Here is a 72,089-nt window from a genome sequence, read left to right on the forward strand (position 1 = left end):
AGACAACTTTTATGATACTGACAATGAAAGTATCTATGGTTCCGTTTTCAATGTTTCAATTTGCCACGGTTTCCTAACAAGTTTTTTTGCCAATTTACTTAGAATAGTCATTTGAATTATAATATTCAGCGTGATGAAATAAAAACACACACAGTTGACTTTTAAGATTATTTTAAGGAAGACTCGGTGTCAAGTTCTACCCGCATACTTAATCTATTTTAAGTGTGCCAGATAATTATGAAAAAATCGCTGTTAGCTTTTCAACGAAAACTCTTGACAATGCATCGCACAATTTATGTGGTATTTGCGTTTGTTTTTTTCTATACTTATCAGGACCTGACTTTAATGAAATTGACCCGCGTCATTGGAAATGGGTCTTATGTCTTATACAACCAGGGTAGCTCCAAAATAGCCTGCGCATCTACGCAATCTGTGCAGAAGCTACCCTGTCCCCATCTGAGACCAAAACACCTTTTGTGTGACTTTATAGCGGAAAGTGAAGCTCCTGACCAGACAGTGCCAATGCGCAGGCTGATGTGGAGCTTCGCTGGTCGCATATGGCAAAATACCCATTTTCGCATGACGCGGCTCATATTAGAGGAACACCTTTATGCGAGCTGAAGTGTATACACTGCGGATTTATGGAGTCAAGCATTTAGCATGAACAGATTCAGATTTGTTAATCCGAGGTTACATTAATTCCCAGTGAAGTATGAAACCAATATGTCAATATTGTTTTGGCACATAGACGGATCAGTCAATAGTGCGCTCAATTAGTGTACATAAGTTTTCTTACATATAAAAACAAATGTAAACAATACCGATGTAGTACAATAGGTAATAGATCGTGTTTCGATGCGCAAATATCAACTGAACGGCTTGTGCAAACTCTCTGTAATTTTCTCATGATGCCAGTTCTATTCCCATCGATCGTCATTAATGGTTCACACACGTTCAGAGCGCAAGTGCAAATGAAGTATCTAACAATTTCTATATCTGTGCACAGCATTGCTGAAGTGCTACTTTCACGCGAGTGAAATGGTTTCATGTATAACATTTTAAAGAAGCAAACATCAGATTCAGTTTAATGTACTATGATCAAACGTTGACAGAAGTCTATATATATTGCGTCGCCTGAGGGTTTTTATTGCCGCACTACACTTCATATTTATATATAGTATAGTACCCTCTCTGCATCCGAAACGTGTCATAGCGTGCTTTTTCGCATCTCAATATCAATATAAGTTCGTAATGCTGAATATAAGGAAATTCTTAAGAAGAAAAAAAACACGTACTTTGTTTGGGACGTACAAGGAATATAGATGGATGTCCAGGAAGAATCTTCATTTAAAATGAGCTGCGCTATATTAAAACGGTTTTAATGCTGGTAATTTGGAACGACACTTTATGCATATGCATGAAGCCCCGTGTTCCCGTATTTATGTACTTTTTAGAACATTATAGTACTGTATATAACTGTGTATTTGCCTGGTGAGCTGCTGTAAAGAAACAAACGTCTGTGTGTTAAAAAGTATGAGTATTTACAGGTAACGTAATTAATCTAAGTTTACGAACACTAAATTTTCGGACTCCCCCGTCTTTCGCCAAAATTATGTTTTCTTGGCTATAAATTTTCGGACGTACAGAATTTTGTCCATAATAAATGACTTTCGGAAAATTCTATTTTTCCATAAGTCTGCTCTGTTGCATTTATCTATGACACTTTGATCATGCGCTTTTGCAACCGGAATAAGGAAATGATTCCTCGCACACGAATTCCTTAATGCAGTGGACCATTACATTTTTATGTGGAAAATATCTATGTATACTGGTAAAAGACAATAAGTTTTTTTATACTATACGGTGTAGTATTTTACAAGCACGTGACGTTATTAGTTGCAACAATTGATGCTATGCACATTGCATACCCGCATCCGATCGCCATTGCAATATTTTAGTGTGTCTATAAATTCCCATAAATCTGTAGTTTTTGTCTCTAAATTTTCGGACACCCGCATTTTTTAAAATTCTAAATTTACGGACTTGAAAAATAATAAGTGTCAGAAAACGTAGAGTAAATACGGTAATATTCCTTTTGTATGATAGCAAGCAATGATTATCCCTTTGGAACTGCAGAATTATTGGATACTACTAAAAGACACGTTGTGGAGACGTTGACACGTGACAGACTTGGTGTAGGCCTCCACTGTCAGAGAGCCATGCAAATATTTGCATTTTGAAAACAAATAAAAGAACTGGTGTAGTCATTATTTTGACTATTTCATTCAATGCCCTCGCCCAATATTAACTACACAAACAATATAAAGTGCAATTATTAATTGCCTGTTCAGCAAACAGTAAATAACATAATGATCGTGATTCAGTAATCTATAGCCTTTCCCGTAGGTATTGTGTGAATCAAATGACTAAGCAGTACTGTGTCCGTATTTAATAGCTTAAGGGTCAATAAAAACACATTACAATACTATAAAAATTGATCGGCATTGTCTTGAACAGAACCACAAATACAATCTCCTTTGTTGTTCTTTTATGTAATACCGTGCTTGGATGCGATCAACACACAGAATCACGTCTATCAATGCCAATCAATACAGCATGCAAATGTTTTATTCCTGTATGCAGCGCCATGATCTAACAAGGTGTTTTTTCACTATTTATTTATTTGTGTTTTCTATAAATCAAATCAAAGCTGCTAGGACACATTATGTGAGACAAATAAGTTTTTTTTTCAATCTCAAGAATATATTAGTTATCAAATGCCGTCAAAAAAGCGAAACAACAACGCGGAATAGTATTGTAATAATACAATTAATGTCTGCTTAAACGGCTTTTGGGAAAGCCCTTTTTAAAGATAGAATTGGAATTTCAGTATTTTATTGGATAATTGTCATATTAACTTTTTTTAAATTAAGGGTTTGATCGATTTTTCTCAAAGCAAAGAAAAATATCGGGCAAATATTATTTGAATACCTTAGAAAAATATGGGCTCCTTCAGATATTAAAGCTGGGTTATCGGTTTTAGGGACGGATGCACTTACCATGCTTCATTAGTTTTCATTTTCGGACCTTTTTTTTTAATTTCGAACATATCTTTTAAAACAATGGGACCTCAGAATTGACATGTATTGGCTTCATTATGTCCACGTGGCAATTTCACAACAACGTCAAGGGAAGAGCAGTACATAGACGCATTGCGTGTCAATTATGCTTTTGAAATGAACACAAAATGCGCTGGCATTTTCCACTGCGAAGTGTGCAATTTCATGTGTTAGCAATGTTATTTCAGGTAAGTGTATTTATGTAAATACTATTTTTTGTGGATTTGAATTAACTCTAGTCACTTTCGTAGTTTTTCCTTATCTTCGACGAAGCAGCTCTATCAAACTGCCCTGTTTCCATTTGATAAAGTATCATCCATCAGACTAAATTATTGCAAACTATTAATAATCATTAATCAACATTTACAACCGTTTTCGACAATCTTTATTTAAGAAATTTTCCCACATATCAGCTATATGGTTTACAATGCCGTTAATTATACAATAGAAGTACTGGAACATTCTGCAGATATGGGATGAAAAGTTGAACACAATCAAATGATACACTGGGCGTTCATGTCATCATCTAAAAAGAAATACTGTCAAATAGAGTTGTGGGTAGGTGACGATTAGGGCTTCAAAATTAGTTTATTTTGTGAACAAAGGCGTAATTGATAAATTAATGGACTTCAAAAGACGGAGCGCAAAGTGACAATTTAGCACCAGATAATATCTCATTTGCATACAACAAGCGTCTTGAAGAAAGCGCGTGCTGAGAGGGTAAAGGGAAAATAACAGGTTACGCTTGATTTATGTCACGGTGTAATTTGTTCACAGAAAGGATGGCAATTTAGCTTACAAGATAATCCATGGGTTTCATTTACTGAAAACAGGGGTTTTGTGTTGTGTGTTCATGAGACCCCTTTTTTAGGGTAACTTACTAAGAGGTGTCTTGCAGACATGGGATTGCATTTGGGTTCAGACCAACTCTTAATTGATGTGCAGACCTAATACTTTTTGAGCGAACGATTTAGTTTGCTTCATTCTACCATGTTCATTAAAATATTATGCTTGCGAAAACGTTTAAAACATTCAATTCTATCCGCTAAATTAACTTTAAATTTTAACAAAAGTTAAATGTCATGCCATAAACATATTAAGGTGGGAACGCTTAACAAACGTTAGAAGACATACTGACGCTCTTTTCGCAATGTTAGTGGAAGGAAAGGCCTTTTCATGTTGACCTTATTTAAAATAAACTTAATTTGGTTTAATGTTAAAAATATAGTAGTGTGGTATGCTCACGTTCTTGTTGTGATATATAAATGTTTAGCTCTCGGTTTGCATAAAACTGTGTTACTTTTAAATATCATTAGTAATCTCATTCTCTGTCATTTTATCAATAAACTGACAGAAAATGAACATTATACTATCAAAGTAGAAGAATAGTGATGACATTGGCGTCATCCGAGCGCACCGTCTTGGGGCAGCTCTTGGCCTGATCCATTTAACAAATATACCGAAAATATTGTCATTGGATTGATATATAATTGAAAAGAGGGTATATGCATGCTTTGTATACATAAGTATATATTGGGTGAACTATCGTTAATGGGCCTCTTGAACGTTAAGCAACGTAGCCATAGTTGTGTATGTAAACACATTCTGTATAACTAAGCTCCTTGAGTTGCATGGTATGGCGTCTTTAACTCACGAAAAAACGTTGATAATCATTGCAAACAATTATATCATATCTTACAATGTTAGGAGTACGGGGTCCGAATCTACGCGCGTACCATATGTCTTTAAATTCCTGTAACGCTCAAAATCAACGAAAATTTCGTTAAGTATTTCGTAAAATAAAGTTAACACCTTAACAATTAGTGTTCCTTATAGCAATAGCCAAAATGTCAACGCTAGATGTGGTATGATTACATAGATTTTTGTAGATACAAAATGCTCGTTTTTATTTATTTGTGACCACAATTAATTCCCGCGAATATATCTGTTCATACGACACCATTTTAGTGTTCATGTGTCGTATGAATAGATATGCAAAACACTAATAAAAACGAGCATTTGTATCTACAAACATCTATTTTACCAGACCACATCTGACGTTGAAATTTCGGCAATTTCCATACGGAACACTGATTTTTTATTGGTTAAGTTTATTTTACGAACAATTGTACGAAATTTTCGTTGATTTTGAATAGTAATGTTACTTTAAGTCCATAAGGTGGCTCATTTATATCTGTCTGTGTCTCGAGCAGGCACAACATATGAAAATGTTCCTCCTTTAACTCGGGTATTGATTATTACTTCTAAATTAAGTATAATTATGTCTGATGGTTTTAGATGAAGACTTCTGAAATTATTACAGACATTGTCTGCCTATGCTGGTGGAAAAACAATATTGTTTTAAAATTCACAAACACTATGTCAGATATTGTCCCAAAAGCACGCTCCTCTAAAAGAACGAACCATAGTCTGCAGACCAACAGTTCCGTGGTACTCTTGCTATCTGAAGCAGTTGGAAATGTACCGGCGATCAATAGAGAACATATATTTGCAAAACAAATCTGACTTAACAAAAAAAGTCTGTAAGTCTGTACGAAACATTTATATTGCTGAAGTCTCAAGGGAGAAGAATGGTTATTACCAGGATAGAATAGGTGATGCAGCTGGAAACATTAAGAAGTAGTATGCGGTAACATCTGATTTACTAGGAAGGTCAAAGTCAATCCACTCCCGTGTCACATTAGTGCAGTCTCGCTTGCAAATGATTTCTTGCGTTACTTTGCAGACAAGATAATTAAGTTAAGGGATGATCTGGATGCAATATCTACTGACCCATCATCTGCCAATCTATCTATAGGTACTTTCCAGGATTCTGGTATGAACATGTTTACTGAATTCAAGCCTCTTTCAAAAAATGATATTGCGAAACTGGTTTATTCATCAAAACCTACAACATGTGCATTGGATGTCTTTCCAACAACTATCGTCTTGTGTCAAATCTATCATTTCTCTCAAAAATTCTTGAGAAGGCTGCAATACATCAGATAAACAACAACATTGAGTCAAATAACCTCCTGCCAACATATCAAAGTGCCTATCGAAAACATCATGGAGTAGAGACAGTCATGGTAAAAATGTACGATGACCTTTCGGAAACCATAAACAAAAACCTAAAAAACATTGTAATAATGATAGAACTAAGTGCTGCGTTTGACACTATTGATATTCCTATTCTTATTCAAATTCTCCAACATGAGTTTGGAATCCAAAGTACCCCATTGAAATGGGTTGAGTCATACCTGACTAACAGAACAATGAAAGTTTTGATTAAACAATCTTCATCTGACACTGAGCCTTTGGGTTTCGGCGTCCCCCAAGGCTCCTGTGCTGGACCAGTGATCTTCACTCTGTATATATCGGCCCTCAACAAGGTGGTTCAGAAGTATCCAGTTGATCTGTATGGTTATGCAGACGACCACAAGATTGCCTTCAAGATTCAGGCAAGAAATCATGAAAATGAAGCATACGTTCTACAACAACTTGATAAGTGTCTCAATGATATTATAAACTGGATGACAACTTTCAAGCTGTAAATGAACCAATCAAAAACAGAAATCATTTTATACGGAACAAGGCAACAATTATCTAAAATGTCCATATCAAGTGTGAGTGTTGGAGGGTGCATGGTTGAGTTAGTAGACCGTGTGAGAGATCTTGGTGTTACAATGACCAACACTCTTAACCTTGACCTTCACATCACGAAGAAGTATCAAATTGCCCAAATGCAATTGCGTAATTTAAAAGCTATACGCAGGCATTTGACACAGAAGTCAGCGGAGGTGTTAGTGCATGGTCTTGTACACTCCCATATTGACTTTTGCAATGGTTTATTCACCAATCTACCAGCTTACCAAATTCAAAAGCTTCAACGGACTCAAAATCATGCCACAAGAGTGGTCCTGAATGCGTCATTTGATCAACCAAGTGCTGAACTCTTGAAACAACTCCACTGGCTACCAGTAAAAGTTAGAATCATGTACAAAGTCCTGGTTATCGTCTTTCGCGTTGTCCATGGTTATGCTCCTGGTTACTTGCAAGAAATGTTTGTCCCAGCAAGCAGTCGGTATAGACTTTGATCACAAAGTGACTGCAATCTTGTTATTTCCAGGAGGCGAAATAAGATGGTGGATAGATCTTTAGCTATTGTTGGCCCGAAGTGGTGGAACAATATACCAAGCCACTTAAAATCATTGACAATGAGGGCTGTTTTAGATTAAGACTTAGAACTCATTTGTTCAATTGTTTCACGGATAACCAAGGTGCAGTGTTTATGAAGCGCAATAGAATATTTTTATAATATTGTTTGCGCTATATAAGTGACGTATTTGTATTTGTATTAACACACAATGTAATGTACCCAAAGTAAATAGCATAATCCAGTTTTGTATGCTTTGCTATCATTGAATAATAGAATATTATATGTAATCTATACCTCTCATTCAATGCATTTATTAGTAATGATCAATTTCACTGCATTTATATTCAATTTCGCCTTACGGATTTGAAGGTCTTTTAAATATAATGTCATGTCCACTCAAGAATTAATTCATTTTTTAATTTTACGTAAATAGAAATGTAAACAACTGCTCACATATGCGATATCAATAGTTTATTGTATTCTAACCTCGCAAAATAAATTAAAATTATGATGCATTTGACAAATAACAAAACGTAGATACGGATATTCCCAAATGCGTCATGCGGAGACATTAACGGTGGGGTTAACGTAACAACATATTTAAGCCGCGCTCTGTGAAACACAGGGCTTAGTGCAGGTGCATTAAGTGTCGTTTTTCTTCTTTACGGAAATACAGTTTAATCGGAAAGTGTCGTCCCTTATGAGCCTATGTGGACTGTACAGGCTGAGGTTCATTTGATTCTTAATCGCACTTCATAAGATATAAGACAACGATACCAGAATAAAGTTCATTACATGTATTTGATTATAGAATATAAATTCATATGATTTTTCACTGCAATTCTCAGGGAGCAAATATGTTTATAACCTGATATTTGTTCAAATCAACAGAGTGACATAACGTCTCGTATTCAAAATTCCTTTAGTATGCGTTGAAAGACTCACAAAACTGGGCTTCCTTTACGAACGAATACATTTGATGCTATCAATATAACGATGAACCCATCAGTTTGAGAAAATTGCCCTTAGCGCCATTAACATGTCAAGATTGCAGATACTGTCATACCCGAACGGCGCAAGATTTATGGAGTTGCCCATTGAAGTAGCTTTGTGCGGGTATTTCGGATGTATTAAAATTAAAATATTTATAAAAGTGATATCATTAATTCTATTCACGTACATTTCATTTTATGTTTAAATAAATGTGCTTAGGGATATTTATATTCAATTTTGAGATATTCGTCAAATCATTTACATAGAATTGGTTATTAATTATAAAATCAGCGTTCTGAGAGCTCAAACTATCTTCTTTTCTTTCATGTCGATATGGCTAATGCGCCCCACTCGCTTTAATATATTTTACAAAACCAAGCAAAATCACTCAGAGACCATTATTGTATGCGTTCACCATTAACAGACTCATAGCGTGGGTGATTTATGTTATACAGACGATGTTTAATTGATTTTGCTTTAATTGTATTCTTCCAACGATTGTTAGCAGATTGGAAAACATATGGCTTGTGATATTCACAATCGCTTGATGGGTTGATTTTCATGGACAAAGAACCAGCGTAAGTTAAAAAACAAAATAGTTACGAGAAGCAATGTAATATTGGTGACCATTAGCAGTCTCTTTTACACATGTACTAAGTTAACGAAACTGCAGGCAAGCCACTATTAATGCGTATTGTCATTTGGTAAAAACAACACGAAACAGTATTTTTGTGAAGTGACCCCGTAAACGCGTCTGATTTCGTTGGGTTTTAGCACTTGGCTATTACACATGGGCCAATAGGCTTTCCATAACAGGCCGAGTAGCTATCATTGGGTTTAAAGCTGTCGGGATATTGCCACATAATCTTTTTCAAAGCTTTATATAGTCTTAAATGGTATTGTAGGTAGAAAATAAACATCGTAAAGAACTATATAGATTCCATCCAGCATATCCATTATTTATGCCAGCCTATCGTATACCTACGATAATCTTGTATTACCTACATTAGTTGTAATTTCTAACATTTTAAAATTAAAGAAGACTCCTATACATGAATTATTGGTAAAATTGAAAACATTTTAAGCTGAAAGAGGTCACCTGCATGCATTATTAGTATACTTGCAATCAGTTAAACTTAATTTAAACTCCTATACATGCATTATTTGTATACTAAAAAACATATAGTCACCTATACATTAGCTGTTGGTACAATAGCAAACATATACACTTTTGTACATTGAAGTCTGACGTGTAATACACCGAGAAGCGATCGCGTGCTGACCAGTTAGTACCACATGAGTCTTTACTAAATTGTCCAATCATCGCATTACATGCTGTCCTCACATTTGACGGAACCCAGCCGTGGTTGGCGACCTGGCGCCTTTAATTGCGCGTGCGCCATGTGCGTGTCATCTGTAATCAGGCAATTAAACCCAGTGTCCAAGGCCCCGAGATGTCGTTACCGAAATTGTTCTAAATTCGACCTGCCAAGTGCATGTGTGTCCGCCGGCTGGGCAGTATTAACAGTCAGCCTTGAGTTTCATCGGCAGGGACAAAATGAGTACAGTGATAGGATACGCAGGACAGCTTGGAACTTATTTTTAGATTGAAAATGTTTCCTTGTTGCAGCATCGGTACTTCGATTGACAACTAAACATAACAATAAACAAAAATACTTGTCGCAATAATACAATTCAAAGATTTATTGTTAGTTATAAAAATGTGAATTGTGCTAATTAAAGATATACTTATGACTTTAATAAAATGATACACATTATTAAAGCAATGAGTTTTAACATGTATACATAGAACATAACAAACTGGCCGTCTTTAAAAACGGTTTTCGATATTCGGAATAAATCCTTATTCAGTTTCAATAAGTCCAACTAAGTATTGTACATGTATTGCACATATAACATATTGGACATTTCATACGTATTCATTACACAACATGAAGTGAAATGACTTTAATGGGTTTAAATATACAGAAAATACTACGATTTATTGCCGAATATTGACCCATAAAAGTATTATCGGATTTAAGTCAGGTTAATCCCGTATTCCATTGCTAATCTAAACAACAATGGACGAGTATACAATTCTGCACTACTCATAACAGAACTGTAGCTTTTCAAAATACAATAAAATTAACGTCATTTAAAATTGAATACATTGCAATATGACACGGGAATATTATACGATTATTTAAATATCTTGGAACAATACTGAGATAATGTGACGAATAATAGTGCAATAACGCATGCACATCGTTCATGAAAACTGTTAAGGAAAACATATCAGTAGTGAACCATTTAACACAATAGATTTAAATTAGCATTAGTTATGCAACATGCGCGTCTAGCGTTCGGTGCACATTTTTCCGTTCCGATCACGCCAACTTACGGGTACTATGTGCGCCTTACGGGACAACCGGACGTTATCGGCGGTGTCCCTGGCCTGCCAATACCGACTCGCAGTGGTGCCAAAGCGGCCTCCGATGCGCCGCCTGACCCGGCCAAAGAAACATGGGGAGCAGCGATTCTCGCTGGAATTGGTAAAGGTCAACGAGGATGAGACGCCACCGGACTCGGCGGAAGTCGAGGAAGAGGAGGTGTTTAATTTCGACTGTGAGTATTCATTCAATTTTAAGTAAAATTCTATTCACTTCGTTAACTATTTTAATGTAAATGTTGAGTTAGTGTGTGAGTGAATGTGTGAGTGATTAGTGAGTGAGTGAATGAATGAGTGAGTGAGTGAGTGAGTGAGTGAGTGAGTGAGTGAGTGAGTGAGTGAGTGAGTGAGTGAGTGAGTGAGTGAGTGAGTGAGTGAGTGAGTGAGCTCACATGTGAATTTTAAAAATGTACCACGGAAATTTATTATTGCATTACATCAGTGACGCATACAGCAACATTTTATAGCCGATGATGACTGCGACGCGCCACCTGACGACATGGATCTGAGTCAGCGTTACTACCTGCACTCGTGCAAGGATCTGCACGTGCATCCCACGCGCTCCGTGTTTGAGGGGCTAGTGCACGAGAAATTATCCTGCAAGGGCAACGTACTAATGTCAGATGACGTGAAGGCCGCAACTATTGCGTTAGTGGTAGGGACTGTTGATGATGTTGTTTTTGGTGTGACGGCCGTTGCTAGTTGTGTTAGTCCTTCGATTTGATGTCAAGGTTAAAGCTACCTTATATGCTAGAGCATATTCATGAGTGCGTAACTCGTGGAAATATTATCATTACAAAACAAGTGTATTGAATTTGATTGTTAAAACAAAATCCTGACGCCTTAAAGGGACCAGTCCAAAAAATGACACATAATTTTCTGATTTGTCTTCTTCAGAGACTACTTTGTTATATCTTTACGTGGGTTGAGGAAATAAACACATCGGGCACAGAACAAAAACAAGTTCGTTGATTCGATCCATAAGGGCGTTGTCAAAATCTTTCCAAAGACGCAAAAATACCCATTAATCGGACTCGAGACTTTCACTATTAGTCGATAGCATTCAATACAAGCGAGAAAATAAGTTTTAAACACTTCTCGATATTAAGGGGGCCTTTTCACATTTTGGTAAATGAACAAATAAAATAAAAAATTCATATTCGCACATTTTCGTTGTAGTTATGATATTTGTGAGAAAAATGTAATATTGAACATTTACCATGCTCTAAAATATCCATTATATGCATCTTTTGACGATTTAAAAACTTGAAAATTATCAAGCGTTGCAACTCGAAACGATTGAATAATTTTGAGAGTTATGTTGTTGTCGTTATATTTAGTGATACTACAAGGATTGCTAATATAAAGTGTAAAATACATCACTCATTGTATGAGCGCGGATGGCCGAGTGGTTTTAGCGTTGGATTTTTACTCCAGGGGTCAGTGGTTCGAGCCCAGTGGAGTGTTATTTTTTTATTTAAAGTTATTTTTTTGTTAAATTACGGGAGCTTTTTAGATCCACCGTTTACATTTATCAATATAAAGTATTTAAAGACAAACTTCAATACATGCCAAAATCTGTGACCCTTTAACTTAATGTTTCTGTTCAACAGGGAAACTCCTGCGTGGAGACCATAGTGTTCGAGGGAAATGAGATGGGCGGCGGTCCGATGGTTTTCTTCAGCGCCGTCTTCTCGAGAAACATATACATCACAGAGATCGTGAGTGAGCTGTGTGTTATCTGCAGAACAAAATTCATTAAAATACATTTAAACATGATATTACATATACACGTATACCAGTTACTAGTATCTAATCATAAGAACGAGGGAGTGGTCGCATACAATATTATATACATGCACAGCCGTATGTTACTTTTTTACAATTGACCTTACGCCAAGAAGAAAGCAGCCACCATTACAAATTGCATGTCAACTACGTACATTTGCGGATATTGTACATTTTGATGATCCACAGTTTACAAAAGAATCTAAAATCCAATCATGTTTGTGTATATAATTCTCCGATTGTACTTAATGTTCACTACGTATTACTAGAGACTTTTATTAAGTTAGGGAAATATATTATCGCAGTATACAACGTTCATTATTACAGAGGATTCGCTGGAATTCCCTGGGTTCAGTAGGGGCACGAACGATTTGCGCGTCACTGGAGAAGAACATGCACGTGCGTATACTCGACCTGACAGGAAACAAGTTCGGTGAGGAGGACGCCATGTACTTTAGAGATCTCATGGAGGTAGGTTTTGTGTGAGATGGTTAATTGACAACATTATAATAGAAACGATATAAAAAGTTCAAAGCGCATGCAATAGAAATTTCTTTTGTAATGAGGGTGATGAATTTTGCCGTATTAGTTAATATAATGATCAATGATGAAGAAGCATTGGTAAAATAGTTTAATCCGGATCTCCACGAAAAAATCTTATCCGTAGGAATAAAAACAACTCCTATCAATTGTATGAACCAACGTTTGTTTTATTAAAGTGATTATAGTTGGGATGCTATGTGATTTTAAATGGCGTTAGTAAGCTTAGTAAGTGCGCTAGTCCGTTTCAAGGGACACAATCTTGATGCGATATTTAAATTGTATATACGAGGTTACTTCTCATGTCACGGACATATTGATCAATACAGGAAAACAGTGCCATGTACGAACTTCACCTCGGACACAACTACTTCCGGGAGAAAGGCGGGGAACACCTTGCATATGGAATAAGTGAGTGACTTTCAAAAAATTAAAAAGGGAATATTTTTTGTCTATATGTATAAAAAATATATTTAATAAAACTATTAAATACATATTTGTTTTATTTATTTATTTCATATTTTTTTTATTAATTAATTGCTAAATTAATAAATGTATTTATTTATTTATTCATTCATTCTATCGTTCTTTAATTCATCAATTTATTCATTCATTCATTCATTCATTATTAATTAATTAATTATTATTTATTTATTTATTTATTTATTTATTTATTTATTTATTTATTTATTTATTAATTCACTCACTCACTCACTCATTCATTCACTCACTCACTCACTCACTCACTCACTCACTCACTCACTCACTCACTCACTCACTCACTCATTCATTTATTCATTTATTCATTAATTAATTATTGTTTGTATTCATTTATTTATTTAATCTATATAACATTGTAATTAATATTTATTATATTTAATATTGTTCTTCTTAAGTCGTAAATAATCAGATCGAAATAAAATTAACCTGGAGCCTGTCAAATTCATTTTTATTTGACCCACATGAAAGTATGAAAAACCGCAGACTCGATATTTGATGTATTGTGAAAGAGAGCCATGTGTTTGACCCGCACTCAGAAATTGTTGGAATCCTGATTCAATCTAGAAACCTGACTTGACAATATTCGTCAAAGAACTTGGATAGGGCTATAGTCCTAAATTTATTATAGGTTATGCTTTGTAATACATCTTCTTCTAGAGGAGAACGACTTTCTTCGTGTCTTGGATTTAAGCTGGAATCATCTACGACTTGAAGGCGCAGCTGCTATCGGAAAGGCTTTGGCGGTAAGTGTATGAAGTTATACCTCGATTTGTGTTGACAAAAGGACTATTGTTTGTCACCAGAGGGCGAAAAACCCGCAAAATTTATAGACACATACTGGAACTGCATGTTCGTGTATGATGAATCATGTGAAGAGCAGATAACTCGTTAAAAAGGCGAAACGATCAATTTGTTTGGAGTGTTTCTGCTTAAAAAAATGTAAGACGATAGCCTTTCAAACCGATGGACCCCGGTTTGACTTTCAGTGGAACTAACGGGGTTTTCTCCCCTTTTTACTATATTCGTTACTATAGCTCTCTTTCTCTATATTGTGCAGCTCTTTTGGTCAAAACTATGCAATCACAAAAAAGTAAATGTAATGCAACCAGTAAGCCATTTATTGCGTCTGCTTAAAGCCAGCAGCAGGAATAGCGATGATGTCAACGCCAAATAATTAATAATCTGGACCCATATGAAAAAACCAATGCGTAAAATTAATAATTTGTAATATACTTAAGGCCAAGTATACTTACTTCCGAGATTACATATAAACAGAGGTTACATATGAGGATCAAATAATTAACACAGTGTTCTATGAAAAGAATTTTGTTTTTATAGCAGTTAAAATCTGTAATAGACTGTAAATGCACATTTACAGAGTATTATTTTTTTACGCATTCCGTTATTCTTAGTCTTAAGTGTAATGTTTGAGCCATGTTAAAAAAATGGGCATAATGCAGTCCGCACGGGCAAATCAGGGACGACACTTTCCGCCTAGACTAGATTTTCGTTTAGAAGAGACTTAGAACAATTTGAAAATATTACATAACAACGACACATGAATTTTTTCCCGCAGGAGAACATCAACCTGGAGGTACTGAATCTCTCCTGGAACGGTCTGTACCTGCAAGGTGCCACCAGCATCTCGGCTGCTCTCGCAAAGAACCAGTCCCTGCGAGAGCTCGATATCTCGTGCAACCGGCTCTCTGAGAAATGCGTTGCGAGCTTTCTTACAGGCATGCGCAATAACACAACGCTGAAAAAGCTGAAAGTATGTGTCAAGTATCTAGGTCGTTCACTGCAATAATTTTCTCGATTGTAACGGAACAATCATCCGATCAAATTAAGCAAATAGCTAATGCACTTTTAACCCATTAATGCCTAGTGGAGTCTCACATTCTTCTAAATTTGATCGATTTATTTCCAAAATTAGGGATGTCCAGTATATTTATTTCAATATATTTATAATACTTCTTACAGAAATTCATTTAAGCAAACAGCGCAGACCCTGATGAGACGCCGCATGTGTCTACGCTGTTTGCTAAGGCCTTTTTTTAGACGCTAGGCATAAATGGGTTAAATAACTAACATATAAAAAAGCACTCATTAAGCATATTGTTTTCAAAATTCTGAAAAAACGAAGCCGCTAAGGTCCTTTTCTTTGCGATGATTTGTTGTTCCCTAGCAGCCGCCCCCGTTGTATTGTATGGTGTCCACTGTCATTTCAGATAGGCCGGAACCATCTGACGCATATTGGCGCGTCCATGGTGCTGGAGTTCATAAAAAAGCATCCGAAAGTAGGACTGGACTACATTGAGCTTGGAGTACAGTATAAGTTTTAATATGTGCTTGTATGCTTACTAAACTATTGAATTAAAGGCTGCGATTTTATAGTTAAATCAGTTTATTACCAGTCAAAATGCTATTTACGAAAGAAAATAAATGTACGACATATATATGAAATAACCACTACGCGTTTAAGCAATCTGTTCGGACAAACGGATATGTTCGTTGATTACACACAAGACAACACTATGTAAAGAATGTGACCCAAGCAAAAACCAGATTAAATGGAAAGAAACAAATAAAAACACACGATGAAGCATTTAAACTACACAATCAACATCTTAATCCGTAAGATAATTTACTAAAATCGCGATAAAAAAATAACATTGTTTTGATTTCTAATTCATAGTTATTTCAAACACGTTGAAGTATCAGCAATATAATTTTATAATATGCGCGATTTTGCTATGTATTAAGGTATTCGTCAATCTCCACGCAGAGTTGTCGTTCCTTGCTCTCACATACAACTCTGCGAAATGCTCAGCTTGCCATTTTGCCTATAAAAAGGTAAAACCGAACAAACGCATTCAATGTATATTTGATTGGATATATAAGATCGCATGCATTAAATTAAGAAATATGACTTTTAAATGTACGATAAATCGTGCAAAAACTTGCGAGTTTTAATGCCACTCTTTGGAACTATTTAATTGCCCATTCACGCAGATGGAATCATTCCACGCACTTCACAAATGTAAACAATTGAACATAATTTTTATTGAGTGACGTTAGGAATTGCTTCGACGTGTGTATGTATGTTGGTTTCTTAACATCAAAAAAACATATCAATTTTATAATAATGAATTAAGACTGATATAAGATATCATGGTATGAGATGGTTTTCTTTAATACTTTAATTAATTTAATCTTTAATGGTTTTCTTTGGGCAATCTCTTGCACGACGGTTACATTACATTCACCTCTGTGTTGGGCTCAGAACGGACTATTGTTATGAAAGCGTCTCATTCATGCCATGATCATTCCAAGCGTTCATCATTGAGGTTACAGTATACTAAACAATATCTTGCACGACGGTTACATTGCATTCACTGCATTAAAGAAAACCATCTCATACCATGATATCTTGAGATTGGGTATTCGGGATTATCGAAACTACATAAGTTGTCTCCCATTCGGGTAGGTATCACGAGTATCCCGGGTAAAAAGCGGTCCGTCTAAAATGCGTATATGACTCATATCCGCGGATATGACCGAAACGTGCGGATATGGACGAATACAGGCAATATAGACACTTTTTCTGCAATGTGCATTTCAATCTTTAATTTAAAAAAAACACACAATATGTATTAAATATGTTAGTATTGTCTCAAAATATAACAATTTAATAGACATCATTTTTCCAACTCTAAATTCATATCCGCGAACATGACGAAGTGCCAGAAGATTGTTTTAGGGCTACACACCACAAACAATATAACCACGCCGACACCACATATGTTTTATTGTATAAGTTTACATAATGTTTATATTATATACTGAATGTAATATTATTCTTGATGTCGTCTGAAAACTTTAGTATTTAGATATACAATATGCTTTAGAAAATAGTAAAGTATTTTTGGGCCGATTAGCACCAGACCACAAGTAATTAATGATGTTAATTTTTCCTGGTTATATTTAATTTGAATACAAAATGTTGAATTTATTTAAATATACTCAATGTTATGAATGCAGTAAATATTGTCTGAAATGTCACTGTTTCAAGTGGCATTTTTCATTTGAAAATAAATGATGATTTCAAATGCGCGAATATGATTAAATCGTCAAATGTGGTTTATCCAATAAAGGATCTATATTTGTAGTGCTATAATAACTTAATGCAATATAAATATCTTATATTTGATTGTTACTATTTATTTTATGCTTTCCGGTGGTTAATTGAAAAATATCAGTGGATGAAAACTGATAATTTAACTGTTTCAAAAACAGTGAAAATTAACAGTGACAATTATCGATAATTATCACTTTTTACTGTGAAATGACGTCTTTTTTTGACGAAATTACGTCATTATCCCAGCAAATATCTTTAGGTAAACTCTTCAACAGTGTGTCCAGATTTTCATAATTCCGTCTTGACAGAGTTGTCGTTCGTGCGGGTAGGTATACCTACTTCCGGTGTTAAGGAAAACAATGGGGAAATATTACTGTTCCATCGTTAAATGCCATAATTTTAGCGGTATAATCGGTAAATTAAAAAAAAAAGAGTAAAATTACATAAATTGCCTAACGACTCATGTACAATAAAAGCTTGGATGATAGCAATTAGCCGGAAAAATTGGTTTCCAACGGCGTATACTCGCGTCTGTTCCGACCAACTTTCGAGACGGAATCGGTCCAAACTCTGTTGACCGAAACAAAATTCCTACTGAAAATTTACCTCAGCGCAATGTAGTACTAAAACATGAAAGAAAGCAGCATACATTAAGACAGCCACTTCCAGAAAATGCCCCTGTCACCTCTGCCCTACATTTCCATTCGAAAGTACCAGACAGGTAGCATGTTTTGTAGTCATAATCCATATTGTCCACATCATGTTCAAAGGGTTAATAAAAATATATGTTTTCCCTATAGTTTCATCCATTCCTATGAATTCAGCCACCAAATGTAAGACATATTTGGATAAACGTGAGGTATTTATCTTATTTTTGTCAGAAAAAGTTTAACATGATATTAAAAGGGTAAAATAAAACAATATATCTAGTCAAATTTTGATAATGTATTTCTTTTATTCTATATAATTTACATACATACATACATGCAAGCGTTATGCAAGCGTTGTGCATATAAACCAACAAATTCATGAACATTTAGTATTATGTTTTATAGTGAATGTAACAGCTGTAATATTAATCTTAAACATATAGGCTTCGTATTTTAACTTATCGGGGTATTGGATATGAACTGTTGAAATATTAACGAAAAATCTAAAATTTTACCGGGACACGCATTGCTTTTCAATAACAGCGCAACTATAATGGTTATAATCATTCTTGAAACATTTAAATGTAGCACTACGATATCCTGTGTTCAATTGAATAAATAAAATAACGTGCATATTTTTACGTACCAATAAACTATAATATATAGTAACAATCAAATATAAGATATTTTTACCTTGCATTTTTAATAAATATTGTGTATTTTTCATTAAACATTGAAATGAACATTGCAGAAAAAAGTGTCGATGTTGCTTATTTTCGTCCATATCCGCACTTTTCGGTCATATCCGCGGATATGAGTCATATACGCATTTTAGACGGACCGCTTTTTACCCGGGATACTCGTGATACCTACCCGAATGGGAGACAACATATGTAGTTTCGTAAAGACCGAATTCGTTCGCAGTGTTTTGTACTCCATTCATATTCAAGGGAGACAAATATGGTGCATCATTCAACCCAACTATCACGTTACTTCCCATTGCGACAACTGATCCGTTAAAATAAACAATTCATAATTCGAATTGTTTATTTAAACACAAGATAAATTACATATTTATTAACTGTGTGTACGGCTTTGCACCACTATATATTACCTTACGTGAACATATGAGCCTCGTTCTGGGGAAACTGAGCATAGTGCATGTGCGTAAATGGTCATCCCAGAATAGCCTGTTCAGTCCACACAGGCTTAACAGATTCAACACTTTCCGCCGTAATGGTATTTTTCGTTTAAAGGAAGTATATTTTTAACGAAAATCTCGTTTAAGCGGAAAATGTCGCCCCATATTAGCCTGTGTGGACTGCACGGGTTATTTTTGGACAGCGCTTTACACACATGTTTTCAGCCCAATTTTCCCAGAAATCGGCATATATTTATTTCTTGCCAACATTGACCTCAGACTTCTGACCGATGTTTACATAAATAACACTCTTGCAACGTGTCCTTTACTCGAGCTTTTATACACGTGTTACACGAGATGAATGACAGTTGTTTTCATTTCTTTTAAACACTGTCTCTGAACTAAGACTTAGATAATAATTTAGGGTACATTTTGTTCTTCTTTACATCCAGTCATAAAGAATATTGTCAGCTTTTCGAATGCGATATATAATGTGATTATATAAAGTAAACTGTTTTGAGTATCTAACGGAACCAGCTGGAAATGTTCGTAGCATATTTAACATGAGGCTTGCCCAATAAAACTTGTGTTAATTATTTCCCATGATCAGTCGGAACTGTCCGTGTAAGCACCTTTATTATGGCATTTTTTTAATTATTTTTACTTTAGGACCAGCACGTGGAAGACGACTTTATTTCGTTATTGAAGGAGATCCAGTCCACGAGACCTCTACATGTGGTCTTCGGGAAAGTCTGGTCACCTGACAGGGATCCCATAGGAAAGCAGGTACCGGGCACACCTGCATACATGAGCCTGTAGTGTGATACAACACGTGTTTGCTTCATTGAAAGTATTCCCTTACAGTCAATATTCGAGTAGGCTTATGTTAAAACTACTACTTCTTAACCTCCAAAACAAGGGCAACACAACTTATTTAAAGTGATAGTATGGGCATTTTTCACGGTTGAATTGAGCTGAAAAGAAGAACAGGTCAAAAGAGTTAGTTAAAATGTGGTTACTGACCAATTATCTGCAACTGATCTTGCTACCAGTTGTTTATAAAATATATTTTATATTCGATATTCTTACGTGACTCACCCAGTCCTCTAAGCCGAAATGATCCGAAAAACAAAATTGTGTCTTTGTGTCGTACGAACGAATCTGCACTAAAACTAAATTTAGTTTCACATCGTACATGCATGATCAGTTGTCAAACGAAAGTACGGTTGATATTCAAATGCATTATTTTTCTCTTTCCGGGATATTGTTTTAGTATGTTGATGCTGCATTAACAAATATAAGTGTATATGAAGTGAAAACACCAAAAATTAACAACGGTTGCGATAGACACCTATTAACTGCCAGATGCCCATAATATCACTTTAACGACACAATTAAATTCAAAGGTTGGAGATTTTTGTCTAAACATGCGTATGTAGTTACGAGTATTCAACACGTCCATCTTAATTCTGTTTTGTAATTCCTTTTATATTCTAGTATGAAAGTCCTTAAGTCTAAAAAATATCTTTGTGGTTATTCCACTATCCTATGCCAGAAGGGGTAATCGCGTGATGATCGAAAAGATGTCCATGCATAAACAGGAAGTTTTTTATAAACCTTATTAATGTAATAAATTTTGAATGCCACTTACTTTCCATACATATTAGAAAGAAAGCTATAATAATTCATTTGGTGTTTATATTCGCTCTAGATCGCGACTTAATTCGGTGCACATTTTTTTAGCTAATAGCAAAGTTATTTGTGATAGTTCCAGAGTTTCAATTTAGTATTCTGCATACAAATTAGGGGGCCGCGGGGGTCGGAGGGGGGGGGGGGGGTCATGCGTATACTGGAGCTATCTACGTTTAAGTAAGTTAAGACGGAGAACTGACATAAGAAATGTCGTCGTTTTCATGTTTTCGTACGGGAGTATCACGTATTTTAAGTCGGTAAGCCACGTTATATTTATATTTCTTTTACACGAATACGCGCTTTCGACTCTACGGTGTTAGAGCTTTCCTCGGTTTCATTTTTCAAGATTGTAGACATCGGAATAAAAAAGTTATTAAATAAAAACCGTCCACAAATCTGTTGTTTACGTGATCTTCGAAAAATTGCATTTGCAAATATCATTTTCTTTTATAATACAAAGTGTTTGCGCATTTGTACAGTAAATTATAACGATAATCGCGATAATTTCATTTTGCCGACGTTGTTTTTATATAATAATTTATATGTTGCCGAAACATAATTTTTACCCCCCCCCCCCCCTATTTGTAACTTACTTTCTTTTAAGCATATTTTGGGACCTGACTTTCGAATGACAAACAGCTCATTCACATGTTTAAGTGTTTTTACGAAATACTCACACATTTTTTACATATCTTTATTAATGTAAATAAATTTATATTGTTTTACAGCATGTAACGAGGTGAAATATAAGTGTTTTCTGAATCACGTTACTTACTGTATAATTATGATAATGCTGTAGGAAGAACCTGTCGCCTGACTGAAACACTTAACCTTTGTTCAGGAGGATGGGGTGGGATGGCTTTAATTTAGTGTGAATCAGTCCCGTTTTTAGCAATATTTTAATGAATTTAATATATTATATTACCTGTCGACCTTATTATTACATGAAAACGTTTTTAAACGCATTAAGGTGTTTTATATAGGTGTATGAACCAAATGGTTGTATGATCTTAATAGGTCTCACTTTTGTAAAGGTCCAAGAGGGGTCGAACGGCAAATTAGTATATCAACTAAGCAATAATTACCTTCTTTCTTATATTCGAGGAGTAAAGGTGGTATTAAACATTTACGTTACAGTAATATGTATAAAACGGGAAAATACCCGTTTTAGCATGGATGTCGCGATCTTGATTTCCTTTCTATTATCACGTGAGTACCTCCGCTCATTGCATGTTTGGAACACGTTGGCGCATTTAAGAAAAAGGACTTCCAGTGTGCACTTTTTTACTTTCTCCAATTAAATCTGGCTGAACCATGTTTTCTACCGATGTCTGCAGTCAAATGCGAATTCTTAAACATTATATTAACTACCTCTCAGTTCAAATTTTAGAGAAAACGGAAAGATTATTTTAAGTAATAATGTTCAAAGCCTGCAACTCTGAAATAAAAGAAAAGTAATAAACCGGCTAAGTACTATCGCCGTTTTCAACAGTATTTCCATTATACCATAACGGCCATATATAACAATACATTCACACTTCTTGTGGGTAAATACGATTTACGTAACCGAAAAGTGTCCTACTTGATTCAGACACCTATCCCTGTCCTTAATCAAAGCGCTGAAGGCACTGAATTTGTTCGCTGCTGTATAATCTTAGACGCAACTCAGTTTTCAAAATTATGTTATAGTTTTTTATATCGCAAGTTTGAAATGACCACAACCCATTCAAATTTATAAAGAGTGTGTCTTAAAGCAAAGGTCGAGATGTGTGTTTTTTTCAAATCATCGATACTGCTAATCAGTGTGCACAGGCTTATCTTATTTGACATGCATTAAGCCCCGTTTTCCCTGAAAGCAGCCAATATGTACAGATTTCAATGATAAACACTAGACTGGCCAACGTTGTCTTACAAGCTGTTAAATACACTGTGTAGTGTACCAGTGAGAACAGGCAGATGAGGTGGTTAAACCAAACGCTTTAAGCATTTGTCGTCTGCTAAATTGTACTAGAGTTATCCACACAGACAGTCATGGGTTACGGTTCCTGCCGTAGCTAAGCCATACTGATTTGCAAAATTGCGTCTACATTATTTGTGAGCTTACCTATCGTTTCCATGGTAACAGGACGCGACAGAGGACGAACTGGCGCTGCTCAACGAGAACGCCCACTACGTGCTCATGGAGTTCATGCGCGTGCAGAAGCTGCGACTCGTTGATCTGTTTCACCAGATGGACAAGAACAACAGCACAGGAATCAGCGTCGCCGAGTTCCAGCAGGGACTTCAGGTGAGCGAAAAGTCACGAATAGCATATTGGAGTCGTATTTGGGCCGTGTTATGTGAGAACTGGACTAAATGCATGTGCGCAAAGTGTCGGTCCGGATTAACCTCTGCAGTCCGCACAGGCTAATTAGAGACCACACCAAACGCTGTTTTGGAATTTTTCGTTTAAAAAGTCTACTCTATAGGAAAATCAGTATGAGGCGGTAAGTGTCGTCCTTGCTTAGCCTGTGCGGAAAGCTAATCTGAGACGACTCTTTCCGAAAATTCATTAAGTTCAGTTTTCCAAGAACGAGACTAATAGTAGCAAGCCATTGATGATGCCATGGCATACTAGTATGTTCCGTGCTGTTGGTGGTGCTTTATTGTTCTTCGACGTGTACGAGTTTCAGAGTAAACATCAGATGTGCGAGCAGTGACGTAGTGCGTGTGAAGCGTTTAATTTGTAAGATAGTGTTAATGGCAACGCCTTTATGCATCTAATACATCCCAACCTGCCACAAAGCCCATTCTATGGACCCTTACGTCGTGTGATGTCGAACATGCATATCAGTGTATGGTTTCCTAGATTTTTCTCGCGTTCCGCTTTACCTTTTGTATCTTCTCGTGTATAGCTTTAGGTCTGAATGTTATTGCGTGTACATTGTTATAAAAAGGTCTGTATTTAATCGCGCGTATCACAAACTCTGAACATCCCCGTGTATATTTTGAGGTATGTAGTCCATCGGGTAAATCTCGAAGTCTAGGTCTCCTAGTGTACCTCTGAAGGTCTGTATCTGTTTGTGTTTATCTTCATATCTTTTTCTGCTAGAAAATATCTGTATATCGCAAGATTTGTATCCCATCGTTTATATCAGAAGGTCTGTATCCCGTCGTTTACATGAGATGGTCGTTATCTTCAAGTGAACATCTCAATATTGGTATCTTCTCATATAAAGATGAGTATCTCCTCGTGTATAGATCATTGTCCGTAGCTTCATGTGTGCATCTCACCATCTGCATCTCGGGTTTATCTGATGGTATAATTTTACTCGTGTATATCTCAAGGTCTGTATCCCATAATGTATATCTAAAGGTCTGTGTATAAATGTGTATATCTGACAATTGGTATCTTCGGGTGAATATCTAAATATCTGACTCGTCTTTATATTTTAATGTCTTTTTATATCAACGTGAATAGTCTAAGGTCTGCTTTATCAAATGTTTATTTGAATGACATTATTTTTAAGTGTATATTTGAAGAACTGTATCCACTCGTGTATACCTGAATGGCGGCATCATTTACTGTATATTTTAAGGAATTTTTCCACTCGTGTATAGCTGAAGGGTTCTACATTCGGATGTACATCTGAAGGTGTAAATGTGCTCGTATATCCGGTGGTTGACAACCCCTGCTACTCGTGTATTACTATATCGTGTCCCCTCAAACGGTTTAAACTCCCCTGCTACACTCGTGTTTAACTATCTCGTGCCCCCCATCAGGCGGTTAACTACCCCCGGATGCAACTGTATATCTAACTCGTGCCCCCCCCCCCTCAGACGGTTGACACCCCCTTCTACTCTTAAATAACTATCACGTGTCCCCCTCGCACGGTTGAAAATCTCCTGCTACACTCGTGTTTAACTAACTCGTGTCCGCCCCTCAGGCGGTTAACACCCGCCCCCACCCCCCACACACACACTGATACTCGTTTATAACTTACTCAGACGGTTGACACAACCTTCTATTGTGTTAACCATCTCTTGTCCCTTCTGAGGCGGTTACCTCCCCCCCCCCCCCGCACAGGCTGTTGAAATTCACCTGCTACTCTTTTATAACTAACGTGTGACTACCCCTTGCAACTCGTGTATAACTATCTATTGTTCAACCTCAGGCGGTTGGCATTCCGCTGAAGAAGAGGACGCTCGAGAAGTTCGTTCAGGCCTGTGACACGGACAAGAATGGTGAGATAGACTTCAGGTAGGTGCAAAATTATAATTTTGAACTTTGCTAGACAAAGACTCGTTGACATTGTTTTTTGAAATTTCAGGTAGTGGATTTTGTTTAAAAAATGCACGCAAATCATTTGTGCTATTACTCCCTTCCATATCTAAATGTTTTAATCATAATACATTGGATAACAGGTAAGACAAGGAAAACAAGTATTTTTCAAGCCAACCTGTAGTTTCTGACAAAAATATTTTTTACTGTGTTCAGCAAAGTTCAATGATCATGTCATCTTTATGTGTATTTAATAATCAAAATAACTTTGGACGAGAATATGTGTAGTTCATTAAACTTAGACGGTATACCGTCTCCAAGCAAAACTGTATGTTTTTAGGTGTTGGTGTTAAACAACGGTATAATGGATACGTTAATAGTACAGTACAGTACAGTCATTAATAGCGTTAACTCCCTAAAACGGATAAAATAATGATTAACTATTAAAACTAATATTTTCCTGTCACTCTCTTTTATAAAAACTTATTATATGTCATTGTACCAACCTCGCTTTAAAAAGTATAAATGGGCCATATAATAGTTTTTGTATGCTATGTATCCCTACATGCTGAAATGACAGATTCAATCAATTAATAGTAAGCCGTTATTTCGTGTCTCATTAATGCTTTAGACGAAATAGCGATAACAATACAAAAGCGTTAAATCGGATGTTGCCTGCAGTGTTAATCAATATAGATTCAATTAACTAGATTTTATCGCTAGCAATATTCATGTAATGCAATAAATCGCTTTGAAATCAGATAAAAAGGTAAGTCTCCAGTCACGATGCAACAATGTGTCGTCTCAACATTTGTTTTGAATCGTCAAAGTAGGTATTTTATTTACTTGTTAGGTATGGGCCTTGATTGGGCAGTTGAACAAAATGAAAAAAAATATAATTAGTGTGTTTATGTGACAGAAGTCAAATATCAATAAATAATCGGTCAGTGTGATATAATATCCTTAAATTTGCAATTCAGATTCCAACACTTTACGATGCACTGTATATCACTAGATCTAAATATACAGCCTGCATTTGAAATGGAAGTTGATATTCAGAAATAAATGTTAATAGATTCTCTGCTCATTCAAACTTATAATTTAGCCGTGCTCTGTGAAAAGGGGGTTCAATGCATTTGCGTTAAGTGTCATTCCATATTACCTTGTGCAGTCCGCACAGGCTAATAAGGGACGACACTCTCCGCCTAAACTAGATTTTTGCTAAGAAGAGACTTTCTTTTAACAAAAAATACCGCACGAGCAGAAATGTCGTCCCTGGCTGGAAGGACTGCACAGGCTAATCTGGAACGACACTTAACGCAATAAACCCCCTCTTCACAGAGCACGACTCATTTACATTTGTGAACGAGAAGCATCCCATGATTACGATGGTGAACAATGTAATTATGATTTAGCTCGTTAAAGGTAACGCGATTATTTGTGTTGCATAATAAGAATAATTTAGACGGGGATTTTACGACTGTAATTATAGACATTCCTTAAACTCACAAATAAGTATGAAGGGCGAATGATTTTCAAAAGAATGTGTATATACGACCGATAACTGTCATAAAAATAAACACTTTACACTGAAAATTACTCATCCGAGTGCTATGAAGCACGCACAGCACCCTTCAAAAGACGAATACTAGAGCTATTTTAAAATATGTTTATAATGTTCACACCCAACTATTTACGTGAATTATGGTGGGATGATACTTAAATATATACTGTAAATTTGTAAATGTGAAATGTCAGAATTATTGTCTCAATTTTATGTATATTCGTTTTCTACATTAAATGTTTGAAACTTGATTGAGAATAGACCAGACCCTCACGTTATTCTCTCATGGTTTTCTTAAATGTTAGGTAACATGTATCTGATTGTTTAGAATATTGTGATAAGTGTCTGAAACGACAATTTTGTTATCTATTTTCATTGATAATCCATTCAGTTGTTTTAAGGTGATCATTTAAAACTTCTTCGCAAAGAACACATGTGTCGTAAGCTGTCTTCTCTGCGAGTTGTTCGATCTCCCGAATAATAAGTGCGTCGTCAGAAAAACTACGTCTCATTTCTGAAATGTTCATTATTGTTTTTCTTGGGGCAACGCCCATGAGTGCGACTCACCGTATGGGGTGATATTTCATGGTGCATCTTGTAGGATGGGTAATTATACGAACTGTCTGTTTAATGAATATTTGGTCTTCATTTTGTGTAGTTTTTCCTTTTAAAAAGATAAATATCTTTTATTTAAGAGATCAATATTGTTTGCAAGCGTATAAATCGTGCAATTATTTGATGATCACAGAATAATATGTCGTGTTTTCAACACGCTGCCCAACAATCGCAGCATATCAGAATTTGCTAAAACGCGGATCATATTGAGCCGAAAGAATCTGTTCCACTGAAATTGTTCAAAAACGTTGTATCTATGCGTATTATGAAAACTTTTGCATTTAAACGAAAGTTTAAAAATAGCTTGCAACAAATGTTAACAATCTGCTGACTACATGCTGCGTGCAATGCCTGTGTTCATCATAGGTCAAGGTGATAGTTGAAGTGACTTCCCACAAAACGGGCATAATATTGCTTTTGCATAATGCAACATCTATAAAACGGCCTATTTTAAACGCATACGTATCAGTTTCATCCCGTTGAGGATATTGCGTGTTATGTATAATTTCAGCGAGCTACTTGAGGCTAACCGGCGCTACAAAGAAGAAGTGCGGCGCTTGGCGCGCGTGAACACACCTTTCGAGACCACGGACATTGGTCGCATACAGAAGCTTGTGCAGAAGATAATGCTAAACAGCCGAGAAGTTCCGAAACACCACCTACCGAAAGAAGACGAGAAACCCGACCCGGTTATCGGATGACTTAATCAAGACGGACGGTTATAAGTTTTTATAAGTATAAACTTGATTTCTTGTTTACAAAAGGTAGAAAAACCTCAACATATGGGGTAAATATGGTTTGTGATTCAAATTACAGTAACCTGATTTCTTTTGTCAGTATGCTAATGTTCATGTGACATGAAACAGTAAAAAGTTGATAGTACATAAGGAAAATTTGAGCTCCGAATGAGGTGCACTTATTGCATGTAATGTAATACTATCACTGTTTTTACTTGCTTTCGTTCACTCACTTGAAATATAAAAACACTTATAATTCTATTGCATTTTTCTTTATTATTGTTAATATTACAGCATCCATGTTGTTGTTTTTTCAGATGTAAAATGCACATCATCAATATTTAAACATATCTTACAAGTGAGAATACATTATTAAAAACCCGACCAAGCTTATTATTTGTTGATACAATTTATCTGCGTTTCGGTAAAACGCACGATACAATAAAGCATAGAACATGGCAACATTAAAAAGACCAAAAAACAACATATACACATTAAAATTAAGTATTATTTCTCTTGTAACATAATAATACATATATATTAATCGTGTAAAATAGTTGAGTAAATTATACTTGTAAAAGTATGATATAAAAATCCTGTCAAACGAATTCCGGTAAACATATATGTACATAAATGAACAAGTATATACAATAATATTTGTGAAAGTGTATATGCATTGTAGGTAGGATGTATGTTTACATTTTAAAACGTATACGAAATATTTATAGTGTACTTGTATATGCAATTTAAAACTACGAACACAAAAACTTGAGCTTTACACTATATGACTCAAAATAGATATTTTAATAAATGCACAAAAATATAAATGCGATTACATAAACCATTAGCAGTTTCATATTTACAGGAACCTTCGAATCTTTGTTGTTCTTTTATTTAACCATGGGCCAGTTAATTATCGATGGTGTTCACCACAACATCCGCTGTTATTCCACGTATCTTCCCATTCATTTAACAGCAACATCCACTTTATGTTTTCTTATCGTACACGACATGCGAACTAAAATGATTAATTATAATCGTAACGCCCGGTATTCCTTTCGTACTCTGGTTTGAACGCAATGTATGTGGTACGACCTGTGTAATGATGGCCATAGTTCCGCGGCGGTGTATCGTAGCGGTCAAAACGGTCGCCTCGGTCATACCCGTTCTTGTAATTCTTGTAATAGGACGGTTCATATCTGTGTCCGCGCACCGGTCTGTCGTAGTGGTCATCCGGGTACCGTTCGTATACACGTGGAGGCTCTTGTACGGGATAGGGCTTCTTATAGCCGTCATACGGAGGGGCGCGAAGCTCCTGCGGATAGTTCGACTCGTAGTGCGGCCTTTCCGGTGGAGGGTAACGAACCTGAAATTCAGACCAGATGTGTTGTAACTTTGGATTCTAAGTGCACATGTCACAACACTTGACAAAAAGATTTTTGAAAACAAGACGCTCTCGAATTAGTCTCTGCTTTTCTGGATTTAAAAAGACGCGGAGGCAGGATCATCCTTTCTTATTTTTAAAAATGTCTCTAAATGTTCAGTACTTCAAAAGCATGGAAAACAAGAGCTGTCTCCATAGGATGACATATGCCTCCGAAAAACGCTTTGATATAAGTTATGAGCATTTTTCGAAGGTCAAAGGGGTCAAAATATGTGTGCGTATGGAAAGGCCTTGTCCATATACACATGCATACCAAATATGAAGGTTACATCTAAAGCGACATAGAAGTTATGAGCATTTTTCGAAACCTAAACGCAGGTTTCGAGACCTTAACGCGGACCCTAAGTTCAAGGTCAAAGGGGTCCACCTTTTGTGCGTATAGAAAGGCGTTGTATATATACACATGCATACCAAATATGAAGGTTACATCTGAAGCGACATAGAAGTTATGAGAATTTTTCGAAACCTAAACGCAGATTTCGAAACCTAAACGCGGACCCTAAGTTCAAGGTCAAGGTAAAAGGGGTCAAAATTTGTGTGCGTATGGAAAGGCGTTGTCCATATACATATTCATACCAAACATGAAGGTTACACCTGAAGCGACATACAAGTTATGAGCATTTTTCGAAACCTAAACGCAGATTTCGAAACCTAAACGCGGACCCAAAGTTCAAGGTCAAGGTAAAATGGGTGCAAATTTGTGTAGTGGAAAGGCCTTGTTAATATACACATGCATACCAAATATGAAGGTTACATCTGAAGCGACATAGAAGTTATGAGAATTTTTCGGAACCTTAAATCAGATTTCAAAACCTAAACGTGGACACTGTGTTCAAGGTCAAGGTCAAAGGGATGCAAATTTTTGTGCGTATGGAAAGGCCTTGTCCATATACATGTACACATGCATACCAAATATGAAGGTTACATCTGAAGCGACATAGAAGTAATGAGCATTTTTCGAAACCTAAACGCAAAGTGTGACGGAAAGACAGACGGACAGACGGACGGTCCGATCATTATATGCCCTCCTTCGAGTGCATAAAAATCTGGCATCAAATTTGCGAACTTATATGCCAATATGCTTTATGCAAAAAAACACCGCAAATCAAGAACGCATTTTAAACAAAGTCATTGAAACAGTAACATTGTTTTCATATCATAGCCTACGTTGATATGGGTAACAATATTGACCGGAAAGAACTCCACTGACCTGTCTTGTACGTCTGTAGCCCCTGTTAATGCACAGGTCTACACAAAGGATTAAGCCGCCAATCAGCATGAGGCCGCCACCGGCTGTAGACAGCCCGAAAGAGTAGCCAAGGTGTGTTGCGTATGCAGCCCAGGTGGCGATAGCCGCGATGACCGATGAGCCTGTCGCGGGACAGAAAATTAAAAAAAAATGCATAGTAATATACAAGTGTGTGCAATATGCAAATGCAATATATTGCAGTACCAAGAGATTCAAAGGTGTGAAATTCCTATTTGTAAATGTTTTCTTTCTTTGCAATCAGAAAAATTCCCACCGAAACAAACGCATTTCTGTATGAATTTAAACATGAAAAAAGTCGTATTACGCAAAGAAACATATCTTCGAATGTCGGAATACGGAATACGTGAAAAGGTACCATGTACATACGTCAGAATGAATATATGCAAATTCTTTGCACAATTGTGCAAGTAATTTATATAACATATATATCCAACGATTTAGAAATTAAATAAGTAAACCTCTGTATGTCTATAAACCAAACTTGCAGAAGATAAACCATACCGCATAAATAAAGGTAAATGCATATTTTTTAGCGATTTAGATAAACACATGAACATATTTAGAGTGCACATGTACAAAATCATGTCTGAAACTATTATGCAATAAGTTAGTTGCAACAAATCAATTTGTTCAAAGAAGACATATAAAAATATCATTTTGAAATAAAGAGTTAAAAACATGTGTTGTGATTTGCTGTTCGTCATCTATATAGACACGTTTGAATGTAAACCGTTTCTTGGTTCCTCTAATATCTGTCTGGCAGGTAATTCAAAAGTTTTATCAAACCGTATGTATTTCTTGGTTTAAATCTAGTATTTCTTGGAATGCTGAGTTTATTAATGGCTTTAGTTCATTAAACATTTACATTAACATTAAACATGGATTACGCTCAAACTGCGCGCATTAATAGAAATCTTACTCTAAGGAATGTTTTGTGTGTGTGTAACAGTTATGTGTTCAACTATGTCCAACCAAAATTCACGTGCTTGTTTATAGTGTGCCCTTCAATTTATAAAATAAAATAAAAATCCCATACAAAATAAATGTTGTTTAATACTTGGTCACCATGCTTCTTTTTTCCAAAGCTGTTTCTTTAATAATTTCACATACTGATTTGCAATTGTTCTTAGAGCACACGTAAATAGTCTGTCTCATAAACAAATATACATGTAACACAGAATCTTTGCGTTGGGGCTCTGCTTGCAACACATATGTAACATGATTGCTGTAATAACTGTATCATTTTGATACTTTTGAGTATCAAAATGGATTTGTTAAACTATCATCTTGAAATTATTTGTTATAAAGCACAAATTAACAGAAGTTACCTTTGATTTAAGTTTTCTTAATTTTAATATTAAATTCGCACGGTCTTTATTACTGCCAGTGAGAGAATTTGAAGATATACTTATGCATTGTCTTTTTATTAAAACATTTAAATACTTTGGTATTGATCCGGTTTTGCTTTAGAAATAAATTCAGGACATTATCCGCCCAAAAGTTGTGTGTTATCCGCTTTCAGCGTATGGACTCACGACAGTAGCAACGAAAAAGTTATTTAAGTGAACTTAAAAACACATACAGCAGGCATAAATATTACAAAAATTGCAACATATCCGTAGTGCATGCGTGTATGGCAAAATATAGTAACATTTCTTTTGTTTTTTCACATCCTATAAAAAAAATCATTACATTTATCCCAAATATTTACCTTTGCAAGTCGAATAAAACAGTGCATTTCAACTACAAAATAGCGCTTTGATATTGAACATTTAACAACCTACCTTAAACATATGAGGTTTGTCAATTAATATTGGTAATACATATTGCGACTTTTATCTTGTGTATGCAGTTTGGTCATCAGAAATAGGGTTAGTTAATTGCGTACTGGGGTGATATTTATCGCCACAACTACCTAACCGTTTCAAAACCACATGAAACTAAATACGTAAGGACAGAAATAACCCAAAAGTTACCAAGCGTAACATTTAAACAGGTCCAATATACAAACTGCAGACAACTTTGTAAAGGATACTTTACATTCCGCTACCTCTCCCTCATTCTATTCATTAAAGATTAATTTCAACAACATCAACACCACATGAATTATAAGAAACGTAGAAATTAATAATTGAGAAGAAGAATGTACTCAACAAGCACTAACATGTGACCCAACGGGAATATAATGGGTCATATTAGCGGACATGTGGGATGCGATCCATTTATTTTTTCATGATGTCCAAAAACAATCCAACCAAAGATTTTCGTGATACCGTCGTTCTTTAAGACATCAGAATGTAGTTTTTTGTACAAAACTATGTTCGGTGAATATTCGCACGTTTAACCCAATTATGCCTCGCGTCTAGAAAAAAAGGCCTTGGCAAACAGCGTAGACCCAGATGAGACGCCGCATGATGCGGCGTCTCATCTGGGTCTGCACTGTTTGCTTAAAGGAATTTCTGTAAGAAATATTCTAAATATAGAAACAGATATCTAGATATCCCTAATTTTGGAAATAAATTGATCCAGTTTAGAAGGATGGGAGAGTCCACTAGGCATAAATGGGTTAAGTGAAGGGAACATAAGGGTTGTTTTAGAGTAGGATTAGGATGTAAGGATTAAGCTGCTTATCGTATGCGACTTGCCTTATGTTCATACCACGCATGTTTATGAAAGATAAACGATTAAAAAAAATTCGACAGTTAGCGAGCCTTTTAAAATTATAAACTGAAAGTACTTTAAAGGGATCTTTTCACGCTTTGGTAAATTGACAAAATTGAAAAAAGTTGTTTCAGATTCGCAAATTTTCGTTTTAGTTATGATATTTGTGAGGAAACAGTAATACTGAACATTTACCATGGTCTAATATAGCCATTATATGCATCTTTTGACGATTTTAAAACCTAAAAATTATAGAGCGTTGCAACGCGAAACGATTGAATAATTTGGAGAGTTCTGTTTTTGTCGTTAAATTTTGTGAAACTACGAAGATTGCTTATATAAGGTATAAAATACTCCTAGTATATGTACTCGGCGCAATAGCTCAGTAGGCTAAAGCGTTTTTACTTCAAAACTCTGGCAGGACTCCAGGGGTCACTGGTTCGAAACCTGGTCCGGGCAATGTTCTTTTCCTTTTTTTAATTGTATTCTTGATTTTTTACTGGAGCTTTTACGATCCAATGTTTACATTTATCGATATAAAGCATTTAATGAATACGTTAAAAAAATGCCAAAATCTGTGAAAAGGCCCCTTTAAGATTTTTTTCGTCGCATGATTTCCTCTTATTTTCCCAAACATGTTGACGAATCTTACATTACTTCATAATAAGTATGTGCACACCGTTATTTAACTCGTGCAATTGCTAAGTCAACGATTATGTAAACTTGCGTGTTCTAACTCAAACAAACTTTTTTTCTTGTAATCTTACCTGCAAAAAATGCACACAAATAAGCGACTATTCGCCATTTGTAGTGGCGTGGTTTACATATGATAACGGATAAGACGATGATCGCTATGAAGCCGAGGATGATGCCGATGATAGTTAAAGCTTGAACTGCCTTCCACCAGTCTGTAATCGTGAGCAAACTTACTATATTAAAAATAGTTTTTGTTTTGCGTGTTTTTTTTAATTAAGTAAATACATAATTTCTTAAATTTATGGACATGATATCCTTACGGTTCACAAATCTAATATTAGACTGGAATTATAACTTAGGAGTCCAACACATATGGTTGCAGGCACGTAAATCGCTTTAACCGACTATTAAATTCCTTTTTTTTGTATTTCCAACAAATTAGAAATTCACACGTGGAATAACAATTAAAGTGATATTATAGGCATCTTACAGTTTATAGGTGTCGATCGCAACCGTTGTTTATTGTTTGTGTTTTCACTTCATATACACTTATATTTGTTAATGCAGGATCAACAGACTAAAACAACATCCCGGAAAGAGAAAAATACTTTCGTTTGACAACTGATCACGCATGTACAATGTGAACCTAAATTTAGTTTTAATGCAGATTCGTTTATACGACACAAAGACACCATTTTGTTTTACGGATCATTTCGGCTTACAGACTTACAGGGTCACGTTAAATACATAATATAAAATATATTTTTTATAAACAACTGGTTGCAAGATGAGTTGCAGATAATTGGTCAGTAACCACATTTTAACTTACTCTTTTGACCTTTTAATTCTGTTCAGATCAATGTGAAAAATTACCATAATATCACTTTAAGAAAAAACACTTACCAGAATTGCTAGTCCCAAGATCAACGCATCCTATAGCGTTTACACAAGCTCTCCACAAGCCAATATTTGACAACCCGAAATCGGTCCAATAATTAGTAGCGAAACCTACGACGTGCAGAACATACCCGATGAACACAAAAATACCGGACACAATCCACAGACGCGCGTAAGGCAATCGATAGCGGTCCTTGGTCTCCATTCTCGTCACCCTATCACTCCTGACTGACTTGGGACTGTTGAGCGTATACATTCATATGGTTTATAACCCTGGTATTTAATGTTTACGCACGGCTGAACTCCACACAAACTTCATGTCAATTTCACGCTTGAATTCATTCTGAAGGGTGGATAAATTTACTCATGTTTGTATCTGACCGTAAAATAAAACTTAATATGAGTATGACCTTCCTATTCTTGTTCTAAGCTTTAGTCGGTGCAAAGCAAGAATAAGTGAGCCGCGTTCTGAGAAAACTGGGCTAAATGCATGTGCGTAAAGTGTCGTCCCAGATTAATCAGGGACGACACTTTCAACTTTTGTGGTATTTTTAGTTTCAAGGAAGTCACTCCTTACCGAAAATCAAGTTAAGGCGTAAAGTGTCGTCCCTGATTAGCCTGTGCGGGCTAATCTGGGATGACACTTTTCGCGCATGCATTAAGCACAGTTTTCTCAGAACAAGGTTCAAGTGTTTTACAGGTTACATTTCAATAAGCATTTGGGAAGGTGGGTAGGACAGTTTTATCACCCGATTGAACATTTACCGAATGTAAGCGTACACTAAAAAAAATCAAATGTTACTGTACAGGTTTGAAGTGGCTGTAAATCCCTACGGTTAGTGGTACTTTTTGAAGTCAACAGAGGTTCTCAAATCTTGTCAGTCGCGCTATTTTTTGTAAAATTTTAAGCAATGTTCGAGCAACGTGAACAAGTGAAGACAACTTTAAGCCGCCTTATTCGTACACAATTTATTATGAGCCGCGTTCTGAGAAAACTGGGCTTAATGCATGTGCGTAAAGTGTCATCCCAAATTGGCCTGTACAGTCCGCACAGGCTAATCATGGACGACACTTTCAACCTTAACTTAATTTTCGGTAAGGAGGGACATCCTTGAAACTAAAAATATCATAAAAGCGGAAAGTGTTGTCCCTGATAATCCTGATGGGACGACACTTAACGCACATGCATTAAGCCCAGTTTTCTCAAAACAAGGCTCAATTGGATAATTCGGCATGATGATGGCATATCCGCGCGTCGTATGAAAAGATGTTGACGTCAGTGCGTTAGAATCATTTAGACCGCAATCTCTCGCACGATGGTTACATTACGTTTATCTCATTGTTGGGATCGGAAAGAAGGTCGTCGCAAGTCATGTTATTTAAGTGACATGATAAAAACATTCAAAAGGATCGCACCCATTACATTCCAGAATTCTAATAATTATTTAAAGCTGTGTATTTAAATAATTATACAAATGAATTTAAATGGACTTAAATTAAAAAATAATGATTTTACAGCCCTCCGACTTTATAGTTCAACTGAAGAATTCAATAGCTAGAAACTAAATATTCATTATTTAAAAGATCTTGAATGAAACTAAAAGCGGCCAAGATGCGTTATGACGAGTGGAAAGATGTAAAGCTTCCCTTCCCTTAAACAAATTAACACATAACATATCAAATCTTGGAGTCAAGAATGCCATCCCAGTGCAGACCATATCAAGGATTTAATATGTTTATGTAATGGTTATATACATTCAGGGCCGTACGGAGGAATTTTTACGGGGGGGGGGGGGGGGGGAAGGAAGCGAACCGGGGAGGGTGTGGGTGGTTCTCCCCGCCCGATTTTTTTTAATTTCGCACTTTTTAATGTGAATAAGTGATATAAATTAATGGAATATAAAAGGTAAATCAGCACCTTTCTGCAGCACCTTTCTGAAGTCTTTTAAAAAGCTTTAAACATTGGTGTGAAATTCACAACAATGTTTATAGCTTCAGATTTCAGAAATGTATGATGTTTGGTAAAGAAGGAAATCACACTTTGAAAAATAAAAACCTTTATTAAGAAATGCATCATAAAGTATGACATACATATAACCATAATAGCATTTTCTCTTTGAATTCAAACCTCCTCTGCAGTTTTAAAGTAAATTCCAAATAAAAAAATTTACCATCTACTAGGCATTTTTACTTCACCATCATCAACACAGATGCACCATCAATATTATCCACAACTCCTACATTATATTGGACATGGAAATGTTCTATATAATAACCGTTTTCCTGAGATTATTTGAACAACGCTTATTATTATAATTTTGCTTTGATTTTTTTTTATTAAACGTGTTGCATGACAGGTTAACTTGTTTAATGACTGATTATATAATGCATACAACCCTATACATTGTTATTATGATTTTATTTTGTAATATAAATTGACTCGTTTTTAATTTTAATTTGACTAGTAGTACACAGTTTTGAAGAAACAAACCCCACACAAATATTAAAGATCACCCCTAACTCATTTTCAAATGGATATGGGTGTTACATGTAAGAATTGATACACAACCCAGCACATATTATTTAAGACGCAATAACTATATACATATTTTATTGTGAACCATCAAAGTGCAATGCATAACACTCTTCAAGATAAGTATTGATGCAAAGCATCAAAGGGCGTCGGGAATTTCAGTGTAAAAGGCACCCAATGAAGTTACATGGATCGAATATTTTTTCTACTGTAAATATTAATATATTGGCCGATTATTTTAAACAAAATAGAAAAATATACTTGTATAACCATTATCTATGATTTTGTGTTATAACCCTCAAATAACCATTATCTATGAGGTTGTGTTATAACCCCCAAATAACCATTATCTATGATTTTGTGTTGTAACCCCCAAATATTTCATAGTTCATTTTATTTACATTGGTTTCCTTTTTTACTGGCATCCGTGTGCAGTTTTCATTAATGGAACAGAACTGTGTAGGTTTTAAAAAATCTGCTTCATCTTGTAAGCGAAATTTCATTTTTTTTCTCAACTTCAAGGGGAGATGATTTTGAACTTATTCTTACGTAACTCATTTACGATAGGGGTTGAGTACTCATTGATATGAAAACACTGTTAAAGTTTTAATGTGTTTCCGAACCCCCCCCCCCCCCTCCCTCTCACACATATATTTCATGGGCATAATAAAAACAAAAAATGGTTACAATAAAACAGCATATTTATTTACACTAAAATGTCAACATCAAAACAAAAAGTTAACATAGAACACAAACAAAATAATTTGATTCTACTGGGGCTCGAACCTTGTGCCTCTCACATGTGAAATGAGTGTGTAACTACTACACTACGGAACCGCTTGAAAAATCACCTTCTAACTATGATATTAATAAGCTATTAATAGTCGGTTTAAATGTAAACACGGGAGTTTATACGCGGGATAGTGAGCGGGGTTAAAGGTCCATACCAAAGGGTCCATACCAATGGCAAGATACGGGTCAGGCCTGCGGCCTTCTATATGTGGTTCTTAAAAAAAAACTGTAGGAGCACTTGATAGAAATGAGACTGGGGTGCTGTGATGATGCTCCTCATTGATAAGCGGCTGCTTCCTTTATCAAGACTCATTATTACAATTAATAATACGTGTCGCGCTTCGCGCTCTATAGCACCTTTATTAGTAACTAGGTGGTTGCTAGGATAGTGGAACAAAGAAGGTTTTAATGTGTTTACGAACCCCTCCCCCCACCCTCTCACACATATATTTCATGGGCATAATAACAACAAAAATGGTTACAATTAAACAGCCTATTTATTTTAACTAAATGTCTACATCAAAACAAAAAGTTAACATAGAAAACAAATAAAATAATTTTATTCTACTGGGGCTCGAACCTTGGACCTCTCACATGTGAAGCGAGCGTGTAACCACTACACTACGGAACCGCTTGAAAAATCACCTTCTAACTAAGATAAGGTAGTGGGAGCCTAATGGGTACTTTTCAGAAACACTCTTTGTTATTATTTTTACGTAGTAAATTGTATATCACAACTAATTGCAACATTTTAAAACTTTTTACCAGCCGGTTAACGTTTAATACTTGATTGAATACACCTACCCCTTGACTCGGTTTGGCGTTTTCTATGCATTTACCCTATATCAAAAATATATAGTTTTTTGTAATGGGATATACATATATTTTGACAATTTAATTAATAAACGTACTCGACTGGATTTTGTTAGTGATACAGAATTTAAAAAAGTGTCTTCGAAAAAGAATTGTGCCTTTGATGTCCAATAATATATGCACTTATCTGAATAAAATGACAAAAACGACAACAAATGGTTCATTGACAAGAAACTTTAATTACGTTTTATTTCACATGTTGTGTGATGAAATGCATATATTGAACATATTTATTTAACACAACATATTTTCTACACACTGAATGAATTTCAGGAAGTTCTACCGTTCCTATCTCAAGAAATGTTACTTTGAGTATGCCTACCCCAAGTCATTTTCACGCAATGAATTTAAGTTTAAATTTGTATATCACTTCTTTTTGGGAGTTTTCTAGTTGCTTATTAAAAGCTACAGTTATAAACCATGACATGTGAAGAAATTTAGCTAACTTTGAATTAATATTCATATAATAATACATTAACAAGAGCACCGCATAACGGGTGCCACGCTCGGCTGCGAAAGCTTGTAAGAATTTTGTTTTAGAGGTCACAGTGACCTTGACCTTTGACCAAGTGACCCAAAATGGGTGTGGCGTGTAGAACTCATCAAGGTGCATCTACATATGAAGTTTCAAAGTTGTTGGTGGAAGCACTGTGATGTTAGAGGCAAAGTTAAAGTTTTATATCAGAGGTCACAGTGACCTTGACCTTTGACCTAGTGACCAAAAAATGGGTGTGGTGTGTAGAACTCATCAAGGTGCATGTGCATATGAAGTTTCAAAGTTGTAGGTGGAAGCACTATGATGTTAGAGGCAAAGTTAAAATTTTATATTAGAGGTCACAGTGACATTGACCTTTGACCTAGTGACCCAAAAATGGGAGTGGCGTGTAAAACTCATCAAGGCGTATGTACATATGAAGTTCCAAAGTTGTAGGTGGAAGCACTTTGATGTTAGAGGCAAAGTTAAAGTTTTATATTTGAGGTCACAGTGACCTTGAACTTTGACCTAGTGACCCAAAAATGGGAGTGACGTTTAAAACTCATCAAGGTGCATGTACATATGAAGTTTAAAAGTTGTAGGTGGAAGCACTGTGATGTTAGAGGCAAAGTTAAAGTTTTATATTAGAGGACACAGTGACCTTGACCTTTTACCTAGCGACCCAAAAATGGGTGTGGCATGTAGAACTCATCAAGGTGCATGTTCATATGAAGTTTCAAAGTTGTAGATGGAAGCACTTTAATTTTAGAGAAATGTAAAGGTTTTAGCACGACGGCGGACGTCGGAAGTCGGACGACGAAGAGGCTATGACAATACCTCGGAGTTTTCTCCGAAAACAGCCGAGCTAATAATACAATCTTAAGGTCACCTAAAGTCAAAAGGCAACATATGAATACAGGCGCAGTGAACCACAAAATGTCAAAGTTGTCCAAATATTACGTAGCATAAAGATGTATAAGTTATCATGTTTCTTTAAACATGTAGCACAATAATATAAAACTTATATTTTAATAAAAACAACCAGATTAATGACAACTAGATGTACATAATTAAGTATCAGTATAAAGCCATTGCGTGATTTTGACTGGTCGCGTGTCATTTGAAATCCATATTATCTCGTTCCGTCACTTTTCGTCACTGAAAAAACTGACCGGTTTTAGGGACCACTTCAGATAAAAAAAAAATTTTTGCGTTTGTGACTTTTGGTAGTCCCTTATTGTTTTAGCAATGAAAGTATCCATAAAATCATCCTCTCCGGAACTAGAAAATATGGCTTTCAAATGACACAAGGCCAGTCCATATCCCGCAATGTCTTCAGCTGTTTGTCGCTTAAGAGTTCCTCTATGCAACAGCACGTCTAACAATCTAATGTTCTTTGCCTTTAAGGCTTTTCATGACTTAAACAAACCGAATTATGGATTGCATTAACAGTATAAATGTGGGCCATATTGTCAATAATTGTACATGTTTTAAGCTAAGATCCCAGTGCTTCAACATCATCAAGAGCACTGTGGGCGTTGCAGGTTGCCTGGAGAATACGTTCACTTGACCTTCCTGTTTGTGTGACTGTCCAGGATACGATTTTTGAAAACCGGCAAAGAGTCAACAAAACTGCTTACACAATTACAAAACGTTTCAAAACAGTGTGTGTTCAGCAATGCACTAACCAAAACCTGAAAATCAAACCTGCGCCCATTATGAGCAACAAAAATGGCTCTGGGAAACTTTGCAAGCCACATCATACAATAATGTAGAGAAGTTTTAATTGATACACTATCAACACTTCCACCATTTACACGCATTATGCCATCATCATCAACAGAGATGCCAATCACTTTCTGAGCTTTTGAAGAAATTGGCACTGTTGTCGTCACATATGTGGAGAACTTAAAACCCGTCTTCAAATGCACAGCAGCAATCTGAGTAATACAAGGCATAACTGTACCTCGAACTGAAATACAAAATTAAATTCACACAATGCGTATTTCACGAATTGTATAATTGCCTTTTGAGTTTCGTTCTGACGCCTTATATGATCCTTGGATATGAGAAAAACCAATTTTCAGCACAACAAGCACATTACATATTGACAAGTCGTTGAACTCAAATTATCGCTTGTGAAAAGAATTCACCATTCATATGAATAGCTCAGAATTTTAATATACCTATGCTCCTTCATAAGATTTATTACTAAAAGAAATGAATTTATTTAAAAAAAAATGAAATATTTGGAATAGCTTTTAATATTTATAATAACAATCACAAATATTTTTAATAATGTGCCTGCCCTGGGGTTCTAACAAAAAATCTTTAAAACAAGAGCTGTCACCATAGGATGACTTATACCCCCTACAAACGCTTGATAGAAGTTATGAGCTTTTTTCGAAACCTAAACGCAGATTTCGAAAGCAAAATGCGGACCCTAGATTCAGGGTCAAGGTCAGAGAGGTCAAAATTTGTGTGCGTATGGGAAGGCCTTGTCCATATACACACGCATACCAAATATGAAGGTTATATCTCAAGGGACATAGAAGTTATGAGCATTTTTCGAAACCTAAACGCAGATTTTGAAACCTAAACGCGGACCCTAAGTTCAAGGTCAATGTCACAGGGGTAAAAATTTGTGCGCGTATGGAAAGGCCTTGTCCATATACACATGCATACCAATATGAAGGTTATATCTCAAGGAACATAGAAGTTATGAGCATTTTTCGAAACCTAAACGCATAGTGTGACGGAAAGACGGATAGACAGACAGACGGACAGACAGACAGACGGACATACGGACAGACAGACAGTCCGATCACTATATGCCCCCTTTTTTTGTTCGAAAGGGGGCATAAAAATGTAATTTTACCAAAATATGGACACAGTGCCTTTAATAAAACAATTATTATTAATATGTTTCATGTTCATCTGGAATAGGAAATAAGAAGACAGTTGATGAGAAAAAATACTAAAATTTGGCACCAGAATAGTCAAAAGCATTGTATTAAAAGTAATTTTTTACACTTACGCCATTTCTTTCTCATAAGCATCAATAGAAGCCTTGTTAGACGACGCAGATGAGATTTTCTTGATGGCCTTCCCAGCACGAGCCTTCATCTTCTTAAGATTTCTATTTGCAATAAGCGTTATGATTAGAGTGGTTAGGAAGTTATTTACCTTCAACGGCTTGCCCAAACTGACTTTCATTGCTGAAAAGAGAATTGAACATGATAGAATATGAAAACGAAATAAGGCCGTAGTTACTTAATAATGACGTCACAATGTATTTTCATAGAATCCGTTCGTATCACCATATCATTATCAAATAGCATGAGTGAGCATTCAATTGGATTTAACAACACCAATGCGAAACTAAATTTGAAAACTGAATATGATGGAAACCGGAATGTTTACTTATATATTACACGATAAACAAATATTCACTGGGAATGAAACTTGGAATTTTAAGAGGTCTGAAAATGTGTAAGAAGTCCAAAGATCAATGGCAATTGTATAATGATTAAACATTGATAGAAATGGCAGGTTGAAAAATTAAGACACGCATACCTGTTCCAAGCTTGGTATTTACGTCAAAGCATGGAATTCCTCTGATCTTGAGATGGTGCTGCTATCCATAAGCAACACGTTGACTTTTCTACAGTCAGGGTTTTCACAAACAACGTACAAATAACCACTGAGGCCATTTTGTAGTTTGCCAATAATGTTATATATTGTCAAAGGACTGGGGCACAGATTACAAAACTGACCATACTGTAATTTGTTTAGCAAAATCTCCAGCTCAACGAGTCAATCAATCTTCTTCCATCCCCCACCCACTTCTGCTTACTCTTTTCACGTCATTTATCAAATGCGAATAGCTTTTACGTGAGTCATTTTCACACAAATAGCCATCGCAGAGCTCGGTAAATGAATAATTGTTATCGAACACAACGTTGTCGATCGGTGTTTGCTTCTTATTCGACTTTGCAAATCGCTCGCTTTTATTTCGCACTTTCATTTTGCTAAGAAAATAACCATGACGTCATGAACACAAATATGTTATGAAACGAATTTATTTTACCTATATTTGTATTGTATAGTTATTAAATCTTAAAGAGATAAGCAAATTTAACTCTTAAATAAAAAATACAAATTTATTTCGTGTATTTAGTATAATTTCCGGACTTCACCGTAGATATCGCTTATAGCCAAAACGCTTTCCGAATACGGCGATATCGACCGACTATTCCCGATCTCACTAGGCACCTACTACCTTAATAAATGAATGTAGTGTAACGGTTATCAATAAAGCAATAACCCGTGTAATCGTTGTCGTCTTGTAAAATTGAAGAAAATACGCGTTAACCAAAACTCAAATAGCAAAATTCTGCGCTATTGTTAAAAAAAACCACAAAATAAATATATTTTGATTATGTCTTGTTTTAATACAAAACCAGAAAGTTTCGACTATTTGCCCAGTCCCTGTGATCTTTCCCCTGTGATCAGTTATTATTTAAAACAATAAGCTTTGCATTATTGGCAATAAATGTTGTAATAAATGAAATAGGCACAAATGCAGTACTTATTTACACTAATTTACACGAAAAATCACCACTATGCAAAATATTCTAAAAACAAAAATATATACATTGATCCGTAAAATAACTTCTCCTCCCGTAAGCAAAAGAAATGCATTACATTCTAGTCGCCGTACTCCAGTACGACGCCAATAAATATATAGCAAGACACGTTGTAGCAGATATCACCCGGCGGCGATTTTTAATACACTGTATTATCGAAATACTGTCACACTGATGCGTTGAGAAAGTGTATTGTTTTGCGAAATTCAGGATTGGTTGTTGTTGTATTTATTTTGACCTTGCGGTCAAGGATAACCCATGAAAGTGCAAGCACTTATTTCCTACGGGTTCTTTGGTTTTGCTGAAGAGACAGCAAGCAGAAGAGACAGTATTGGGATACAAGGAATCCGGGTGCGATACCCTAGCTCTTTGCGAATAGATACCTTGGTTCTTTTACGTGCTCAGTGTATAGCACCGATACACGCGAGAATTACCTGGGTTTCATACCAGTTCATCTCTAGTTGGATGGAAACACTTAAAGCATTTCTGAAATTTCCAGTGCCCCGGCCGGGATTTGAACCGGAGACCTCTGAAATGGTAGACCAGAGTGTTACCACTCGACCACCGCACCACCCTTATATACAAGGGTCGCTTACATGTAAACCATCTTCAATCTGATCAATTTGAAATACGATTCGATCAACCATATTAAATACTCACAGATTGAACGCTAAATACATCATAGGTAAGAATAGTTCAGTAATAACTCATTTAAAGCGTCGGTCCTTTGGTTAGCTAAAAGATGCCCAACTGGGAATGTTGACGCTCAACGCGGCTGAGTGGCTCATTGAAATAGACTCTTACCGGCAGCTATATGTAAACGTTGGCAACTCAGGTATGAGATATGTAACAAAGGTTGAATCAAAGTACTGAAAGTACTGGTGTGACGATGCTTATGAAAAGGATGGATATATAGAGGATATTTGTTGGATTCAGTAGAATATCGATTTTCCCAGAAAAACAGCGAAAAATATCGATATTTTCACTGTTATTTATCACTGTTTAAAACAGTGAAATACCAGTTTATTTCACTGATATTTCTGTATAAATCACCGGAAAGAATAAAATAATAAGCATTGATTTAAGTTAATCTACATCACCGCAATTGCATAATTTGTATTGCTTGTCATTTATCCGCAGGTCAATAGTTAATGGTGATTTAGTCTGTTGTGGCCTCTCGAGTGTTAACAAGGTTTTACTATAGCAATATAAGGAAAAATGCCCCACCCCTGGCAGTCATGTTTTTAACTAGAGCTGTAACGATTCACCCATCATTCGATTCGATTTCGATACCAAATGGTCCGATTCGATTATTTTCGAATCGATTCAAATTAAACTATTTGCTGCTTATTTTGCAAACTATTTCATGTTTGGTTTGTCAAGAGCATGAATTAATATGTTTGGTATTTGTTATTAACTTATTATGTTGTACATTTAAAGTGTTTAATCTTTTAAATACAATTTAAAACGCAACATTGTTTTATGAGTAACACATTTAGTGAACGCAACATCCTGTTGATTTATTCTTAAAAAACATAAAATGCACATGCGTTTAACAGAAAACAACAACAAACAAAAATATAAGTATATAAACAACATCCAGTTGACTTCTTAACAGAATGCACACAGTTAAGTAAACAAACCATATGGGTAACTTACATCAACAAAACACGTTTATAAGTTGCCTTTGCAACAAAAACTTTTTACCAACTGATGTAATGCTCGGCATGTTATTTATTCATTTATTCATTGATTATTGACCAATCACAATACGTATTACAAATCACAAAAATATTAAGACGACGGTATTGGAAAGTAAGGTTTAAAATGCGGATCAATCGGGATTGCAGTGAATTGAATCGAAATTGGCCGTATTGGTATCGAAATCGAATCGGCGGTGTTGAACCGGTTTTTCGATTCATCGAACCGAATCGTTACAGCTCTATTTTCAACCAATTGTAACCATTTTCGAACTAATCCAAGATACCATTGAGACTTATATTCTGGCCAAATTTTATGAAGATTTGAATATAAACGTGGCATCCACAGAGTTGACAAGGCATATGTTGACGGCTCACGACGGCCATAAAGCGATCACAAAAGCTCACCATGAGCACGTTGTGCGATTACACTCAACGTGATCAAATTTTTTCCCACAGGCTTTGCCATTGACCTTTATAGTATGGATGGCTTTGTTATTATTTATTGCTATCATGTACCTGCAATATTGTGTGTATGTTTACAATACACAAAGCATATGATATAAATAGACTAATTGAGCTTATAATAATCTGATTACTGTAGCCAGGTTAATTTAGGACTTAAAAAACATTTTTGTCCTGATTTCATGAAGACTTGAGATATTTATGCACATAGAGTTTCAAGATATGAGATGATCCTCAAATAAAAAGTAATTTTGATCTGTTTTGTGCAGGCTCTTTTTCCATGACTGTCAAAGTGAAATTTCCATGTGAAAAGGATGTCAATTTTTTTCTGAAGTACTTCATTCAACCATTGTGTATAATGAACTGTTCTGCATATAATTTTCCATTTGGATAGGAGATGACCAGGGTGACAGAGAAAAGGGATATGCATTTGGGATCTGGTCAGGACTCCATATAAAAGTGGTTATATTTAACAATGTTTAATTACCACATGACCACGGACGGACTCTAGATCTCCGTGACATAACTAAGGTTCTAAATTAATCTAGTATGAACATTTGATCTATATCTTTTTTAACACTAAAAAATAATATTTGATGTACAAATTTAATCTACCAATGTGTACAGATACTACTTAACATATATTTGACTGTATTGAATGTACATGTAGGAACTAATTAAAATATCCATTAGAAAAAGAGAACAGGATGTGAAATACTCATTGCCTGAAGCACTGACCCCGGAGCTATGTTTATATATCTTTAAACACACTGATTAAAGAAGTAAAACAATACATTGATATATCAGAGGTACAATCATCACCTCTTAAAAATTTGATACATAATTATGTATCATATTTTATATCTGGATCTTGATAGGTACACAGCAGGATGTTTAGGTGTGCGCGCTGAGATAAAGGAGTTACTTATATTTTGGATTGAATTTAATTTACTTAAATTCATCACTGAAGTTTCAGTATAATCTCATTTGATATAGTTGTACATGATTATATCAAGCAAAATATATTAAATAATTATCAGTATTAATTCACTGTCATGATTTCAGTATCATTTAAATGATTTCAGTAAAGTCTATCATTCATATGCAACAATTTTGTAAATATCAATATAAGTATACTACATGAAAACATTTTTGAAACAAGGGCTGTTTGTAAAACATGCATGCCCCCATATGGACTGTCAGTTGTAGTGGCAGCCTTTGTGTGAATACATTTTTTGGCACTGTGACCTTGACCTTTGCCCAGTGACCTGAAAATCAATAGGGGTCATCTGCGAGTCATGATCAATGTATATATGAAGTTTCATGATCCTAGGCGTAAGCTTTCTTGTGTTATCATCCGGAAACCATTTACTGTGTCAAGTCACCTTGACCTTTGACCTAGTTTATAAAAAGTGGTACTTAATTATCTCGCTTAACATGGGTCTGAATAACGTTTAAAAGCTATTTTCTGATTGTATGAAACAGTCCGAAATCATCCAATGAATACAGTCGAGATATTTATCTTGTTGAACATGCAATGCATGCAAGCTATTTAGAAAGTAAATATCGTAAATCAAAAAGTTTATGGGTTTTTTCGCGATCATAGTGTTCCTGGCTGAAAACGATGCAATATAACTTTTGAATCATTCATGTATTGGTTTTTAGCAAGAAAGAGGTAGCATATTTGTGTAAAACATAAGAATTTTTATTTAAACTTGTGTCTCCTACAATTTCACGAGTGGTTACGGAAATCACCGATTGTACAGATGTATCGACAGACATATGCAAAACGAAAAAATAGCTTGCATATTTAAAGTTTATCAGTCTTGAAATCACCTATTAATCAAATGAGAATCGAAATTATAAAAATATAAACCAGTAATGTTCATTAACACCAAAATCTTTGGGCACAACCATCATATTTTTGGAAACCGCGACGGATTGTTTTTCGGAAACCGACGATTGGTAATTTCCATATGGAAAATTTCATCACTGACAAGTTTCGTTTCTAATGTTTTTCTCAAATATTCTACCACAAAATTATTGTATACCATTACACAAATGAATAACAAGTAATAATTCTTTGATTTTGGGGAGGGGCACTGTCTATAAATGCTTATAAATACGCATTAAGGTTAAAAATAAATCATAATTCAAGTGTAGTCAAGTGTTCGTTCCATCCGATATATTCATTCATCCACATTGCTCAGTCACTTAATTAAATTGGAAATTATTACGAATATCTGATAAAACTTGCATTTTTTATTACGAATATCTGATAAAACTTGCATTATTTATTTTTATCTTTAAACTTCCATTTCGTAAATTTATGTTCTTTTGATAAACGTCGTCAATTGTATATAGATTTCTCTATAGTTTGAAAAACATTTAGGCAAATATTACTAATGTAAGATAAAATGCAAATAATTAATAAAATATTCCCTTTTAATCAGTATGTTGGTTTATCGGCCAATAACAATATAACTTTGAACATTGAATTATTTAAAAGTTATAACAAACATTAAATGTTCTCCGAACAAATGATTCATAACACATATAACAGATTGATAGGAAGATATGAACAAATCAAGGTTGCTACAATGTAGGTTGCCCGCCTAGAATCGTCCTGTTAGTATGGAAGTACTTGATATCTAAATTTATTAGCCTGTCGGTGTTGTAAAGACATAAAATATTTTATGAAATGTCTCAAAGTGTAGAATTATTTTGCATTTAGCAAAAGAAAGGCAATATATAACCCTTAAGTGGCTGACAAGAACTTGTGGCTGAATACAAAGAAATAGAGGCATTATGCTTCTTGAAAATAAAAGTAAATATCATTTTATATGAATTTTCTGATCAAAAGTGTTATTTTTAGTGAATAGGGGAAATACATTTTCAAGAATAAACAATATAATTATAAATGTTTTGGTGAAGTGCATCATAGTACCAGTTTTGGTCTAAAAATCCAATAACATTTTTTAAATTTCTTAACCACTTGTTGCAAAAAAAGAAAATCATGAAGATTAGAATTTTGAGAGTAACCTATTTAAATAAAATAAAAAATGCTTTATTAGACCCTAGATTTTATTGTTGCAATCATTTTTCATCAATTACATATGTTTTAAAATTATAGTTTCATGCTTCTCATGGTACCAGTTTTTTGTCAGAAAATTAATTACATTTGTTTTAAAATGCGTTACCCCTTGTTGCTAAAAAATTCATAAAGAATATAATTTTCAAAGAAACCCTTTAAAACAAAAAGAAAATGCCTTCTTAAACCTTAAATATTATTCCTGCCAGCATTTTACATCAATTATTTATGTTTGAAACAATCATTGGTTCATGCTTAATACAGTTTGATATACTGTAAATAATGTAACTACACATCCAAGTAGTGAGTCCATCAAACTATTGCAACCGAAACACCTGGTGTGCCGAGGCACCAGCCGAAGTCAAATGCCTTCTGACTTAGTGCATTTTACTTTTTATAACATCTACATCAGTTACAGATACATGTTTACATTTGTGTGTTTAAAAAAAATGTATATTCTTAAATGACATCTTCTGACCGTGCATGTCCTAGATTTCAAAATCCAGGCCCTGGTCTGACACATTGGTAATATTAACGTTAAACTGTCACCAGGCTTCTGAATTTAATAAGACAGGTCACAGGAAAAGGGCAGTCTAATCAGTACCCAAATAAACTATTTGTCATTGTCAGAAAACCACTCTTAAGCAAACAGCTTTCAAGCAACTGCAGGATGATCTGGATCTAAACTGGCCACAATCGCCTTAATGTCTCTTTTACTGTGATACAGTTCATTTAACTTTCAAGGGATCTTTTCACGTTTTGGTAAATTGATAAAATTGTCAAAAGTTGTATCGGATTCGCAAATTTTCGTTTTAGTTATGTTATTTGTGAGGAAACAGTATCACTTAACATTTACCATGGTCTAATAAAGCCATCATATGCAGCGATTTAAAAATTGTAAAGCGTTGCAACGCGAAACGATTGAATAATTTGGAGAGTTCTGTGGTTGTCGTTTAATTTTGTGAAACTATGAAGATTTCTTATATTAGGTATAAAATACGTCAACCATTTATACTTGGCAGAATAGTCGAGCAGGCTAATGCGTTTTTACTCCAGGACTAAGCCGAAACAGCATCGTCAAAAACTTATTCGGAATTTACTTATTTGACAATAATTTAGATACGGTTGAAAACGAAATATTGCAATGTGTTTGTATAAGTTAGCTCTGCTGGAGTTTTCAAGCCTATTATTCCAGTTTGGGATAAATGTGCCGCTCAGTCGTTGTCTTAAGGCAGATATGAAAATGTTTACATTACCAACATATTGGAAGAGCCAAGCGTCATAAAATCCCAAATAACTTAACAAATTCATTAATAATGTAAACCAATTTTTCTTTAAAGGATAGACGATGCTATCATTTAATAGAGTTTAATATATTTTCTTAATAAATTTGTTGTCTGGAGTTCTTAAAAGTTTTACCCAGTATTTAATTATATTTAAATATCTTCTGGATTGTAAATTAATACGTCCAACCTCACCATATACAAAATCATTTTGCGTGCATTTTTACACCCAATAATTGTTTGCAAAATTGCATATGAACCTTTTCTATTGGTAAAGCCTCAATAAAGCCCCATACCTCGCTACCGTAATTCAATATTGGCGTTATAAGTTTATCGAAGAGCTCAAGTTTGTTGCCTAATGGAATTTGTATAAATACTTTTTCAGTTTAAAAATAGCTTTAAGAGCTTGTTCATATAGTGTGTTTGTGGCGTCGCAAAATGACCCGCCAGAGGTAAAAACAACACCGAAATAATTAAAACGATTGACGATATCTATAGTTGTGTTGTTATAACGAAAAGAATTGGTTGAATTACGACCGCCAAGGTTATTCTTCAGAAAATCAACAATAAGCTGATTGCAATTTTCACAAAAATTTTCAATGAAGCCACGAAAGATAAGATTGTAACGCCTCGATCTTGCCTCTATATCAATCGATTTATAGGCCAGCGTTTTCAGAACATATGTGTGTGTGTTTGTTGTTGAAACAACTTGATTGAGATTTTCATTGAGAGTTATCACTGAATTTTGCAGACCCATCATACTTTTGCTAAAGTTAATTTGTTTACTGCGAATAAACCGTAGCTCATCAAACATGTGGATCATTTTGTCATCTAAAGAGCTATGCATAAACTCTTGCCAGGATATGTTTTGGTTTTTCAAACTGCTTCGTCGCTCATTTTCCCGCTCGGCCATGACACTAAACCGGTTCTGCACGGACACAGAAAACTCTTGAAAATCCATTTTCAAAACACTAGTATGTTCAATTTACAGTCCAATATGTGGAACATCATATATCCGTACAATGTATGTAACACATAAATGTTTTATTTGCTGTAAATTATTAATAAATGAATATGTTCACTACACTGATTCACACTGCAAACACTGTATCACGTGACCGGAACCAGATGTATGTATCATGAATATTGCTGGGCCAAGTGTGAGGTTGAGCGCTCTAAAACCGGTTTAAACCCCCAATGCTTTGCATTGACCGTTTCAAGGCGGTGACCCCAGCTTTATTCTTATATGTTTTTATTTTGTTTTGTATCGTGCTGTTTTGTACTGTTTAGGCAATTGGTCACTTGCCTTAAATAAAGGACCAATTAATTGTATATAATGAGAATGCAATACTGCTCCAGTTGCTGGAGTTTCACTTCTTAATATTCATTATCTGCGGATTTCCATCTACAGTTCGTCAGATGGTTAATTTGATACCGAAATGAAAAATAGTCATGCCTTAATTTAACGTACTAATTTCCCTATATGATGTTTGTAATTAATGCAACTTTGCGAAGCAAAATAGATTATAATAATGTTTTATCACGCATTAACCATCGTGTAATGGTTGGTGTATTATTAGGTGTATATACCTGCGGTGGTTCAGGTCAGTTATAGAAGGTCGTTAGTAAGTGTTTGTTGTAATGCCGTGCCAGTTCCCTTACAGCAGCTACCAACGTCCACCGTGCACGGACCCCACGTAGCATATTTAACATGAGGCTTGCCCAATAAAACTAGTGTTAATTATTTCCCATGATCAGTCGGAACTGTCCGTGTGAGCACCTTTATTATGACGTTTTTTTATTATTTTTTCTTAAGGACCAGCACGTGGAAAACGACTTTATATCGTTATTGAAGGAGATCCAGTCCACGAGACCTCTACATGTGGTCTTCGGGAAAGTCTGGTCACCTGACAGGGATCCCATAGGCAAGCAGGTACCGGGCACACCTGCATACGTGAGCCTGTTGTGTGATACAACACGTGTTTGCTTCATTGAAAGTATTCCCTTACAGTCAGTATTCGAGTAGGCTTATGTTAAAACTACTAATTCTTAACCTCCAAAACAAGGGCAACACACCTTATTTAAAGTGATATTATGGGCATTTTTCACTGTTGAATTGAGCTGAAAAGAAGAACAGGTCAAAAGAGTGAGTTAAAATGTGGTTACTGACCAATTATCTGCAACTCATCTTGCTACCAGTTGTTTAAAAAAATATATTTTAAATTCGATATTCTTACGTGACTCACCCAGTCCTCTAAGCCGAAATGATCCGTAAAACAAAATTGTGTCATTGTGTCGTACGAACGAATCTGCACTAAAACTAAATTTAGGTTCACATCGTACATGCATGATCAGTTGTCAAACGAAAGTACGGTTGATATTCAAATGCATTATTTTTCTCTTTCCGGGATATTGTTTTAGTATGTTGATGCTGCATTAGCAAATATAAGTGTATATGAAGTGAAAACACCAAAAATTAACAACGGTTGCGATAGACACCTATAAACTGCTAGATGCCCATAATATCACTTTAAAGACACAATTTAATTCAAAGGTTGGAGATTTTTGTCTAAACATGCGTATGAAGTTACGAGTATTCAACACGTCCATCTTAATTCTGTTTTGTAATTCCTTTTATATTCTAGTATGAAAGTCCTATCACGTGATTATCTCCGCTCATTGCATGTTTGGAACACGTTGGTGCATTTAAGAAAAGGGACTTCCAGTGTGCCTTTTTCACTTTCTCCAATTAATTCTGGCTGAACCATGTTTTCTACCGATGTTTGCAGCGAAATGCGAATTCTTAAACATTATATTAAATACCTCTCAGTGCAAATTTTAGAGAAAACGGAAAGATTATTTTAAGTAATAATGTTCAAAGCCTGCAACTATGCAATAAAAGAAAAGTAATAAACCGGCTAAGAACTATCGACGATTTCAACAGTATTTCCATTATACCATAACGGCCATATATAACAATACATTCACACTTCTTATGGGTAAATACGATTTACGTAACCGAAAACTGTCCTACTTGATTCAGACACATATCCCTGTCCTTAATCAAAGCGCTGAAGGCACTGAATTGGTTCGCTGTTGTATAATCTCAGACGCAACTCAGTTTTCAAAATTATGTTATTGCTTTTTATATCGCAAGTTTGAAATGACCACAACCCATTCAAATTTATAAAGAGTGTGTCTTAAAGCACAGGTCGAGATGTCTGGGGTTTTTTTTCAAATCATTAATACAGCTAATCAGTGTGCACAGGCTAATCTTATTTGACATGCATTAAGCCCCGTTTTCCCTGAAAGCAGCCAATATGTACAGATTTCAATGATAAACACTAGACTGGCCAACGTTGTCTTACAAGCTGTTAAATACACTGTGTAGTGTACCAGTGAGAACAGGCAGATGAGGTGGTTAAACCAAACGCTTTAAGCATTTGTCGTCTGCTAAATTGTACTAGAGTTATCCACACAGACAGTCATGGGTTACGGTTCCTGCCGTAGCTAAGCCATACTGATTTGCAAAATTGCGTCTACATTATTTGTGAGCTTACCTATCGTTTCCATGGTAACAGGACGTGACAGAGGACGAACTGGCGCTGCTCAATGAGAACGCCCACAACGTGCTCATGGAGTTCATGCGCGTGCAGAAGCTGCAACTCGTTGATCTGTTTCACCAGATGGACAAGAACAACAGCACAGGAATCAGCGTCGCCGAGTTCCAGCAGGGACTTCAGGTGAGCGAAAAGTCACGAATAGCATATTGGAGTCGTATTTGGGCCGTGTTATGTGAGAACTGGACTAAATGCATGTGCGCAAAGTGTCGGTCCGGATTAACCTCTGCAGTCCGCACAGGCTAATTAGAGACCGCACCAAACGCTGTGGAATTTTTCGTTTAAAAAGTCTACTCTATAGGAAAATCAGATTGAGGCGGCAAGTGTCGTCCTTGCTTAGCCTGTGCGGAAAGCTAATCTGAGACGACTCTTTCCGAAAATTCATTAAGTTCAGTTTTCCAAGAACGAGACTAATATTAGCAAGCCATTGATGATGCCATGGCATAGTAGTATGTTCCGTGCTGTTGGTGGTGCTTAATTGTTCTTCGACGTGTACGAGTTTCAGAATAAACATCAGATGTGCGAGCAGTGACGTAGTGCGTGTGAAGCGTTTAAGTTGTAAGATAGTGTTAATGGCAACACCTTTATGCAGCTGATACATCCCAACCTGCCACAAAGCCCATTCTATGGACCCTTACGTCGTGTGATGTCGAACATACATATCAGTGTATGGTTTCCTAGATTTTTTTCGCGTTCCGCTTTACCTTCTGTATCTTCTTGTGTATAGCTTTAGGTCTGAATGTTATTGTGTGTACATTGTTATAAAAAGGTCTGTATTAAATCGCGCGTATCACAAACTCTGAACATCCCCGTGTATATTTTGAGGTATGTAGTTCATCGGGTAAATCTCGAAGTCTAGGTCTCCTAGTGTACCTCTGAAGGTCTGTATCTGTTTGTGTTTTTCTTCATATCTTTTTCTGCTAAAAAATATCTGTATATCGCAAGATTTGTATCCCATCGTTTATATCAGAAGGTCTGTATCCCGTCGTTTACATGAGATGGTCGTTATCTTCAAGTGAACATCTCAATATTGGTATCTTCTCATATAAAGATGAGTATCTCCTCGTGTATAGATCATTGTCCGTAGCTTCATGTGTGCATCTCACCATCTGCATCTCGGGTTTATCTGGTGGCATAATTTTACTCGTGTATATCTCAAGGTCTGTATCCCATAATGTATATCTAATGGTCTGTATATAAATGTGTATATCTGACAATTGGTATCTTCGGGTGAATATCTTAATATCTGACTCGTCTTTATATTTTAATGTCTTTTTATATCAACGTGAATATCCTAAGGTCTGCTTTATCAAATGTTTATTTGAAGGAAAGTATATTAGAGTGTATATTTGAAGAACTGTATCCACTCGTGTATACCTGAATGGCTGCATCATTTACTGTATATTTTAAGGAATTTTTCCACTCGTGTATAGCTGAAGGGTTCTACATTCGAATGTACATCTGAACGTGTAAATGTGCTCGTGTATCCGGTGGTTGACACCCCCTGCTACTCGTGTATTACTATATCGTGTCCCCCTCAAACGGTTTAAACTCCCCTGTTACACTCGTGTTTAACTATCTCGTGTCCCCCATCAGGCGGTTAACTACCCCCTGATGCAACTGTATATCACACTCGTGCCCCCCTCCCCTCAGACGGTTGACACCCCCTTCTACTCTTAAATTAAATCTCGTGTCCCTCTCGCACGGTTGAAAATCTCCTGCTACACTCGTGTTTAACTAACTCGTGTCCGCCCCTCAGGCGGTTAACCCCCCCCCCCCACACACACACACTGATACTTTCTATTGTGTTAAATATCTCTTGTCCCTCCTGAGGCGGTTCCCCCCCCCCTCCCCCCCGCACAGGCTGTTGAAATTCACCTGCTACTCTTTTATAACTAACGTGTGTCTACCCCTTGCTAATCGTGTATAACTATCTATTGTTCAACCTCAGGCGGTTGGCATTCCGCTGAAGAAGAGGACGCTCGAGAAGTTCGTTCAGGCCTGTGACACGGACAAGAATGGTGAGATAGACTTCAGGTCGGTGCAAAATTATATTTTTGAACTTTGCTAGACAAAGACTCGTTGACATTGTTTTTTGAAATTTCAGGTAGTGGATTTAGTTTTAAAAAATAAACGCAAATCATTTGTTCTATTACTCCCTTCCATATCTAATTGTTTTAATCATAATACAATGGATAACAGGTAAGACAAGGAAAACAAGTATTTTTCAAGCCAACCTGTAGTTTCTGACAAAAATATTTTTTACTGTGTTCAGCAAAGTTCAATGATCATGTCATCTTTTTGTGTATTTAATAATCAAAATTACTTTGGACGAGAAACAACTAAAGTATATATTTCTGAAAGTATTTAAAATTCCTACTTATGTCTTTACCGACACGGTTTTCTCTCTTACAGTTTTCAATAAGCAGATTACATTTACCCATATAAATTAAATGGTTAATAGCTTGGAAACCCGGTTTTGACTGAAACAAAACCATTTAAATTATTTTATTTATAAGGAGCGTAATTAAATTAACGCCTCTGTGAAATTATTCCGGAAACAAACCATTGATTTGAGAAGCATAATGTAATCCATAAAGCTTCATGAAGAAATGAGTCCTACTAGATTGCTGTCATGTTTTGGACGAATCAAATGAAAGGAACCTGCAGAATTTTGAAAAAAAAATCAAAGAGTTGCAGCAAACAATAAGATTTTTAAAAGTTGTTTTAAATAGTAGGTCCCTTTGGACGATGTATTTACACAAAAAATAACATGAAGTAATTTAGTTATCAGTTTCGCAATAACCAAAATGGATACATATAAACAAGATCAAAACCGAGGTAATTTTATGGGTGTTTTTTCTATGAGTCATATGACATACTTGTTTTCATAATGACGTATACATTAGATTTACAACATGTTATTAACATCTTACAAATTGGTTTTCGACTATCGTGGTTTAGATTATTACTTATGAAAACATTTCCCGCTCGTTATATGTGTAGTTCATTGAACTTAGACGGTATACCGTCTCCAAGCAAAACTGTATGTTTTTAGGTGTTGGTGTTAAACAACGGTAATATGGATACGGTAATAGTACAGTACAGTACAGTCATTAATAGCGTTAACTGCCTAACATGGATGAAATAATGATTAATTATTAAAACTAATATTTTCCTGTCACTCTCTTTTATAAAAACTTATTATATTTCATTGTACCAACTTAGCTTTAAAAAGTATAAATGGGCCATAAAATAGTTTTTTTATGCTATGTATCCCTACATGCTGAAATGACAGATTCAATCAATTAATAGTAAGCCGTTATTTCATGTCTCGTTAATGCTATAAACGAAATAGCGATAACAATACAAAAGCGTTAAATCGGATGTTGCCTGCAGTGTTAATCAATATAGATTCAATTAACTGGATTTGATCGCTAGCAATATTCATGTAATGCAAGAAATCGCTTTGAAATCAGATAAAAAGGTTAGTCTCCAGTCACGATGCAACAATGTGTCGTCTCAACATTGTTTTGAATCGTCAAAGTAGGTATTTTATTTACTTGTTAGGTATGGGCCTTGATTGGGCAGTTGAACAAAATGAAATAAAATATAATTAGTGTGTTTATGTGACAGAAGTCAAATATCAATAAATAATCGGTCAGTGTGATATAATTTCCTTAAATTTGCAATTCAGATTCCAACACTTTACGATGCACTGTATATCACTAGATCTAAATATACAGCCTGCATTTGAAATGGAAGTTGATATTCAGAAATAAATGTTAATAGATTCTCTTCTCATTCAAAATTATAATTAAGCCGTGCTCTGTGAAAAGGGGGTTCAATGCATTTGCGTTAAGTGTCATTCCATATTACCTTGTGCAGTCCGCACAGGCTAATCAGGGACGACACTTTCCGCCTAAACTAGATTTTTGCTAAGAAGAGACTTTCTTTTAACAAAAAATACCGCACAAGCAGAAATGTCGTCCCTGGCTGGAAGGACTGCACAGGCTAATCTGGAACGACACTTTACGCAATAAACCCCCTCTTCACAGAGCACGACTCATTTTCATTTGTGAACGAGAAGCATCCCATGATTACGATGGTGAACAATGTAATTATGATTTTAGCTCGTTAAAGGTAACGCGATTATTTGTGTTGCATAATTAGAATAATTTAGACGGGGATTTTACGACTGAAATTATAGACATTCCTTAAACTCACAAATAAGTATGAAGGGCGAATGATTTTCAAAAGAATGTGTATATTCGACCGATAACTGTCATAAAAATAAACGCTTTACACTGAAAATTACTCATCCGAGTGCTATGAAGCACGCACAACACCCTTCAAAAGACGAATACTAGAGCTATTTTAAAATATGTTTATAATGTTCACACCCAACTATTTACGTGAATTATGGTGGGATGATACTTAAAGCGAGATTATACGATTTTGTCAAGTATTTATGAATTTATATAAAATGTGTAAAAAAACTTAATATACATATATTTCAATATCAATTAAAATAAAAGTTAAGAAGAACATGTGTCGAAAAATGCGAAATAAGCCAGATATTTAATTCGGAAATCGAAAATGGCTGTACAGTCGGATTCGCCAGCATGTATATCATGCATGTACGATGTGAATCTTAATTTAGTTTTAGTGCAGATTCGTTCATACAGACACACAGACACAATTTTGTTTTACTGATCATTTTAACGAATATCTTCGTCATAATCGGCTCGGGGCGCTAATTTGTCTTTGCTGCATTTTATGAAATTCGTCTTCAATGTATATTTTTTCTTGCCTATTTTGTGTTATTGTAACATATTTTATCAATATATAACAGTTTAACACATATAAAAAATCGTATAATCTCGCTTAAAATATATACTGTAAATTTGTAAATGTGAAATGTCAGAATTATTGTCTCAATTTTATGTATATTCGTTTTCTACATTAAATGTTTGAAACTTGATTGAGAATAGACCAGACCCTCACGTTATTCTCTCACGGTTTTCTTAAATGTTAGGTAACATGTATCTGATTGTTGAGAATATTGTGATAAGTGTCTGAAACGACAATTTTGTTATCTATTTTCATTGATAATCCATTCAATTGTTTTAAGGTGATCATTTAAAACTTCTTCGCAAAGAACACGTGTGTCGTAAGCTGTCTTTTCTGCGAGTTGTTCGATCTCCCGAATAATAAGTGCGTCGTCAGAAAAACTACGTCTCATTTCTGAAATGTTCATTATTGTTTTTCTTGGGGCAACGCCCATGAGTGCGACTCACCGTATGGGGTGATATTTCATGGTGCATCTTGTAGGATGTGTAATTATACGAACTGTCTGTTTAATGAATATTTGGTCTTCATTTTGTGTAGTTTTTCCTTTTAAAAAGATAAACATTTTTTATTTAAGAGATCAATATTGTTTGCAAGCGTATAAATCGTGCAATTATTTGATGATCACAGAATAATATGTCGTGTTTTCAACACGCTGCCCAACAATCGCAGCATATCAGAATTTGCTTAAACGCGGATCATATTGAGCCGAAAGAATCTGTTCAACTGAAATTGTTCAAAAACGTTGTATCTATGCGTATTATGAAAACTTTGGCATTTAAACGAAAGTTTAAAACTAGCTTGCAACAAATGTTAACAATCTGCTGACTACATGCTGCGTGCAATGCCTGTGTTCATCATAGGTCAAGGTGATAGTTGAAGTGACTTCCCACAAAACGGGCATTATATTGCTTTTGCATAATGCAACATCTATAAAACGGCCTATTTTAAACGCATACGTATCAGTTTCATCCCGTTGAGGATATTGCGTGTTATGTATAATTTCAGCGAGCTACTTGAGGCCAACCGGCGCTACAAAGAAGAAGTGCGGCGCTTGGCGCGCGTGAACACTCCTTTCGAGACCACGGACATTGGTCGCATACAGAAGCTTGTGCAGAAGATCATGCTAAACAGCCGAGGAGTTCCGAAACACCACCTACCGAAAGAAGACGAGAAACCCGAGCCGATCATCGGATGACTAAGGCAAGACGGACGGTCATAAGTTTTTATTCGGAACCTGTAAACTTGATTTCTTTTTTTACAAAAGGTACACACAAAGTCAACATATGGAGTAAATATGGTTTGTGATTCAAATTACAGTAACATGATTTCTTTTGTCGGTATGCTTATGTTCATGTGACATAAAACAGTAAAAAGTTGATAGTACCTAACGAAAATTTGAGCTCCGAATAAGGTGCATTTATTGCATGTAATGTAATACTATCACTGTTTTTACTTGCTTTCGTTTACTCACTCGATACATAAAAACACTTATAATGCTATTGCATTGTTCTTTATTATTGTTAATATGACAGCATCAATGTTGTTGTTGTTTTTTTTTTCAGATGTAAAATGCATATATTCAATATTTAAACATATCTAACAAGTGAGAATACATTATTGAAAACCCGACCAAGCCTATAATTTGTTGATGCAATTTATCTGTAAAGCATAGAACATGGCAACATTAAAAAAACAAAAATATATATATATTAAATGTGTAAAATAGTTGAGTAAATTATACTTGTAAAAGTATGATATAAAAATCCTGTCAAACGAATTCCGGTAAACATATATGTACATCAATGAAAAAGCATATACAATAATATTTGTGAAGGTGTATATGCATTGTAAGTAGGATGTCTGTTTACATTTTAAAATGTACACGAAATATTTATAGTGTACTTGTATATGCTATTTAAAACCACGAACACAAAAACTTGACCTTTACACAATATGACTCGAAAATAGATATTTTAATAAATGCACATAAATATAAATGCTATTAAATAAACCATTAGCAGTGTCATATTCACAGGAACCTTCGAATCTTTGTTGTTCTTTTATTTGACCATGGGCCAGTTAATTATCGATGGTGTTCACCACAACATCCGCTGTTATTCCACTTATCTTCCCATTCATTTAACAGCAACATCCACTTTATGTTTTCTTACCTTACACGACATGCATACTGAAATGATTAATAATAATCGTAACGCCCGGTATTCCTTTCGTACTCTGGTTTGTACGCAATGTATGTGGTACGACCTGTGTTATAATGGCCATAGTTCCGCGGCGGTGTATCGTAGCGGTCAAAACGGTCGCCTCGGTCATACCAGTTCTTGTTATTCTTGTAATAGGACGGCTCATATCTGTGTCCGCGCACCGGTCTGTCGTAGTGGTTATCCGGGTACCGTTCGTATACACGGGGAGGCTCTTGTACGGGATATGGCTTCTTATAGCCGTCATACGGAGGGGCGCGAAGTTCCTGCGGATAGTTCGACTCGTAGTGCGGCCTTTCCGGTGGAGGGTAAAGAACCTGAAATTCAGACCAGATGTGTTGTAACTTTGGATTCTAAGTTCACATGTCACAACACCTTACAAAAAGATTTTTTTTTAAACGCTCTCGAATTAGTCTCTGCTTTTCTGGATTTAAAAAGACGCGGAGGCAGGATCATCCTTTCTTATATTAAAAATGTCTCTAAATGTTCAGTACTTCAAAAGCATGGAAAACAAGAGCTGTCTCCATAGGATGACATATGCCCCCGAAAAACGCTTTGATATAAGTTATGAGCATTTTTCATTTCACATGCATACCAAATATGAAGGTTACATCTGAAGCGACATAGAAGTTATGAGCATTTTTCGAAACCTAAACGCAGATTTCAAGACCTTAACGCGGACCCTAAGTTCAAGGTCAAGGTCAAAGGGGTCCACATTTTGTGCGTATAGAAAGGCGTTGTATATATACATATGCATACCAAATATGAAGGTTACATCTCAAGCGACATAGAAGTTATGAGAATTTTTCGAAACCTAAACGCAGATTCGAAACCTAAACGCGAACCCTATGTTCTATGTCAAGGTAAAAGGGGTCAAAATTTGTGTGCGTATGGAAAGGCGTTGCCCATATACACATGCATACCAAATATGAAGGTTACATCTGAAGCGACATACAAGTTATGAGCATTTTTCGAAACCTAAACGCAGATTTCGAAACCTAAACGCGGACCCAAAGTTCAAGGTCAAGGTAAAAGGGGTCCAAATTTGTGTGCTTTTGGAAAGGCCTTGTCCATATACACATGCATACCAAATATGAAGGTTACATCTGAAGCGACATAGAAGTTATGAGAATTTTTCGGAACCTTAACGCAGATTTCGAAACCTAAACGCGGACACTATGTTCAAGGTCAAATGGATGCACATTTTTGTGCGTATGGAAAGGCCTTGTCCATATACATGTACACATACATACCAAATATGAAGGTTACATCTGAAGCGACATAGAAGTTATGAGCATTTTTCGAAACCTAAACGCAAAGTGTGACGGAAAGACAGACGGACAGACGGACGGTCCGATCATTATATACCCTCCTTCGGGGGCATAAAAATCTGGCATCAAATTTGCGAACTTATATGCCAATATGCTTTATGCAAAAACACAGCAAATCAAGAACGCATTTTAAACAAAGTCATTGAAACAGTAACATTGTTTTCATTTCAAAGCCTACGTTGATATGGATAACAATATTGACCGGAAAGAACTCCACTGACCTGTCCTGTACGTCTGTAGCCCCTGTTGATGCACAGGTCTACACAAAGGATTAGACCGCCAATCAGCATGAGGCCGCCACCGGCTGTAGACAGCCCGAAAGAGTAGCCAAGGACAAGGTGTGCCGCGTATGCAGCCCAGGTGGCGATAGCCGCGATGACCGATGAGCCTGTCGCGGGACAGAAAATAAAAAATTGCATAGTAATATACAAGTGTGTGCAATATGCAATGCAATATATTGCAGTACCAAGAGATTCAAATGTGTGAAATTCCTATTTGTAAATGTTTTATTTCTTTGCAATAAGAAAAATTCCCACCGAAACAAACGCATTTCTGTATGAATTTAAACATGAAAAAGTCGTAGTACGCAAAGAAACATATCTTCGAATGTCGGAATACGGAATACGTGAAAAGGTACCATGTACATACGTCAGAATGAATATATGCAAAATTCTTTGCACAATTGTGCAATTAATTTATGTAACATATATATCAAACGATTCAGAAATTAAATAAGTAAACCTCTGTACGTCTATAAACCAAACTTGCAGAAGATAAACCATACCGCATAAATAAAGGTAAATGCATATTTTTTTAGCGATTTTGATGAACACATGAACATATATTTAGAGTGCACTTGTACAAAATCATGTCTGAAACTATTATGCAATAAGTTAGTTGCAACAAATCAATTTGTTCAAAGAAGACATATAAAAATATCATTTTGAAAGAGTTAAAAACATGCGGTGTGATTTGCTGTTCGTCATCTATATAGACACGTTTGAATGAAAACCGTTTCTTGGTTCCTCTAATATCTGTCTGGCAGGTCATTCAAACGTTTTATAAAACCGTATGTATTTCTTGGTTTAAATCTAGTATTTCTTGGAATGCTGAGTTTATTAATGGCTTTAGTTCATTAAACATTTACATTAACATTAAACATGGATTACGCTCAAACTGCGCGCATTAATAGAAATCTTACTCTAAGGAATGTTTTGTGTGTGTGTAACAGTTATGTGTTCAACTATGTCCAACCAACATTTACGTGCTTGTTTATAGTGTGCAGGGCCGTACCCAGGATTTGTTGACTGGGGGGGCCCAACCGGGGAGGGTTCCCCCCTCCCTATATATATACTTTTTTTAATTTGGCACTTTGCAAGGTGAATTTTAATGCTTATAAAAATGGTGTTTTGTGATATGAATTAATGGAATATAACAAGAAATCAGCATATTTTGTAAGTCTTAAGCTTTAAACATTGGTGTGAATTCACAACAATATTAAAAGCTTTAGATTTCCGAAACTAACAGGTTTAAACTGACGATTATCCACATCAACTCTCGTATTGCTTCCACCATTCTTTTTTCACAAATCAATAACGTCATAGGTTTTTTTCACTGATTTTCTGGGAAAGACCTTGCCTTTTTAAGGAAAAAATTGCGCGAAACGCCTCATTTTTGGGGGAAATAATGAAAGTCTTAAATAATCAATTTAACATATTTTACTGTTTTGAAACAAATTCAAGGCAACAGATAATTTAATTATACAATATTTTTCTACACTGGATCATGTTAACTTATATAACGAGATCGATTTGTTGTTTCAATTTTACTTTTTTTTACCAATGAGCCAATAATAGGTTGACATTACTCAATTCTCGGTACTCAATTATCAATGCGGGGAACACGTGGTCAGATTTTATAAAAAATGGCCGCCGATGCCTCGATTCGATGGAGAAATTGAGTCTTCAAACAGGTACATCTACCTTGTTACTTACTTGTTTTTAATCGGATAACGCCTATCATAGGGCCAGACGGAACCGTTTTCTGCTGGTTGGTCTGAGTGTGGAGATAACTCATGGAATATTTCGCGATTTCCTGACGGAAAACGTTTGAAGACTCAATTTCTCCATCGAATCGAGGCATCGGCGGTCATTTTTTATCAAATCTGACCACGTGATTCCCCGCATTGAATTATTTTAAATACTGAATTCTGCCAAATTCGTATCTGTTGCTCGGCAAATTTATGAATCTGTTTTTCTTTTCAACAGATATGTTAACTATCTCATCGTAGTCTTTTTCCGTGATTTCCTTGCAAAAATGATAAATACTCAGTTTTAATACCTTTGTCAGTGTTTTTGTTCCGGTTCAAATTCAGGGCCCTATCTCAATGTAAAAAGTATATATTGGGACCTAAAAATTCCCAAATAAAAGGTTTCCGAAAAAAAACAAGTTAACTTTTATAGGGGAAAAATACGTCTAGGGAAAAGGGCCTTCTCAAAGAAGGAAAAAAACCTTCGTCGGCAATTATCAGACTATATTCTACAACCTCCTGTAGCAGTTGCCTCCATTTGCTGCACCAATCAAAATACATGATACATCAACCATCGATAGATGAAGCATTCATGATCACAATGGGGGACTGATCGGGGATGTGTGTACAAGGCGATAAGAAAACATTGCCTATGGGCTTATCTCGATTGGCGAGCGCTAATCCCCTTATTTATCAGGGACAATAAAACATAGCTGCTCTTTTGTTTTGAGGGAAAGTGTACTGTGGGCCCTTGCACAAGAAAACAAATTGCAGTGGGCGGATCATTTAAAAAAATCATAGTTCGACAGCCAGCTGGGGGGGGCCCGGGCCCCTGGGCCCATGGCCTGGGTACGGGCCTGGTGTGCCATTTAATTTATAAAATAAAATTAAAATCCCATACAAAATCATTGTTGTTTAATACTTGGTCACCGTGCTTCTTTTTTCCAAAGCTGTTTCTTTAATAATTTCACATACTGATTTGCAATTGTTCTTAGAGTACACGTAAATAGTCTGCCTCATATACATGTAACACCGAATCTTTGCGTTGGGGCTCTGCTTGCAACACATATGTAACATGATTGCTGTAATAACTGTATCGTTTTGATACTTTTGAGTATCAAAATGGATTTGTCATTTATCATCTTGAAATTATTTGTTATAAAATAAAGCACAAATTAACAGATGAAGTTACCTTTGATTTAAGCTTTCTTAATTTTAATATTTAATTCGCACGGTCTTTATTACTGACAGTGAGAACATTTGAAGATATACTTATGCATTGTCTTTTTATTTAAACATTTAAATACTTTGTTATTGATCCGGTTTTGCTTTAGAAATAAATTCAGGACATTATCCGCCTAACAGTTTTGTGTTATCCGCTTTCAGCGTATGGACTCACGACAGTAGCGACGAAAAAGTTATTTAAGTGAACTTCAAAAACACATACAGCAGGCATAAATATAACAAAAATTGCAACATATCAGTGGTGCATGCGTGAAAGGCAAAATATAGTAACATTTCTTTTGTTTTTCACATCCTTAAATCATTCAATTTATTTTATCCCAACTATTTACCTTTGCAAGTCGATAAAAACAGTGCATTTCAACTAAAAAATAGCACTTTGATATCGAACATTTAACAACCTACCTTAAACCACGGAGTGTATATTGACAGGAGATGAATCGAGTATTTGACCCTTACTGTAGTAAATTCAATCTTATGCAAAAACTATTCTTCCGATTTTATTGGTTTATACGTTATCTTGTTGCTTATTAATTCCTCTTTCAAAAAAATATAACTTTTAGTATATTCCCGTTGTTATTAATGGATATATAGCGAGTTAAACACAAGAAATACACATTTTATGTTTTACCACCGCGCGTTTTAACGTGTTGTGGCTATCGATCTTTTACGATTAGCGTACAGCGAAGCGCCGAGGTTATACATTTTGATGTACCCACTCACGTCTTTTGTTAAATTATAGTTTCATTTCTCGGCCGATTTTGACAAATTATATATCACTAGAAAGCTTACGTTACTTTGTAAACAGATATATCAGTATATATTAAGTTTTTCTTCTGATTTCGGCAGCCCGGCGAGTTATAACTTTAACTTTTGCAAATAACATACCGTTTTTGAGTTTTAGAATCTAGATTTACGGTTGACATGTTCGTACTTTATACCGATTTGTAGCGTTTATATTTGGAGTTCAGTTTTAAAAATAACATCTTGCTTAGGAGAATAGAATTCTGTATACGATAGAAAAAAAAATGTTTAAAAACGAAAGTAATTAAGGAATGAAGGCGGGAAAATGTAGCGCGCGTTCCTAACGCACTGAACTGATGCTACGGTCTTGGCGATTATGCTTTTGTTTAGAAACCGGCCATTGAATTTCTTTTGCCATCTTATTATATTTTTTATGGAATATATTGTAGTATTTTGTTCACGAAAACATATCAATAAAGCTTATTATAAATGAATCTTAATAAATTAACGATTTCAGCCAGGGCTAGCGCTGGCCCAAAATATCTTTGAGCCACCCAGATCTAGGGGGTTCCGGGGGCATGCCCCCCCCCCCGAAAACATTTTGGATCCTAGATTGTCTGTGGTGCGTTTGGGGCCTATTGCCAACCAGTTTTCGTTTGTTTCAAATAACAATATATACTGTAGATTTTTCATATTTCTTTTTACAAGCACATGTCACATATCATAATATACATCACATAACAATTTTCATAGTTATAGAGATATTTTCATGCAGCACATTTTTAACAACATGATCAGCGCCCTCACACTACTTTGGGGGAAGGGGTCCGCAGCCCTTAGGAGGGGGAATTTTCGCAGCGTTTCCCTTTTTGGGGGATTTTTTTACTTACTCTCTCATTATTACATTTGTACATGTTTGCACTATATTCATTGCATTTTTCATAATTTTGTATGTTTGCAAAGATTAAATTGAAATAGAATTGAGATATAATAATCCTGAGACACATCTTTCTATTAAAATTTTTTTTTTTTTTTTTTTTTTTGGCGGGGGGGGATTTTTCCCCCCAATAGGGGAAAAATGTATACTTTTCAGATGGGGGACTGCCGCCGAATTTCGGCGGCAGATTTAATAGATTGAGGGCCCTGATGATGAATGGCATGTTAAATACAAGCATACATTTCATTCACAAAATACATTGCAAAAAATCCTGCTATACTCATTTTCGTCCAAAGGACGCTTTAAGGTTAAAGAAGCCATGTTAGCGACTGTACGGACAAAGTGGTTACTTCCATTTATATTGTAGACGACATTAATTACTCTTCCTATGTGTTACAAATTCGTAACTTTAATTCAACTTTAATTGCAATTAAACCGCGCGTGTTTTTCACGTTTTCCTTTGATTTAAATACGCCGCTGTTAGTTAACATAGTGTGTGAGTAAAACGATCAAATTAATTAATTATTACCTTTTCATTTCAATCGAAAATCGGCAGAAGTTGTAACATCAACGAAATAGAACTAATTATTTAATTATCACTCTTTAATTTAGATCGATAGTCAGCTTGGAGATAATTAATTTATTGTCACGCTAATTTTCATTTTTAATGTTATAATACATTTGCGACCGGTCGCTATTTTGTTTGCAGACGACAATATTAACTGTGTATTCAAAGCTCCACCCATTTTTACGTTTCATTCAACAACGTCATTTCATGTGTAAGCGAGCTCAGTTTTGATTGGCCAGCTACCATGTGCACTTCAATAACAATAAGGTCAAGCAATGTCTCGATTCAGGTGCAGACCGGTTTTCGTTCACTGTTTAAATTGCGAATACTTTCATTGAAACAAAGAGAAAAATATAGAAAACCAGTTTCGGGTTAAAATGGCGGCTGTTTTCAATGAAATTTTACGAGATTTTAGCATTTTCGCAAATCGGATTTTTCTTGAGCAAAATTCTCAATATTTTCGCAAATGGCTCAAGTGGCGAACGACAGCGCGAGCCCTGTTTCAGCTCTTGTTTATAACACAGAAAGGGTGTAAAATTTATGATGAAACAGCGTATATAGCGGACCCTCTCGATATTATTCGGCTTTGCATGCATACTTGAAATAAAATGGGTGTCAAAAACATTCATCGTTTGCTGTTTATTATCAAAAAGGTAATTATGTATAATTATTTTAAATGTTATTTACCTTAAATTATCAATTTATTAAAGATTCTTGAAAATCACGGTCCGTGTTACGCGGGTCATTTCGTATTTTGACATCAGGGCATCATGTCCAACTATTGAAAATCAGATTTTTTTTTTCACCGGGACGATGACGGCTTGGATTTAGACAGATAGTTTATTCAGACTTAAACAACAGTACATCGTCTTCAACTCAAATATATAAATTATTTTTAGACGAATTGTTAGGTGATTACACATATAGCAGTGATGATTCTGAGAATATTGCCATGTTTCTTATCCGTGTAATCTAGAGTCCATGGTTTGAGCATTTTTATCGCGGTGTACAAAACAATATCTCAATAATCTTGTTTATTGATAGATCTGTGGTTTTATTGCCCCTGTGTTCAGCACAAACCAATTATGTCGTTATGATCAGATACTGTGCCGACCAATACTAAATAACACTATGGTGTCATACGCCACAGCAGGGACCTATACTTGTATATTGGTCCCTAACCACAGGTGGCAATGTCTGGTCAGATTACACTTTTTATGATACCTCCATGTCTTCTCGTGGTATTAGTGGTCATTTCTTGGAGTAATGTAACGCAACATACTCAATTTTGCGTTTATAAGATATGTAGCGTATTGAAAACATTTATAGTCATCTGCCCATACAGATTGCCATAAACTAAATACTGTATAGATGTCAGCCAGCTAAATCACAATAATTATAAGTGCCTAATACCTATACATGTACATTTCAAACATTTAAAAAAAACTCCGTCATTTCGTAGTCCTATAAAGAGTGTATGGTAGTGTACGGAACAACATAATTAAAACAGCATTCTCATTTGACCACAACGGGGTTAAATAATCTTTCCGAAAAATACAAATAATACAGAGTTTTAATTTAGAATTCTATATATTTATAACTCTGTTAACTTATAAAGATATTTCAATATACATGCATAGACAGTTGACCGCGATTTTCAAGAATCTTTAAATAAGTTTAATTAATTGATAATTTATGGTTAATAACCTTTCATATAATTTTACATAATTACCTTTTTGATAATAAACAACAAACGTGAATGTTTTAACACCCATTATATTTGAAGTATGCAAAGCCGAAAAATATCAAGAGGGTCCGCTATACATTTGTATACGCTGTTTCATCATAAAATGAACACCCTTTCTGTGTTATAATCAAGAGCTGAAATCGTAAATTTATTAAGCTTCATTAATACTTAGCTTTATGGATATGTCTCTAGAACAAAATATTTCAATATATTTCATAAAAAATATAATAATCATGGCAAAGGAAATTCAATGGCCGGTTTCTAAACAAAAGCATAATCGCCAAGACCGTAGCATCAGTTCAGTGCGTTAGGAACGCGCGCTACATTTTCCCGCCTTCATTCCTTAATTACTTTCGTTTTTAAACATTTTTTTTCTATCGTATACAGAATTCTATTCTCCTAAGCAAGATGTTATTTTTAAAACTGAACTCCAAATATAAACGCTACAAATCGGTATAAAGTACGAACATGTCAACCGTAAATCTAGATTCTCAAACTCCAAAACGGTATGTTATTTGCAAAAGTTAAAGTTATAACTCGCCGGGCTGCCGAAATCAGAAGAAAAACTTAATATATATTGATATATCTGAAAACAAACTACGTTACATAAGCTTTCTAATGATATATAATTTGTCAAAATCGGCTTAAAAATGAAACTATAATTTAACAAAATACGTGAGTGGGTACATCAAATTTATAACCTCGGCGCTTCGATAAAAGATCGATAGTTACGACACGGTCACGTGACTTAGACACAACAAGATATTTGGCGTAACGGTCCCGTTTCTTATCCGTGTAATCTAGAATCCGTGCTTAAACAAATGAGGTCTGTCAATTAATATTGGTAATACATATTGCGACTTTTATCTTGTGTATGCAGTTTGGTTATCAGAAATAGGGTTAGTTAATTGCGTACTGGGGTGATATTTATCGCCACAACTATCTAATCGTTTTAAAACCACCTGAAACTAAATACGGAAGGACAGAAATAACCCAAAAGTCACCAAGCGTTACATTTAAACAGGTCCAATATACAAACTGCAGACAACTTTGTAAAGGATACTTTACATTCCGCTACCTCTCCCTCATTCTATTCATTACAGATTAAATTGAACAACATCAACGCCAACAGGAATTATATGAAACGTAGAAATTAATAATTGGGAAGTAGAATGTGCTAAACAAACACTAACATGTGACCCAAAGGAAATATAATGGGTCATATTAGCGGACATGTGGGACGCGCTCCATGTATTTTACATGATGTCCAAAAACAATCCAACCAAAGAAAATTCGGGAATCCGTAGTTCTTTAAGACACCAGAATGTAGTTTTTTGTACCAAACCCGCAAAACTATGTTCGGTGAATATTCGCACGTTTAACCCAATTATGCCTAGCGTCTAGAAAAAAAGGCCTTGGCAAACAGCGTAGACCCAGATGAGACGCCGCATGATGCGGCGTCTCATCTGGGTCTGCACTGTTTGCTTAAAGGAATTTCTGTAAAAAAATATTCTAAATATAGAAAGAGATATCTAGATATCCCTAATTTGGAAATAAATTGATCCAGTTTAGAAGGATGGGAGAGTCCACTAGGCATAAATGGGTTGAATGAAGGGAAC

General features: G+C 35.5%; 3 protein-coding genes across 4 annotated transcripts in view; 1 reads left to right on the plus strand and 2 right to left on the minus strand.

The window, feature by feature from the left end:
- Nucleotides 1-10,682: 10,682 nt before the first annotated feature.
- Nucleotides 10,683-28,410, plus strand: LOC127878657 (leucine-rich repeat-containing protein 74B-like). Its single transcript, XM_052425186.1, has 12 exons — nt 10,683-10,899; nt 11,191-11,378; nt 12,337-12,444; nt 12,839-12,982; nt 13,381-13,462; nt 14,210-14,295; nt 15,129-15,323; nt 15,781-15,876; nt 20,151-20,267; nt 23,299-23,460; nt 25,328-25,413; nt 28,125-28,410. The coding sequence occupies exons 1-12, from the start codon at nt 10,683-10,685 to the stop codon at nt 28,312-28,314; spliced, it is 1,671 nt and encodes a 556-aa protein (XP_052281146.1). The 3' UTR covers nt 28,315-28,410.
- Nucleotides 28,411-28,627: 217 nt separating this feature from the next.
- LOC127879832 (uncharacterized) lies at nt 28,628-35,566 on the minus strand. 2 transcript variants are annotated; one of them, XM_052426878.1, is made up of 4 exons: nt 35,325-35,566; nt 34,493-34,633; nt 31,005-31,165; nt 28,628-29,716 (listed from the first exon to the last, which is right to left on the minus strand). In XM_052426878.1, the coding sequence occupies exons 1-4, from the start codon at nt 35,521-35,523 to the stop codon at nt 29,378-29,380; spliced, it is 840 nt and encodes a 279-aa protein (XP_052282838.1). In that variant the 5' UTR covers nt 35,524-35,566; the 3' UTR covers nt 28,628-29,377. The 2 variants fall into 2 exon arrangements, with proteins under 2 accessions (XP_052282838.1, XP_052282839.1); XM_052426879.1 differs by lacking the exon at nt 34,493-34,633.
- Nucleotides 35,567-61,147: 25,581 nt separating this feature from the next.
- LOC127879831 (uncharacterized) overlaps nt 61,148-72,089 on the minus strand; it is an 11,936-nt gene continuing 994 nt past the window's right edge. Inside the window, exons 3-4 of the mRNA XM_052426876.1 lie at nt 63,425-63,591; nt 61,148-62,189 (exon numbers count right to left, since the gene is read on the minus strand). Of these exons, the coding sequence (XP_052282836.1) occupies nt 61,851-62,189; nt 63,425-63,591 (506 nt within the window). The 3' untranslated portion in view covers nt 61,148-61,850. The remainder of the gene's footprint in view (nt 62,190-63,424; nt 63,592-72,089) is intronic.

Source organism: Dreissena polymorpha, chromosome 4 (genome assembly GCF_020536995.1).
Source record: "Dreissena polymorpha isolate Duluth1 chromosome 4, UMN_Dpol_1.0, whole genome shotgun sequence".
NCBI lineage: Eukaryota > Metazoa > Mollusca > Bivalvia > Myida > Dreissenidae > Dreissena > Dreissena polymorpha.

Coding starts and splice junctions, on each gene's coding strand:
- LOC127879832 (XM_052426878.1), bottom strand. CDS start 35,523: ATGGAGACCAAGGACCGCTATCGATTGCCTTACGCGCGTCTGTGGATT. Junction 34,634..35,324: donor TCTTGGGACTAGCAATTCTG/GTAAGTGTTTTT, acceptor TCACGATTACAG/ACTGGTGGAAGGCAGTTCAA. Junction 29,717..31,004: donor GCTACAGACGTACAAGACAG/GTCAGTGGAGTT, acceptor TCTGAATTTCAG/GTTCGTTACCCTCCACCGGA.
- LOC127878657 (XM_052425186.1), top strand. CDS start 10,683: ATGTGCGCCTTACGGGACAACCGGACGTTATCGGCGGTGTCCCTGGCC. Junction 14,296..15,128: donor CTATCGGAAAGGCTTTGGCG/GTAAGTGTATGA, acceptor TTTTTCCCGCAG/GAGAACATCAACCTGGAGGT. Junction 25,414..28,124: donor AATGGTGAGATAGACTTCAG/GTAGGTGCAAAA, acceptor GTATAATTTCAG/CGAGCTACTTGAGGCTAACC.